This window comes from Mixophyes fleayi, chromosome 3 (genome assembly GCF_038048845.1).
Source record: "Mixophyes fleayi isolate aMixFle1 chromosome 3, aMixFle1.hap1, whole genome shotgun sequence".
NCBI classification, from domain to species: Eukaryota; Metazoa; Chordata; class Amphibia; order Anura; family Limnodynastidae; genus Mixophyes; species Mixophyes fleayi.
In genome coordinates this window covers 65,967,863-66,039,951 of record NC_134404.1, presented here as the reverse complement: position 1 = coordinate 66,039,951, position 72,089 = coordinate 65,967,863, and the positions used below count along the sequence as shown (strand labels likewise).

Below are 72,089 nucleotides of genomic sequence, written 5' to 3'. Positions count from 1 at the left end.
ATATGTACTCCTCTTCAAGCCAAACAACTGAACCTTATATTTATCCATCCATAGTCCAATATGTGGGTTTTTGTCCATGGTAATGTTAGGGTAATTTTACCTCACCTTTATCAAGTCCCTTCAGATATCAGTGAGATAAGATGCTGGTTAACCAGGAGATCAGTAATCAAGACACAGACATGCCAATGTCAAGATGTATACTGAACTGTGCTCGTTTATTTCTGGCATACATTTATACATGAAAAAGCTTTTGATCTGGTTATAGAGCAGAAACACATGATTGATATTTTCCTGAGTAAATATAAATCTTCTGACAAAGCTAGTCAGTTCTCTTCATGTCACTTTTATGGGTTCTTATCAACTTTCACTGGAGCCAGTACTCCCAATGTCCTCATCATCCATTATCCCATGTCCTAGGCCTCCATCCGGGTCTTTGAGATAGTTCAAGGCTGGAGCTGGTGATTACACTGAATGTATTTTTAAGGCAAATACCAAGATTTTTAACTCCTTCACATATCATTATTACCATCATCATTGAGAACCTAGAAATGCTCTCACAATCTCCCTCCTTTTAATAATATATATAAAAGGTAAAAAATGTTAAGGCCTGAATTGGTGACATCTAACGCAGCCCAGACTACTTTTGTACAGTCTCTTGTGAGAAAGCAAGGGTCTTTCACCATTCACCCGGGACCGAGTACCGATATCAGCACTTCTGCCCATTTATTCAAAAAGTATCTTTTCTTCATGCCTGCTATAATCTCTGTATATCTTTTCTGAACATACATGACATATACCAGTTCCATCCTATCAATATGATCAATACCACAGTGATAATGAGTAGTGGGTGTAATGCCCATACACAAACACTAGTATTATGCTGCAACATACATGTTTGAAATACTGCAGTTTGTTGTGGGCAAACAGATCTTATGTCTGTGTTATCACAGAGATCTAGGTTATGTGTCCAGTGTGACCAGCGTCGTCTTGCAGTGTGATGCGTGCAGCCAGGAGTCTCAGTTCTGGAGTTTCACTGATGTGGGGGTGGTCAGTAAGACCTGATACGGACCCTCCAACCTTGGTTCAAAAGTTCCCCTCACGTGTTTCTTTAAGTACACCCAATCGCCAGGTTTCAGCTTATGCAGCTGTAGGTCTGAATCAGGCTCTGGAAGTGAAGAAAATGCTAGAACATACAAATAGTTCAAATGGTCAGTTAGACTTCTCATATAGCTAGTCAAATCTCCATGTTTATGTTGTAATTGCTGTGGATAATAACGCCCTGTCTTTGGTAGTGTTCCAAAAAGTATTTCATAAGGAGACCGCTTGCTATTCCTATTTGGCACAGTTCTTACACTGAAAGAGGCTAGGGGCTGGCATTCTGGGCATGTTTTTTTTATTTTATTATTATTTCAGCTATGATTTTCTGAATCTTCAGTTTCAATGTCCCATTCAACCTTTCTACTCGCCCACTAACCTGTGGTCTGTACGGCACATGAAAAGCTTGCTGTATGCCTAGATCTGTCATTATGTGTTGTATTATTTCCCCTGTGAAGTGTGTACCTCTATCTGATTCAATTACCTCAGGGACACCATACCTGCACACAATCTCACCAATCAGTCTTTACGCAGTTGCTTTTGCTGTTGCCTTGGCTACTGGCCAAGTCTCCGGTCATTTACTGAAAAGATCTGTACAGACTAGAAAATATTCATATATTCCAGATTTAGGCAGTTGTATATAGTCTATCTGTAGTCTTTGAAAAGGATAAAAGGCTTTTGAAGTTGTACCTTGTGACGTTTTTACCCTTTTTCCTGGATTTGAAGTTCCACAGATCCAGCAGGCCTGAACATAGTCTGTAGCAGCTTTATTGAATCCTGGAGCTATCCAATGGTGATGGACCACGCTAGTCATCTGTTCCTTCCCCATGTGTGGCTGTCCATGAGCTATCTGTAACATGGGAGGCAACAAAACCTGTTGAAGACAAAGTTTATCATTCAGTTTCCACATACCAGCGCAATCTTCTTGTGCTCCTAATCGTTTCCATCTTTCTTTCTAAAATGGTCCTGTTTGCTGTTGAAACTTTTTAAGATCAGTGTAGTCAGACATTTCTTTCTGTACTGTGTATACTTTTCTTTCAGGCTTTCTCTTGGCCACCTTTTTTTTTTTTGCTTCTGCATATGCACAACGTGTTCCCTTTTGAAACAAAAGTCTCATTCCTTGTATGTGCTTCTATTTTAATTACGGCAAACTTGTGTGGCAATTGCAATGCTCTAAACAAGTTTCTTATTAGACTAGCATGCTGTATGTCCTTACCACTAGAGGTCTTGAAATCACTGCTCTTCCATATTGGACCAAAGTCCTGTGTCACTCCCCAAGCATACCTGGAATCCGTGTAGATATTGGCAGTGGTTCCTTCTGCATATTCCAATGCCTTGGTGAGTGCTATCAGTTCAGCAGCTTGTGCTGACAGTATCGATGATAGTGGTCCTGAGTCAACTACTTCATTTTCTGTAGTCACTGCGTATCCTGTAAATGGTGATCCGTTATCATAATACCTGGAACCATCTACATAAAGTACATACACAGCATTAGACAAGGGAGAGTCAGTAACATTTGGAAGAGACTGTGCTTCCATATCCATAAGAGCGAGGCAATCATGTGAAAAAGAAAAATTGTGGTTAATATTTTCACCCAATTCATCGTCATCACCTTCACTATCACAATGTCTTTCTTCTGACGGCTTTTGTTCTTCACTATTATTCCCTCCTTTTGAATCTTGAGATTCATACATTAGGGGTAACAATGTTGCTGGATTTAATACTGTGCACCGTTTGACTGTGACATGTGAAGCACTTAACAATGCTACCTCGCACTTAGTGAGTCTGGCCGCTGAAAGGTGTTTTTATCTGTTGTATCGCTTGTACTCTTTGTGACGTCAGATGTTTAGTGCCCTATGAAATGAAGTGTCCTAAGAAAATTACCTTCTGTGCTGCTTGGAGCTTGGATTTGGACACTCTGCAGTCCTGCTGAGCCAAAAAGGTTAGTAGAGAAACAGTTTCTTCTTTACACTGTTGTTCACTATCAGCAGCTATCAACAAGTCATCAACATACTGCAAAAGTCAGGTAGTTTCAGGATATTGCGGTAACCAACCTTGTAAGACAGTTGACATTGCTTCAGAGAATTCTGAAGGGCTGGTGCCCCCTCCCTGGGGCAATCTGGTCCAGCAGTATTGTGTTCCTTCATGCGTAGGAGCCAGCATTTTCTGTGAATTGTTAGTTATTGTTATAGAAAAGAAAGCATTTGCTAGATCTATAACTGTAAACCACATTGATGTAACAGGAATTTGGTTCAGCAAGGTATGTGGGTTTGGGACAATGGATGTGTTCACAACCAGTCGTTTATTTATTTCTCTGAGATCGTGAATTAACCTGAATTCGGGAGCTCCTCCCTCTTACTGTTCTCTTTCCTTGACTGGGAATAAAGGTGTATTAAAAGGTGATCGACATTTCTTTGCTATACCTTTGCCTTGGTATTCTTGTAATTGTTTTGTGATTGCTTTATTCTGTAACAAAGTCAAAGGATATTGTTTAACACATATTGGTAGTGTGTTAGGTTTTAGTATAAGTTGTACCGGAGCAACTTTTAACAGTCCCACATCAGTTTTTTCCCTTTGACCATATTTTCTCAGGTACATCCTTCAGCCACTGTGGTAGTGGTGCCTCATCTTGAGATGTGTTTTCACTTGGTTGTGTCAAAAACACCTGTATTGCTGCTTCTACCTGATTAGAAATGTTGTCTGGAAGTTGACTGGTGCATTTCATCCCTTCTGGGGTGTATTTAATGCATGCTCTCATTAACTAATATGTCAGCACCCAGTAGATTTACAGGACAAGTGTTTGAAGTGAGAAACTCTATAGGGACAGGAGTACAGTCTTTGTTTACTTGTATCTTCACTTTTTTTTACTTTTCTTAAGGTGTATAGGCTGTCCTGTCAACCCTGATGCTGTTACATAATCTGAGGTCACTTATACTTGTGGTACTTAATCGTGTCTCAATACTGTTTGGCTTGCTCCCGTGTCAATTAGGCAGTCCAATTATTGACCAGTGGGCAGTGTAATTTGGACAGTAGTTCCAGGCAGCTTACCTTCTTCAGAGGTGTTTACAAGAACTGGACAAGGTGTTGACAACAGGGAGCCATATCTTCATCTCTTTGCTGCTGCTGTCATTTCTTGTATTTCCTGCAGTCCTTCTTCATGTGACCTGGTAATTTACATCAAAAACATCTGCCAGTCTTGTCCTCACCTTGATTCCTTTGTCTTGCACTTACTGTTTCTGTTCCTTTTGGCTGCTGCCTTACTTGCCATGTTCCTTTTCCCTGTACCAGGTGTACAGTTACCCGAGGAGTCTTTTGGGCATTCTTTTCCCTTTTTTTTTTCCTGCTTCCTGGTCCTCCAGTCCTTTAAGTACCTGTAGCAAAGATTACATTTTCATAGACAATGCCTCAGGTCTGACTGTAAAGAGTTGGCTTCTTACCTCATTCTTTAAACCATTCAAAAACTTTGTTTTCAACATTCTTTGACCATCTGAGGTTTCTGTAGAAAAACCATCATCATTTTGTCTGGTCGTTAATTTATCCAAATACATCCTTACTGAATCATTTCTCTGTGTTATGTCTGGTGCTTTTAATTTTTGTTTATGATACCACCATTGTACTCTGGCTAGAAATTCAAGACCACTGTTATACGTATTTCTTTCTTCTACAGGGGGTGCAGGATGAGTAATAGCCCCCCTGTCACCTTCTGGTGCGCTTGCTGTTAACCCCTGCTGTTAATTATTTGAGTCATCACTCCTATTATTAGCACCTTCGGCAGTATTGGCATCAAAGTTTGGGGTAGGCACCCTTTGTATTCTGACTGGATACATATTAGTGTGAGAATGCAATACCTGCTTTTCCAATGTTATTCTCCTTCTCACCCTCTGATTTGTTGTTTCTCTTTAATGGACTGATATTGTGATCCTTCAACCGGCTTACCATCATTGGTATCTTGTAAACATTTTCCTGTAAGAATTATCTGTACAAGGAGGTGCATTAGATTCCACATTGCAAACACTGTCTCTCAGGATAATCATTTATTTCATTATTAGCAGATTGAGAATGGATTCGACTTGGGGTTTGAAACGTGATTGATGGAGTGTTACCTGCGTCCACTGGGGTCACTGAATGAGTTTCTAATTGCGAATGCCCCTTTTGTGCTGCTAACAGTACTATGTGACCTGCCTGTTGAGGTACTGGTGGTGTATCTGGTCTATTGTCTGGTTTCTGCGGTGGAGCTGTAGGGTTCACATAAGGCGGTGGCATGTCTAATACACCTGTACCTATGTGTGCATTCTCTCTTTTTTTTTATTATCTCTAATGATACTGTATACCACATGTTAACCACATCTGCTTGTCCTTTTCTGCTTATCCATGCTTTATTGGTGTTTTGAAACCTTTTCCACTTTTCTGGATCTAGTGTGCCCTCTAATGGGAAACCTGCTCTGTCAAATATTTGTTTTTAAATATTTGTTGTCGATTTATTTTTATTTTTTTAGAAATTTCTTTACTTCTCTGTATTCCTGTACCTTTGTTGGGTTTTATAACCCAACAACCCTGCTAGCCCTGTGCACCCTAGTATTCAGAATTGATCAATTTCTGAATATACTGTACTGTTGGGTTGCTTTACCGCATGCACTCTTATAGCAGTTATCTGTATTTTACAGAGAATTATACCTCAATACCACCGTTCAAAAACCTCTTAATTCCTTCTATTCTGGCTGAAAAATATTTGCATACTATACAAAGAAATATAATCAAACAACAATAATAACAATTGTGCAAATCTCTGTTGCAGCTGTAACCATTTTTGCTTTCTTATTTCATAATCACCAGAATATCCTTTTACAATTTCATTACGTAACCCAGGTGGTAATTTCTTTATACTGTACAGACAGGCTTCCCTTCAAATGGTATGTGATTAACTTGCCAATATAGTAACACTTGAGACCAAAAAATACCCTATATTTTGCTACAATATATATCCTTATTTAAATGCACATTTAACATACAATAATATTGCTTTGCATCCACAACACATTCAAAAACAGTTCTATCAATTACAGCTTCCAGTGTAGAACAGTATCATCAGAATGCTTTCTATAACAGCACATGAACAGTCTGAGCAATAACCAAATGAAATATTAAAATACAATCGTGAGTAATTTTGACATATATTAAATTAAATTCAACCATATAGTTAGCGCTTTTTATGCTCTCAAACAGATATCTGGGTTCAGGAAATCTCTCTTACCATATACAGATGAACAGCTTTTAGACACACAACAAGAATGCTGGACAGAGAGTAAATCAATGGAAAAAATCACAGCTGAATTTACTCACCGTACGGGTTTGAGCTGTCCGTGATTCTAGCTGGTGCTGCAAGCGTTATTTGTCATCTATATAGGTTGTCCAAGATCCCGGCTATTCGAGCCCCCACGTAATGTTAGGGTAATTTTACCTCTCCTTTATCAAGTCCCTTCAGATATCAGTGAGATAAGATGCTGGTTAACCAGGAGATCAGTAATCAAGACACAGACATGCCAATGTCAAGATGTATACTGAACTGTGCTCGTTTATTTCTGGCATACATTTATACATGAAAAAGCTTTTGATCTGGTTATAGATCAGAAACACATGATTGATATTTTCCTGAGTAAATATAAATCTTCTGACAAAGCTAGTCAGTTCTCTTCATGTCACTTTTATGGGTTCTTATCAACTTTCACTGGAGCCAGTACTCCCAATGTCCTCATCATCCATTATCCCATGTCCTAGGCCTCCATCCGGGGTCTTTGAGATATTCAAGGCTGGAGCTGGTGATTACACTGAATGTATTTTTAAGGCAAATACCAAGATTTTGAACTCCTTCACATATCATTATTACCATCATCATTGAGAACCTAGAAATGCTCTCACAGTAACATTTTCCTAGTTGCCATTTTCAAATATGCAGCACAGCCTATATGGCTTTTACTGGTGCAGATTCCACTGGTATTTGGAGTGTACTATTGAGGGAAACCACCAACTCGGGACCTGAAAGGGGTCTGTTTCTCAAACTGACTCTGAGATACTTATCCTCTTGTGCAATTGTGCATCTTGGCCTTCTACTTTTATTAATTTCCCCTTTTCTCTCAAGACAGTAGTGGACACCCTTGTATGAAATCTTCAGTTTTTTGGCAACGGTATTCCCTGATGGAAATAGCCTCTCATCAGGATAATGCACTCTGCTACACTGCAAAAAATGTTCAAGGTTTTAAGGAACATGACAAAGAATACAAAGTGTTGACTTGACCTTTAAATTCCCCGGATCTCAATCAGATTGAGCATCTGTGGGATGTGCTGGAAAAACAGATGGCATTAGCCATTGCGGACAAGTTCCAAAAACTTAAGCTTTTCAGAGCTTGATAAAATTGCCCAGACCACAGTCCCCGTACGAGGCTGAAGTTAGCTTCTTATTCATGCTCCAGCTTCTTATTCATGCTCCAGCTTCTTCAGGAAATGAAAACAAACTTTAAATGTATGTAAACCATACTAAAAAAAAACGATTTCCACAAAATCTAATAGTAAAGGAAAAGGATAGATAGCGAAGAATCAAGAGACTGCCAGATGTTAGCTACCACTTAGGGATGTCACAAACTTAGCCAGAGTCTGCCCCAGCTCGCAGCATCCATCTGGCCCCTCTCCATTTCCCATATTTTCAAAACCTGAAACAGAATACTATCCACCATCTCACTACAGGGAAGTATTTTTCCCCTAATGGGCACTAAACACTGTGCATTTCATGGACTAGATTTACTAAGAATCGAGTTTGGTGGCGGTTAGAAACCAACACACATCTCCGCGGTTTAGTGGTCCAAACCGCCGCATTTACTATAGGGCGGTTTGTGACTGTGATTCAAAATGAATGGCGATGTATGGTGGGTTGAAATAGCCAAGGCGCCGGCAGTTTTGTCCGAACCAGTTTAGTTATAACAGCCATCAAAACTGCCATCCAAAAGACAGGACAGGAGAGTTTTAATACCTGCTTCTGAATGGCTTGATAGCCAAAACATGCTGTTTGAACATTTTTGCCATTCAGAACATAAGAGAAAGCACCATTGACATTTAAATTATTTGGGCAATCATTATTTATTGATTAAGGGGCAAGATGAATTTAATATTAACTTATGAGGGATAAAAAAATCATTATATTAAGGGGACAAATTTATTTAATTATTATATTTTTTGGGCACTATGTAATGCCAAAATGTGCAACATAAATAATTAAATCCACCATTAACAATTTGTTAATATTATTATATATTCACATTTCCCCCATAGTGGTATTTTTGAAAAATGTATATTCTGGCCGTTTTAAAGGCGATTTGGGCTTTAGTAAATCTGGCGGTTTCAAATAGACAAAAACCAGCGTTTTGACCAAACCACCCTTTAGTAAATCTAGCCCCATGTATATAATGTAACAACTGAGATAGCTAAAAAATTAGTGCTTTCCAATAGTCCCCACCCCCCCCTCCCCCATTTCCCCTTTCTACCTCCACTCCCCCCTTCTCCTAATATTTTGGAACAAAAAACAAAACCACACAACTGTTAGAGGTATTGTACTACGATTTTCTGCACATTTCAGTCCAACTAAATGTATTTGTAACTTGCTCGTTTTTTTTATGTTTTTCTGTGTATTGGCTCGGGGAAGTGCACAGTCCTTGCTGGATTTATACATTGTAATCTGCTATGGTCTTTTTCGGTCCTTACTTTTGTGGGAAATATGTGTGTAAGGCGCCGTCTACGCACGGACACTTGGTGCAGGAGACGGACGCCTGCACCTTCTCAGCAACCACGTCCTGTTGCCTAGCAGCGGGACGCTATCTCTGCTCACCTGTCTGCAGCCAGCATGTCTTGCCGCCAAAATCTCCCTAAGCCAATCAGGAGTCACCTTAGGGTATATAAAGCAGCCTCTGACACATGTCTAGTGCCAGAGTATTTGGTCTTCAGCCTTGCTCCAGTGCTTTGTTCCTGTGTTGCTGTTATTTGGATTCTGACCCTGGCTTCTTCCTGACTTCTCCTTTGGTTCCTGATTCTGGCTTAGAGTGATATTTGGTATTGACCCGGCTTCCTGACCATTCTCCTGCTTCTGATTTGGCTATATCCATTCCTCTGGTTTTTACCCGGCTTGCTGACTACTCTTCCAATGAAAACAACAAGCTAATTATGCATACTCTGCATCTTTTTTATTTATGTTTTTATCTTCTCAGGCATTCTGCCACCAGTCTCCAAGAACATCTTGTTGTAACATTGTTTTAAGGCTTCAATCTTTTTCTCTTCTCATTCTGAGTAAAATATCTGCTAATTTCTTTTAAGGCTATAACATATTATTTTCTAAAGCTTAGCAAATGATAGATATTAAATCAATAATCATACAATTTTACCCTTACACTCCCCTCTTCTGATTAAACATCTACTGCTAACTTCTACCTATCAGTCATGGTGATAATCAGAAGACAGCACTTACCTTTACACTATATGGTATCTTAAGGACCCCGTATAGGTAGAATAATAATTCATTCAGCACGTATCCCGATATCTTTATTACCATAACTCTTCTTTCTCTATTTAATGTCTTATCTAGGTGTATAGAGGAGAATATTTTGCTGATATCTATTTAGGATTTTCCTTGTATTACATGTTAGGTAACAGTTCCATATAATCATTATAGTTAGTACAAGAAGAATTAGTAACAATGGATGAATGAAGAAATAAATTGCTTTTTTCATGTTATAAGATCCATTAACAAATATGTCCCACTAACGATGTGACAATCCATTTTTCAATTCCATCCCACAATTTTCTGCTTATTCTGCTTATAGTTTTTTTTTTCAACAAACTTAGTATCTGACCCAGGGTAAACGCCTGCCCTAGGATTCTCATCAATACTATCACAAAAAGGATATATATTTTCATTCTGGTTTCTCGATGTTCACTGTCAATCTCTTGTTGCAGACTGTGCAGTTTTTTGGTTTGATTGCTGACCATTGTTTACAATGTTCACTGTTTGTCTCAGGCATTCAACTTGTAGAAATTTCTGTGATCTTTACTGATTCAGGAAGCTCATTATTTTTCTGCAGGAACAACAATCAAGTGTCAGTGATTTCTTAATCAGCCATATAACAATTTTCACTACATATACGATCACAGGATTGCCAAACCCTTTGCTACTAATGCCCATATTCCCAATATCCAAAATGAATCATTACTGAGAATTTTGCCAATGAGGTTATGCATCCACACAAGGCATTTTCAGAGTTGACTCTCCTATGAGTGCAAATTGTTGAGCACTCCTTCCCTTTCCGTTTCTCACAGTGGCATTGTTATGATTCCTAGTAAACTCAGCAAGCAGCCACGGAAGTATAATACAAATGTCTTTATTCCAGCAAAATATATGAGCAAGGGTTCAGTTCAATGAACATGCAGGTTTTCATAAACAGGTATAACTCCCAACATAAACATGAACAGGTGTTGCAGGAAGGTACACAGAAATAACAGGTTCCACAGAATGCTAATTTAGTTTGAATGCAGAAATAAGAATGGTGAGTTACCCAATTCCAGGATGCAAAAGTCTGTCCAGGAAGCAAACAGAGTCCAGGCAAAGTAACTGACACAAGCAAATAATCAAGGTCCAGAAGTCAAGCCAAAAGGTCAGGGCAACAGGCAAAACAGCGTGGTCCAAGGTACAGGCAAATGATTCGGGGTCTCAGGCAAGCAGGCAAGGTCCAAGGTACAAGCAGGGGTCATACACAGAAGTTCAGTCCAGCAGGTATATACCAAACAGCACAGGAGCAGGATAGCAGCAGCCAGGAACAAACGGGATGAACTGCACAGAGCACAGCTTGAGGCAGGTATTTAAAGCAGTGTGACAGGTGCAGTTCTAATTAGGCCTCAGGCAAGAAGATTAACTCCTTCAGGCATGCTGAAGAGTTTAGGAACAGAACAGCAGCACCTCTGGTGGTATAAGGTACTGCTGCTAGATACAAAACACACGAAGAGTTGTAACATAGCCCCCCCTTTAAGGAGCGGATTCCAGACGCTCCATACAAGCTCCCTTCAGGTCTTCCTCCTCTTCTTTTTTTTCTTTTTGTGGGATCTTCCTGAAGATCCAATTGGGCTCTTCTCCAAAGGAGTACAGAGAAGACCCAATTCCTCAAAGGCAAAAGAAGAATTGGCAAGTTCGTCCACTAAGTCTCTTGTATCTTCAACGAATTCACTTTCAGAGTCTGAGTCCCAGCCAAGGGTCGGGATAGGACCTTTTATTCTATTAGAAGATGGCGATAAGCCCAAAAAGCCAGTCACCAAGGTCGATCCTTGTGGAGACTGAGGTGGCATAGAGAGACCCCGATCAGGTGACTTGACTGGAGATGAAAGATATTTCTGACAGACTGCATTTATAAAGTCCATGGTGTTGTGGGTAATGGGATCATCAGATTTAAGAAGGGAAAAAGCCCAAGTCTGCGGCTCCCCTCTGAAATTCATGATAATCGTACCAACTTGGTTAAATTGGTCAGAGAAATATCCTAGAAATTCTTCAAATTGCTTTATACAAACTTGAAGGACTAAAGCAAATTGTTTCAGGTCTCCGTCAAAGAAGACTGGAGGAGGGTCTGAAGATTCAGAAGAGCCTCAGGCTCAATAGCAGACTCTGAAGAGTTCCCAGCTTGTGCAGCAGTCTCTAGAGAGTCCTCGGCTGGGACGGCAAGTTGGGCACACTTGACTGGAAGCCTGGACTTGGCACAGCACACCAACTGGATAGCACTGTGAGATGCCTCAGAGCAGACAACACTGAGATGCGTCAGAGCAGACAGCACTGTGAGATGCCTCAGAGCAGACAGCATTGTGAGATGCCTCAGAGCAGACAGCACTGTGAGATGCCTCAGAGCAGACAGCACCAAGTGGTAACTCGGGCTGAACCACATAGACAGGCAATTCGGGCTGAACCGCATGGACAGGCAACTCGGGCTGAACCACATGGACAGGCAACTCGGGCTGAACCGCATGGACAGGCAACTCGGGCTGAACCGCATGGACAGGCAACTCTGGAGCGGACTGTAAGGGCAGCGCCTCCTCTGGAGCAGACTGTATGGGCAACGCCCCCTCTGGAGCAGACTGTAAAGGCAGCGCCCCCTCTGGAGCAGACTGTAAGGGCAGCGCCCCCACTGGAGCAGACTGTAAGAGCAGTGTTGAAGTCGTATAATTGGATGAACGAAAGTATATTGGTTTAATATTGGTTTGCCGTGCGTATTACGAAGCGTACGCCACGTGTTATGTGGCGTGATGCGATCGCACTGTAAAATACGCACGCACACACTCATTGTACATTGTAGTGTTATTAAAGGTTTAGGTTATAGGAAAGGTGTCATGCCTGATATCATATTGAAGCCCTAATCATCAGCAGCTGTCCGGTGCAGTCGGCGAAGAGATCGCATATTGCATACTTTAGTTATTGATATTAGAGAGTAAACCTTTGTATGATTCTGGCTATGAAAGGAGCAGACCCCCTGGAGAGAAGACCCCCACCTTTGGATTCCTTAGATTGAATCAACCTATTACCTGTCTGGCCTGGACCCACCCAACGTCTGGACCTATAGAAGCAATCTACGTCATCTCTATTGTTCAAGTGTAACACTGTACTGTATATAATCATAGCTGCACACACCCTGGCCCTCAGTCAACTCTGACACAGTATTCTAAACAGATATACTGTCCACCGGGTCCCGTGGGTGCGCAGCATGCGCAAGCGATTGCATTGGTATGTACTTATCTTTTTGGTATTGGCTGTGCTGTACTGTACTGTATTATAATATGTTAATGTATTAAATTGTTGACTATTTACATCTGCTAAAATAAACCACCATGTGCTTTGGACACACATACAATTGATTGAGCAATGCTTATTTTAAAACAATAGAATTACTTTAATAGCAGCGCCCCCTCTGGAGCAGACTGTAAGGGCAGCGCCCCCTCTGGAGCAGACTGTAAGGGCAGCGCCTCCTCTGGAGCAGACTGTAAGGGCAGCGCCCCCTCTGGAGCAGACTGTAAGGGCAGCGCCCCCTCTGGAGCTGAAGATTTGGGAGTAGAGGCAGCGGCTGAAGACTCGGGAGTAGAGGCAGCGGCTGAAGACTCGGGAGTAGAGGCAGCGGCTGAAGACTCGGGGGTAGAGGCAGCGGCTGAAGACTCGGGAGTAGAGGCAGCGGCTGAAGACTCGGGAGTAGAGGCAGCGGCTGAAGACTCGGGAGTAGAGGCAGCGGACTCAGGACCGGACACAGCGGACTCAGGACCGGACACAGCGGACTCAGGACCGGACACAGCGGACTCAGGACCAGACACAGCGGACTCAGGACCAGACACAGCGGACTCAGGACCAGACACAGCGGACTCAGGACCAGACACAGCGGACTCAGGACCAGACACATCGGACTCAGGACCGGACAACAGCGGACTCAGGACCGGACACAGCGGACTCAGGACCGGACACAGCGGCAGGAGACTCAGTGCTGGCGGTAGCTGGAACTGGCACCACAGGACAGGCGGCAGCTGGAACTGGCACCGCAGGACAGGCGGCAGCTGGAACTGGCACCGCAGGACAGGCGGCAGCTGGAACTGGCACCGCAGGACAGGCGGCAACAAGAACTGGCACCACAGGACAGGCGGCAACTGTAACTGGCACCGCAGGACAGGCGGCAACTGGAACCGCAGGACAGACGGCAACTGGAACTGGCACCGCAGGACAGACGGCAACTGGAACTGGCAGATTAGGCTGAAGTAAAGCAACAGGAGGTGACGTGCAGAAAATTCAGGGTCTGGAGAGGAGCACACTGAAGGCTGCTCCATAGGATGTTGTGGTCTGCGGAGCAGACAGCCTTGTAAGAAATGTTCGCAACTGGCGCAGTAGAGGCATAGTTTACCAATCCTTCTGCGCCATCGTTCCTCCTCAGTGAGATGGGGACGCAGGTAGCTTGGTCGTTTAGAATCCCTAATGGTAGGGACCGCAGGCAGTACCATAGATGCAGCACCACTGTCAGAAAAAGTTCTGGGAAGATTCTCTGCGGTCTGCATGCTTTCACCAGAGGAGTTTGTTGCTTTAAAATCAGAATTAGTGTTGAAACTACTTAACACAGCAGCAGGAAGGGTTTTAAGCAGTTCTTGGAGTAGAGTGGATACCTGTATGATTTGATAGCGGAGCTGAATAATGTCCATCTGCAGCATTTGTAGTTGTGGATTAGGTGACATGGTCTCAATAGCCAAACACAGAGTTCAATACAAAAATACTAGGAATCCCGGGACTAAGCAGAGGGCGTGCAGTCAGCAGGCCTAGATTGTATGGCAGTTCATCATGTTATGATTCCTAGTAAACTCAGCAAGCAGCCACGGAAGTATAATACAAATGTCTTTATTCCAGCAAAATATATAAGCAAGGGTTCAGTTCAATGAACATGCAGGTTTTCATAAACAGGTATAACTCCCAACATAAACATGAACAGGTGTGCAGGAAGGTACACAGAAATAACAGGTTCCACAGAATGCTAATGTAGTTTGAATGCAGGAATAAGAATGGTGAGTTACCCAATTCCAGGATGCAAAAGTCTGTCCAGGAAGCAAACAGAGTCCAGGCAAAGTAACTGACACAAGCAAATAATCAAGGTCCAGAAGTCAGGCCAAAAGGTCAGGGCAACAGGCAAAACAGCGTGGTCCAAGGTACAAGCAAATGATTCGGGGTCTCAGGCAAGCAGGCATGGTCCAAGGTACAAGCAGGGGTCATACACAGAAGTTCAGTCCAGCAGGTATATACCAAACAGCACAGGAGCAGGATAGCAGCAGCCAGGAACAAACGGGATGAACTGCACAGAGCACAGCTTGAGGCAGGTATTTAAAGCAGTGTGACAGGTGCAGTTCTAATTAGGCCTCAGGCAAGAAGATTAACTCCTTCAGGCATGCTGAAGAGTTTAGGAACAGAACAGCAGCACCTCTGGTGGTATAAGGTACTGCTACTAGATTCAATACACAGGAAGAGTTGTAACAGGCATAGAAAATTTGTCACCTATCTGTCTGTTTCACACTGGATTAGGGAGACCTTGATCCCTACTTCAGTCACAACTATTTTGGCAAGACATATCAATACCATAAGACAGTACATTTCTATTTATCAGAACAAGACTCTCCTGATTTGAAGACTTTGCAGTGTGATACGTGAATCCAGATGTTTTTTTCCCCTGTACTTTCACTGCCATGGGAGTTGTCAACAGGACTTTATAAGGACCCTTGTCCTTATAAAAACCACCCAGTCCCCAGGTTGCAGTCTGTATATACCTGTATCAAAATTAGGGGCTAGAGTGGAAGAAAACACTTGACCATGTATTTCAGTTAGTTGTTTCTGTAATAAGGCAACATAGTTCAACAAATCAACCATGTACATGCCGAAGTTGCTTGTGTGCTGTGCCAAACAGAATCTCATATGGTGTTAAACCTGTGTCTTTCCTGGAAGTGTTTCTTACTGAGTGCAGGGCCATGGGTAAACATGAGATCCATGGCAGGCCTGTTTCAGCCATTATTTTCTGCTTTTTCAATTTCAGTACCATTAAAGGCGCTTCACACATCCCGAACTTTGGCGTCTGTAGGGGGTGTGAAGAGCAGATATAATTCCCATGTCTTTTAGTAGTTCCTGAACTCCTTGACCCGTAAAGTGTGTCCCTCTGTCACTTTCAATGACCTCTGATACCCCATATCAGCAGATTACCTCAATCGTAATTTTTCTTGGCTACTGCTATAGCATTTGCTTTCCTATACAGCCATGCGTCCAGCCAGTGACTAAAGAAGTCGACACAGACTAGCACATTCTCAAAGCCCGAACATTTGGGAAGTTGTATAAAGTCTATCTGTATCCTCTTATAGGGATACTGTGTCTGGGGTGTGCTGTTCCATGTAGGTGGGACAGACTTACCCAGGTTATTCTCTGCACAGATTAGGCATCCTGCCACTTACCCCTGTGCTGCTTGGGCAAACCCTGGTGTTATCCATAACCTGTTAGTGAGTACAACCATAGCATCTTTCCCCAGATGCACTTTCCCATGTGCTATATTGGCCATAATGGGATAAAATGCTTTTGACAGACACAAGCGTTGACCTTTACTCCACTCTCCTTGCACTTAAAGTGCTCCACGTTTTGCCCAAGTCTTTTTCTCATTCTGTTGCTTGTCTCTACATAATTTGGAGTGTGGTTCGGTCAAACTTGGAGTCAGGGGGTCACCATGTAAATAGATGCCCCTTGGGGTACTGGGGCTATGGTGGCTTCTCGTGCGGCCTGGTCTACCAGTCTATTTCCCTTAGCTTCGGGGTAGTGTCTCTTTGTGTGCCTTCGCCTTCCTCACTGACAATTTCGAGACACCTGGAATGCGGTGAACAGTGCCCTAATATGTTCAGCATGTTGACTGGTTTGTTTGCTGAACCCATAAAGTACAAAAATTACTTACACTGCACTGAGAGATCCAGTAAACCCTCCTTATTATAATTATCAATTAATATATACTTGGAGGGGGTGCACTCATACATTAGATGATTGTGTCTTCAGTAGGGAAAAGGAAAGAGGAAAAATGTGTATCAATGAGGCACTCCCTGTACAACTACATCTTAAATTAAAAAATCAATCTTTATTAATATACATTAAAATTAAATAAACATTGTTACATTAATACTTAAACTCATAGTGAAATATTAAAAAATGCTGGATGAAAATAAAGTGGAATTAATTTTATATTGCAGTTAAAAAGGGCAGAAAAAACTGCAAACCACGTCTCTGCTGCAGATTGTTGGTATATCTCACTTTATTAATGAACCAATAAATCATCTGCTTACTTGCACTTACTTGGTGAGTTAATGTATGGCAAAAGTAAACCCAAAAGTGACAATAAGATCAGAATAGTTGGGGATTTTTGCCAAGAATGGAAGGAGATACAAAGTATAATACAACAACACTGGTCTATTCTCCTATCAGACATGGATCTTTATAAAAGTCTGGGGCTAAGACCGGATTTTAATTGCTGTAGGTCGCCTAATTTAGGAGACAAGTTGGTGAGAAGCCATTTCTCAATGGGCAGCATAACTATAACAGTAAAAGGATCTTATAAATGTGGACATTGCAAGGTATGTCCACATATGGTAAAGACTACAGATTTCCTCGATAGATATGGTTATAAACATCAGATCGACCATTTCATTAATTGTACCACTAAATGTGTAGTATATGCCTTGATATGCCCATGCAGAATGATTTACGTAGGCATGACCAGCAGAATGCTGAAGAACAGAGTACTGGAACATATAGGTACAATTAGAAATGCCAACATGGATAAAAGCAGATTTAAACAACTTACATCAGTTGCACGTCACTTTTTATACAAACATGGAGAAAATCCACAAGGGATGAAGGCCTTTGGTATCGAACAAGTTAAGATGGGTATCAGGGGAGATGATGTTATCAAGCAACTCCTTCAAAGAGAAAGTAAATGGATATTCCTATTGAATTCCATGATACCTTTTGGCTTAAATGAGAATACCAGTTATGCTAGCTATTTATAGAAAAAACTTTTTCAGATTATTGCTTCAATACATGTTTAATTAATCAGTACATCAAACATACCATGAAAAATTTGATATGATAGGGATTTGACTAATTTGATTAGTACAATATGTCCTAAATCCTTATTATGAAGTAAAAATGTATTCACAACGAATGAGAAATATGAATTATTAATAAAAATCTGGTTTTTTATATTTTCCATGCACCCATTTATACATGTTTTTGTGTATACTTGATACAACATATAGTATTTTTGAGACATATTAATTAATGTTATCATATATATTTATGTATGTACATGTATGTATAAAATACAATATGTATGTGTGTGTATATATACATATATATATATGTAATGTCGTTATTATGATATATATATTTTTTGCGTCTTGATATACATAGTTAATTAATCTAATGATATGAGATTTTTCATGGATAATTGTAATTTCCCATGCTCTGTTTTATATATTTTATATATATTTCTTTATTTTTATTTCACCAGGATATTCACTCAACAACCACATTATACGTTCTACGCCATCATATTTTGTATTCACTTTTGATCTAATTAAGAGGTCCTTAAAATTCTAATTTTAACTTAATACTTGCCTTCATTGATCACTGTTGATCCATATATTTAGATTTAATCACCTTATTTATTTTTTCACTTGATTTATTTTCGACCCAATCACATATTCATTACACTCAATATGAATTAAGTCACTTTTAATATAAATAAACACCCACAGAGTATAAGTGGAGGCTGCAAACTCATACACTTTATGTATATACCTACCTTGATAGTATACTTACCATATATAAACAATTTACCAATGATTAATTAATAATAAATAAATTAGATAGATATATAAATAGTAATTGATGAAAACAGATAAAATACAAAAAAATAAAAAATACAATAAAATAAAAATAATATATTAAAAAATCCTTAAAAAAAATAATAAAAAAATAAAAAATATATAAAAATATTAAATATATAATAAAATATTAAAGAATAATCAATAATTCAACATTAATAATAAGTTGTATCTTTAAGATCATAAATTCTCTAAAAAGTGAATGCATAGTGTGCCTTATGCATTTACACTTTTTACAAAAATGTTAATATGGAAATTTTAAAGTGTTAATATGAAAATTCAAATGTTTAAATTATAAAAGTTGATATAGGGAGATAAGGAAGCAATTTTTACGCTTTGAATTAATATAATTAATACATGTATTGTATTTAAAGCATATTAACATCTATATTTATAATTAGCTTATGTATTATACTGGCACATCATTCCCATACTACGTAGTCCAGCAAAGAGATCCACTAGTGTTTAGTACGATTTTCACTATAATAAGAAACATTGATTGGTTGTAAGCGGTATAAAACTGACCCTTTCTCAGCAGTCCTGTAATTCCCATGATTAAGCCTAATGGCGAAACGTATGTCGGGCCAACGTCACGCTAAGTGACGTCAGACCCGGAAGTAGGGAAGCTGACAGCGGCGTTTGGCTGCTAAACTTAGTCTGTCTCAAGCAGATATTTTTGACTACAGTGTATCTCTATTTATATTACACATTAGCTCTTCAATACCAACTATTCCTTTACCCATCTAGACAGCATATTGTTCACGGAGGAACGCTCCATGTAATTAACGCAACATAGAGAGCATTTCAGAGAGGAGCTCGGCTTCAGTATTTATACAATTAAATTATGAGCGGAGTGCGTTTATCTACTTAATCACAGATTAGTCAAAACTACTGAATAGCAGTGGCCCACTGTACAAGCAGGTAGCGATGTGAAAGCAGATGCTAACTATACACTGTCAGTGTAATATATACAATATAACATTATTGAATAGCAGTGTTTAATACATTTTGGTATCTATCCCTCTTTATCTCATATACCCTATAAACCTTATCTATGATAAAGATACTTTAGTAAAAAATATCCATTGCTGCCACCTAGAGTCCGTTTCTATGTAATAGAATTACAAGCAATGTAATAAGTGCAACATTGTTGTTTTGCGTATAACAGTCAAGGGTATTCAAAAGAGATACCTTGAATTCTATGAACATGCCAACCATATCTTATGGACTACTTGTTGGCAGCCTTCTGCTTATTTAGGCATTTTTTTCATCTATGATAAAGGCTAAATAAAGCTGCTTATACAATTCAATAATAGGGAATTTTCACTAGTTATTCAGGTTTTAGACATTATATATACTAGGTCAGCCCTACTACCGGGTTGTTTTATTTTAAATTCTTTCTTTATTCAACACTTTACTTTTAATATTTCGCTTTTTCTTCATCTTGGTTGTTTATTCACAAATATTTTTAATGAATATTAATAAAGTTTAATGTATTAATGTAACCAATTGTTCATACCTGGAGTGCTTAGTCGGTCATATTTTTTTCTTTTGGATCTATATAACAATGAGTCTTGACCTTAGCACCCGCTCACGATATATACAATTTAGTTTGGTTTGATAGTGAGGTTGGTAATTACCTTGTGCGGAGCGGTTTCCCTTTTCCCCTTTCCCTTGTGTACAATTCTTTTTCATGTCCATCTGCCACAGTAACTTTGGCAGTGCGATTCTGCAATACTGCAGCAGGATCAATAAGATGGGGACTCACAACAGTACTTGAGGCCCCTGAGTCTCTCAGTCCTTCACCCTGCAGGGGTCCCATTTGGACCGGCTGCAGGTTTCTCCACATGTTTTTAGGGGGTCTTTTAAACATACAGGTGACTCTCTCAGCTGAGTCACCTTCAGACAGGCCACACTCCACTGGGCTGGCAGGGGTGGAAACAGTCTCTACAGGCTCACCTTCGCCAGTTAAGCAAGTCAGCCGGGCCCCAGGACTCGGATTAGGGCACGAGTCTGGGGTGCTGGGGCTGTGGGACAGTCCCTCCTTAAATGACCGATTTTCCCGCAGCTGTAGCACTTTCTCTCCAGCCTGGGCTCCGATAGTCTCTGATAACTCCCAGGGACAGGATGGGGCGGTGGCTGGCGAATGGTACCCGAAGGGTTAGGTACTTGCTTTTGGGGGTGAGTAGAAGAGGGGTGTCCCTCTGATTGTACAGTACTTTGGGGTTGGCTGTTAACCTGGCGCTTCTGCCAGTGTGGCCTCACTGCCACATACTGATCCGTAAGCTGTGTACCGTTTAAGGAGTGCCCTTTTCACTATATCATAGTGCCTCCACTGCACGTCCTTACCGTGTGGGCACCAGATGCTTAACCCATTCCTCTCTGGGTACAGCGTGTAGCCTGCAGGTCCTTTCAAATACCTGCAGGTGCTCATCAATATTCCCGACACAGTCCTCAAATTTAGGGCAAGGTAGAGATGACAGTCCTATTCCTCTAGGGGGCGCCTCCCCCCTGGGCTGCAAGGCTGGTGCCCTTCCCTCTTGGCGCCATGCTGCGATGACCTGTGCCCGCTCAGCTGCAGATGCGTTGTCCCCTAAGGCCGCCAGCTGGATCTTTAGCCCGGCAGCCCTGCGCTCATCATAGGATAGAGGGGCTGGTTGTGCGGGTGAAGTCTGCTGGGTAGAGGTCTCTGCAGGCTGTTGATCAGGGATCTCTGCTGTCTGGGCATCTGGGGTACCTAGCTCCCGGTCGTCAACTGGGCCGCTGCCTTGGCCACTGCCGGCATCAGTTTCCTCCACCTGGGTACCATGCTGTCTGTGCCATTCCCTCAGCGCCTCTCTCATCTCCGCCCTGTTTGGCGAATAGCTGATGCCAATGCCCTTAGCACTGCACAGAGTGTCTAAATCCCCCCCGGACATGTTTGTGTAATCAGACATTCTATGCGTTCTCTTGGCTGCAGTTATTCCTCTCCTGAATGACTTGGCTATCCTGATTGGTTCACGAAAAGCCACCTGCGGTAATCCCACCGCTCGCCACCAAAAATCTGTGACAGGATGGACCGCCTATGCCACCCTGTATGTTGTTGCTGGGAATCGGCTGGGCTTACTTTGCCACCGTTCCCTTTTGTTATCCCAAATGCGTCCTCTTGCCACAGTAGGAGGGGCTTATAATGCTGCCACCACTGAGCTTCTTTATGGTACTCAGAACCACGTTCCTTCTGGGTAACTGTCACTGCCAGTGTACTCCTGTGCTGGTACATTTGTGGTGGTAACTGTGGACCTCTTACTATGGATCCGGGTTGCTGTGGATGGATCCTCCCTGGCCTATCACACTGACCAGAGCTGCAGGTAGCAGGCAGAGTGGTGGTACTGGAAAAGCTTGGGTCCAAACCTCAGACAGCAGGAGAACGGATTAGATTTTAGGGTCTAATCTGCAGGTCACGGGATTACAGCAATATTGAAGACATTGTCCAGCAGGTCTTTGAAGCAAAGTGATGTTTATTCCTCAAGTGTCCTGACAAAGACAGTCCCACTGATTTAAGGTATCAGTGGTCAGGTCAGATGGAACATCAGAATGATACATTACATGCTCACACAGCTCCTCTTTTATACAGTTCCGAAATAGTCTATTTTTAGAATCAGGATGTACTCTATTTACACAAACATGGATTTACATGCATTGCAAAGCCACTAATATATATACTTAGCTATGAAATTCTTAAAAACCTTGCTGTGATTTCCTGGATCTTATTTCAGAGGCAGGAGACTCACTCGCAAGTCAAAAGGTCTCACTGGCATGAATACTTCAGACAGTCGCCGAATACACATTTCCACAGAACAAAAACCCCAAAACAAGCCACTTCCCCACATCACAATACACCAAAGGCTTGGTAAATACAGGCTCATTGAATCAGATATATACATCAGAAATAGGCATATCCTATAGCAAGGTTAAACAGAAAAACTACTTTTCTACCCTGGTCTCAGAGATAACGATTTCCTATCTCACAATATACATAATATCAAAAATAAGTGCACGTGCAATTCTATAAATAAATTCCCTGCGCTATTTGCTTTTAATAAATTTATAACAAAAGTTATTTAATAGAGATCCAGTCACACTTACATACACCCCTCTTATTATGTTCTAATTCAAATTGTCTATATCCATCACAATCTACAGTATCCATACATTTATAATTTTATTATCCTTTCCTCTGACTGAACATTGGGTTCATGGAATACCCTCTAATCACCTCAACTGTCTTTCCTTAGACATACAAAGAAATACTGTACAGAGTAAGAAGGTAGAAATCTACACTTTTTCTTACTCACTGTACGGAATTTAGTTCAGCAGTTCTTAGGACATCAGTGGAGTCTGGAATGAGGTATGGAGATATTGGGGCATTCTGGACACGAGCCCCCAGAAATGTTGGGGTTTCGGGGTTCACCGATAGTTCTATCAATCACCTTCAATGTAAGTCAGATCTTCCTGGATTTGCAGTCGACTGGTGAACAGAAAAACACCCAACACATGTGTGATATAATGCTGAGCAATTCTGATTCTGTTCCAACCAGAGCTTACTTCATGATCTTTATTTATACATAAAGATTAGGGGTATAGATGCTTAACAACCAATTATAAGTCAGTAGAATATTAGAGGTATAGAAGCTTAACAACCAATAATAAGACAGTAGATTATGACAACAAAATGAAAACAACAAGCTAATTATGTGTACTCTGCATCTTTCTTATTTATGTTTTCATCTTCTCAGGCACTCTGCCACCAGTCTTGTTGTTACTTTACATAGAATGTTACGTTCAGCTTTGCGTCCTTGGCTTGTTCATGTTCTCCAAGAACATCTTGTTGTAAGATTGTTTCAAGGCTTCAATCTTTTTCTCTTCTCATTCTGAGTAAAATATCTGCTAATTTCTTTTAAAGCTATAACATATTATTTTCTAAAGCTTAGCACATGATAGATATTGAATCAATAATCATACAATTTTACCCTTACACTGCCATGCTGCCTTTACTCCCCCTTGCTTCCATTCTTGCACTTACTTTTTCTATCGGCTTCTCTCTGCTTGCCAACTCCTCTCTGCGCCACTCCTCACTGAACGTCGGGCGTGATGATGTCACGCCCAACATTCAGTGAAAACGGAGCATTGAGGATTTTTTTAAAGTTACCTGTTCCTCCCACCAACGAAGAGGGGAACGATCAGCGTCTGGGCCTACCGGGGGATAGCCTGGTCCACCAGTGGCCCAGTCCGACCCCGAGTGTCCCACATCTTAGGCCTTCTATGTCTTTCGGGGCTTAGTTACACTGACTAGGTGTATGGAGCACTGAAAAGGTGTTGGGATTTTGAGTTAAGCACTCGTTTTTTAGTTTGAGCTGTTGTTAGATTTTACATGTGGAATGCACTGCTTAAGTGTTCATTAGGGGCAAAACCCTTCCCTGTAGTGAGGTGATGGATAGTATTCTGCTCAAGGTTTGGAAAATAAGGGAAATGGAGAGGAGCCAAATGGATGCTGCGAGCTGGGGTAGACTCTGGCTGAGGTTGAGACATCCCTAAGTGGTAGCTAACATCTGGCAGTCTCTTGATTTTTTGCTATCTATCTTGTTCTTTCACTATTAGATTTTGTGGAAATCGTTTTTTTAGTAAGGTTTACATACATTTAAAGTTTGTTTTCATTTCCTGAATGTAAAGGGTGTGTGGGTGGTAACATAGATTGCTGATGGGGTGTAATACAGAGAATTGTGTTAGAAGATGTCATGTTTCTTTGATGTATATAATTCTCATTTGTGAAGTGATGCAGTAGTTTTTGTGGAGGGATTGTAGGAGAATTGGGTGCTATGATAATGTGAAGTTTCGTTCCTATTGGTCCATTTTACTCCTTGATGTTGCATATAGTGTATTTTATTTTGGACAAAGTGATTTGGGATTATTTTTGTTGAAATTTTTAATAAAAAAAAAAACCCTTGCAAAACTACAGGTACTTATTCAAATTGCTCAAAATGCTATCTGTGCCCATTTTGACACCTGATTTCATACCCAAAACGGTATTGGGCCAGGCAAAGGACAGGTGTTTTATATGTAACGGACCACCCTGTGTTGATTCCCACTGTCGAATTGGTGGCCCAACGGCATTTAACCCTTGCACAACTGGAGCTACTTATTCAAAATAATGAAAATGCTATCTGTGCCCACTTTGCCACCTGATTTCATGACCAAAACAGTGTTGGGCCAGGCAATAGACAGGTGTTTTATATGTAACTGACCACCCTGTGTTTTTTACCACTGACAAATTGGTGGCCCAATGGCATTTAACCCTTGCCAAACTGCAGTTACTTATTCAAAATGATAAAATATTGTGACTTTGCCCACTTTGCCCCTGCTTTCATGCCCAAAACCTTCTTGGGTCAGGCTAAATACTATTGCAGTTTATATAAGGGACACACTTTAGTATTAATCTGATGTGAAATCAGTGATCCAACTTGATTTAAACTTTTAAAAATAAGCTTTTCTGAATAAGAAGCTGGAGCATGAATAAGAAGCTAACGTCACTCCTCATAGTCCCCGTTAAGTATTATGGGGACTGCGGTTAATACAGTAATTTGCCTAATGCAGGCGATATATCCTGTGTTGGGCTTTTCTTAAATAAATATTTTACTTTAAAATGACTAAACCATGCAGAAGAAGCAGTTTCCGCATAGTTTAGAGCTTCATAAATAAGTCCCTTAATGTTTATAGGTGCAATGAAAATGTTAAAATAATGCATTATAATCATGTCACTGGACATAGGTCATTCTGGGTATTGTTTTCCACCTAACGTTTGTTAACATCCTCGAATGAACAGCATCTAAGTCGCCCTTAAAATGTCGCTAACTGTGGACACTCCTACTCCTCTGTGCCTGCCACTGGATAGAATCAAACCTACGGAAAACTAAATCAGTAGTAATTGGAGAAATTTACAGTGTCTGATCATACTTACCCTATCTATCAATTCATGACATGTAATGTAACAAATGTTATTTATGCTATTGAATGTAGCTGTAAATTAATATACGTGGGTAGAACTACTAGATCTTTGAAAATTAGGCTGTGAGAACATGTAAACACTATTCGGAAAGGTCTAGATACCCATACATTATCTGACCATTTAAGAAGTTCCATCATTGTAACCCTAAAGAGATTATTAGATTCTGGTGAATTGAAAGAATTTAATCAAATTGGAGATATAGAAATAAACTATAGAGGTTAGCAAAAGCAGAGATTAGGTGGATTTATCAGTTGAAAACTTTAGTACCTGGGGGTCTAAATACAGACTTTGAATTAAAATGGCTTTTGTGATGTCTATTGATGGGGTATGCATATGCAATTTCAATTTGACTCTTAGGTCATGTTTATATGTATATTTCCATTTAGTGGTATTTGTACAATCAATATATTTATATATTTTTATATGTGGTTTTTAATATACATATTTTATTAATATGTTATAATTCTGTTTTGTTAATTTTCCCCTTTACTGTTCCATGCTGCATTTATGGTTTACGTACATCGATTGCAAATGAATCAATACGTTACCGTAAACGTCTCTACGAGTCTCGAGACGACTGCGCATGTGTTAGGGAGGTTTATCCAAGCCTCGATTTGGATTAGAATGAAGTCATGTGACATCCATTCAGCCTCGTTTATGTGGACGGGAAACCATGTGAGCTTTCACGCTGATTAGAATATATACAATTGGTCACTGTGGACTTTATAAAGAAAACTGGACTTACTGCTTGCAACCTTGATAAAGATTCCTCTGGCAGAATCAAAATGCGTTGGTTGGAGCGACAGTTATTTATTCATCTTGGGGATCCATGTTTATTCAACATCGGTAGGATCGTGGACTTATGACATTCATCTTGTTGTTTATTATATGTTCTGAATCAAGAATTACTTTGGTACATGCATAGGAGTATCCGGTTTTATATTGTTTTTAATGATACCTTCGGTATCAACTTTAATATATGGTATTATACTATGTTTGTTCCATTTCTGATCTGTGTGAGGATTGTTGAATATTCTCTGAAGCAAGCGTCATGAATCCATGATCTGATGAGCCTAATTCCAAGGGCAATTCTGTAAACATAATCCCCCTGGGGAGTCCCGTCACGTGGTTCATTGAATCTAAGAGGACATTTATATATTACTCACTTGGAAGAGGGATCTCTTTTGAAAGACTCACTCTATTTGTATTTTTATGTTACTGTACTACTTTATGTATGTTTCTTAATCGGTTTTAGAATCTTTTTGGAACATTCCATTCACTGTAAAAATTCTGTTTGAGATCCACTTTAGCACTCTAAGGTATTTATATTTTGTGCTTTGTATTTTGGGTAATCTGTGGTAATTTCTTTATATCTTGGGCAGCTTTGGGTTATACATCAGCGCTCATTCCTGTATTTACTGACTTCACTGTTTAAATCAGTAGTTTTGTAGCAGTTGTTAAATAAATAAAGCTTGTTTGAAATTGTGGCGGCAGAAGCATCAGTGAGGGCAAAGGCGTATTTCCACTTCAGGGGCGATGGAGCTACTTGTATGGTTGCGACTAAATCCCCTTCCAATTCATAACCCAGCCAGCAGGGGGCCAAAAAGGTACCTTCATTGAAGGGGATTTAGCTGGCAAACACAGGGTTGGGACTAAATCCCCTTCACCATAGGTACCTGGTACATACACTGTATGGGAAATAGCACACTCAGTGTGAGCCAGCTAAATCCCCTTCACTGAAGGTACCTTTTGTCCCCCTGATGGCCATGTCATGAATTGAAAGGGGATTTAGCCAGCTCTGTGTATTCCACAGGGGGGCCAGGATGCTAACAGGGGAGAAGGGGGGCTCACGGGGGGATGGGGGCTCCCTTAGCCCAGGGGCCTCCATTCCGTTAATCCGGCCCTGCTTGCCCCGCACCTTCACACATGCCCCCCTATTGCCCAGCACCTTCACACATGTCCCCCTCTTACCCAGCACCTTCACACATGCCCCCTATTGTACTGCACCTTCACACATGACCCCCTATTACACTGCAGCTTCAATCTCACACATGCTAATTCCCCGTCACATTACCCCTTCCTCTTATCTTATTCTACACGAGTGACTCCATGAACACAGAAACGCTACAGCTCCTGCACTAACTGCCATAGAATTCCAGCAGCCCGTCTACACCGTGTACGGTGTACCATGTGACCGCAGCGATCACATGACCCTGTGATGTCATAGTGACGTGAAAACGTACCTTAGCTGAAGGGGTTTTAGTTGCTACCCTACTTTTACTGTATGTGACTGCTCAACGGTCTCCAGGAAAATGGCCGCCGCCATAGCTCGCAGTGCACAGTCCACATTTCTAAAGCTGTTATATTTCTACATTACCCACGAAACTCCTGTCTTCTGACTTTGCAATACCTCAATGTCTTTTTATAAGATATTTCCCGCTGTCCGCCGACCATCACAGCATGACCCGGAACGGCTACGCTGTGATGAGGTGTATTTGCCTCTAGTGTCTGTATGTGTGCGGGATGGGGGAATTAGGCGGTGACGTCGGCGGTTGTTGTTGTTTGGCGCGGGGAAGATGGAGGCGGATGGCGGGGTCTCCGCTCAGATGCTGAGGGAGTTCATATCTATAACCGGTGAGAGGAGGGCGGCTGAGTGTCACTAGGCCCGACTATTACACCGGCCAGCCAGTACATGTGTAATACAGGGGGTGCATTATAGGTCAGCACTTCTAGTACTGGAGTCATAGGGGTAATATACAGGACCGGGGGGTGTAGCTATAGGTAAGGTGCTGACATTTACCAGGCTGGGGCACGAAGGGTCCCCTGAGGAGTTTTGCTGTAGTGACTCACGAAATTATTATATGTAAAACATGTAACACATCTAATTCCTCAACAATAAAATGTGGTGAAATGGTTTTGAGACCTGTTGGTATATATATGTTATTCTGTGTATTAGATCCGTAAGTTTTTAAATCTCTCTGTACTACCTAAATGTACATTTAAAGGACGGGGGTCTGCTATAACAGATAAAAACACATCCTATGTCTATCCATAAGAATCTAGACTTTTATTTTTTATTACAGATGTAGGGTTTTGTTGAGCAATCAGTACATTTTTGTTGCATGAAAGTCATTAAAACTTGCAAGCTTTGTTTCTTCATTAAAATTGCTGGGTGGTTACAATTTTCATAAAGGTGATTTTTTTCCCCCTTCTCTTGGGGTTAGGTACTGCTACTTATCTCTCTTATTGCCAGATATTTGTTTTCTTTTATTAATTAGAAATCAGATTCATGTGAAGTTATTTTGTTGATTTGCTTGTATTTGTGTATGTAATTTAATTCAAAGATTTAGTATTTGTAGTAGTATAGCTGTCCTGTAATTAACACAATTAAAAAAATCTACCAGCATCTTGGATACACAAATTGACGAATATTGAATACATGATGGCTGAATTATTAAAGCATTCACAGTCATCTCATTGCTATTCTGCAACAAATACAGTTCTAGCTGGAATTGCCCTCTCTGCCACTCATCCTGCAACTGAATCAGATGTTCTCACTCTCCTCTCCTCTCTTCCTCTTCTCCTTCAAATTGCCACCTTGACCCTGTTCCCTCCAGGCTCCCTCGCTCCCTCTTCCCCAGTGCTTGCCGGCACATTGCTCACCTCTTTCCCTGTCATCAGAATCTTCCTCTCCTGCATCAAACATGCTCTTTTGTCCCCTCTTATCCAGAAACTACCGTTCCTTTCTGTCCAGAGCCACAAAGCTTCATCCAGAGTAGAGAAGATTTAGTCCACTTAAAACACCTCCAAACATAAGTTGTATGTCTTGTCTAAGCTGGATTTGAGATGCAAAGTGCTTCAGGACTTGGTCTTCCTCTAGTAATCTGTAATATCTCTTGATATTTTGACATGGAGGTATAATAGAAAACAGTCAATTTTCCATCCATTAAATGTTTCTTATGTAATCTCCATGACAATATTTTCACATCCCTAATCACTGACTTTAATCAAGAAATAAATTGATTATCCGTAATGCATGTTATAGTAGGGTTGTGTTTTTTTTAGATACAATATAATGGCGGCACAGTTGAACGTTGTAGTTCTAATGTCAGAACGGAAGTATGTTTTCTTATCCTTTTTCATCTCCTAGACATCCATCTTGTATCCAGTCTTGAAGTGCATATGGATTGCATGAAACCATTCTTCTGCTTTCCGCTAACTATATTATTATAGTCCCTCTCCAAATTGCTCCATTAGAATCAATACCCAACTCCCACTGTATTACTTTTGCCATGTGTAAATATCGCATCCATTTATCTGGGTGCTCAAGTAATTAATGACTTTCCCTACAGCAATATAGAAAGTGAATATAAATGAACCAAATGTTTAGCCTGTGGCATACCTGCAGCTCCTGCATTCTGGGGATGTTCCACTGTCCAGTGCTGTGGAGTTTTGTGGCACATTACAAATAAATTGTATCCCGGGTGCTCACAGTTTAGGATTAAAAACTAATGTGGTTTAAAATAGCACCCACTGCAGTTCACTTAAATTGTGGAGTGTTCCTGGACTTGAGCAAAATAAAAATCATTCTTTGTAGCTGTCATGCATCCCCTTTTATAGACAATAAGTTTAGCCTCTTCTTAAAGTTCAGCAGCAGGTAGATCTTATGACCCTTGATGAAGCATATATCTGCATGTTTACTTTGTTCCTGCTGTGTCATCTTCCAATTAGAATATAAGCTCTCTGATGAGCAAGTCCACCTTATGTCCTTACTTTCCAGCGCTTTGACTTTTTACTGATCAACAATAATAGTAATGTGGATAAACTATAATTTTATTGAGTTTATCTGGGTAGTGTTAGTTTAATTCCACTTTGTATATTTGTAATGATTTTGGAAGAATTTTCATATTGTCCTTGAATACTTTTTTTCTAATGACGGTCATAATGAGTGTTGTGACTTTAAAATGCCTTTACATGCCTTTCAGTTTTAAATTGTGTTTACTTGTTTAAGCTAAGTGCAAGTAGTGATCTATTTTGGTATGAAAATAATCAACACAAAGTTACTCAAGTTTGGCCCTAAGTAGTGTTACAGCTGGGAGCAGTTTATTAAATGCAGAGGAAAGGTTGATCTTCAATGGAACAAAGCACTGTGTGTCTCTCCCTTTCTTTAGTTGCATACCTTATAACTAGAGATATTTAGTGTGAAAGAGTAGTGTACCTCAGAAGAAGGTTCAGCCTATGTGAAATAGGATTTGGCAATATAGTATTTAATTTTTTTTTATTATTATTTTGTGCAGGAGCCACTGAAAGTGTTGGCAAGCATATGTTGGAAGCATGCAATCAAAATTTAGAAATGGCTGTCACTATGTTCCTTGATGGCGGTGGTATCGCAGAGGAGCCTAGCACAAGTTCTGCAGGGGCATCCTCAGCCCGTCCTTCTGCAGAGTAAGTGAGCTAATGCAATGTTTTTACATTTTATATCTTGTAGGGCAATTCCCTAGAGGAATGTCTGCCTGGGTAATCTTTTATATTTTCTCTCCCTTCTTTTGTATTCTTTCCCATGTAAAATGGACTCCCAATGTTGAATTGACTATATAGCAGTAAAAATAGCACACTTTATATTATCAGTCCTAATTATATATTCAATACAACAACGCTGAGGCTTCTCTCACCCCTGTGCTGAGCCCAATTTGGCTCTCTTTGAGCTGGACACATTTCATAATCTTGTTTGTTTATGATGTACCTAAACAAATTATAAATTTTTATTTTTTATGAAAAATTTAGAATTTTAAGAAAATACCTTTTCGTTTGTGTATACCTATTGACACGGTAAAGAAAATTATCCAAATGTCCAAAAAAGTATTTTGCGTTCTTATTGAAATTGCAAGAAAATAAACCAAAAGTAAATGTGTTTTTGTTTGTTTTATAACACCGCCTATAAATACTTTGTCGTTCATGCTTTGGCATCAATCCAGTTTTCCAAAACAGGTGGATTCTGCACATAGGTTTTCATAATAAGATCTGCACTTGAAAATGATAATACATTTTGTTGCAGGTTTGTCTGCACAGAAGTGGATACATATCTTTTGTCAGTGCAGGGCTTCATGGGGTGTTTGCAGGCTAAATCGCATAAATTGTCTTGAAAGGGTCTCTAATCTTAGAAAAAAAGGTTACCCTATAAAAGAGAACTACTATTATAGTTCAGAAATGTGTAAAACTTCCCATAGTTTGGCAGAACTTGAGATGTTTGACATTCTATTAGCATTATTTCGCTTAGTGTAAGCTGCTCTTATGTGTCCCCAGACCATTTTTTCCTCAAACTGTGGCTAAACAAGGCCGACTACGGTGTCCTTCATTGTACTTCGTTGAGAAACCCTCTTCACACACTCAAACTACTTCTGTCTAAATATCTTCCATTGTGTGAGAGCCATAATTATGTTTCAGGACTATGGCAGTTGTACCAATATCTCCACACGAGCCCTAAAATGATTGTGGTATTTCATGAATCTAGTAAAACTACCACAATATTTGTCATGATTATTGGTAAAGATGACGTCTTATATGTTAGGTCATCTTTTGACCACACAATCAGCCCTGAAGTGTGTGACCATATTAGACAGTAACCCTGCCACTTGGCTCTCAGATTCAACATGTATTTTATGTTTAGTGGTCCTTTTTAAGGTGTTTTATTCTTGCTTGTACAGACGTCGACCTGCTTTTCCTAATTAAGGCAAGACAAATATAAAAAACATAAATAGAAATGCTGGTGGAATTAATAAAATCTGTTTCAAGCCTACTTACTAGTTCAAATTTGTTTTATAACCTATTTATCCTTTGCATTTTGGCTTACTGGCATATAACTTGTTCATTTTCTGTTTTAGAGATGACGTTCGCGCACCTATTCCACAGAAACAAGAAGTCCTTGTGGAGCCTGAAATTTTCGGAGGTAAGAGGTTTGTGTGATGAAACCTTATACATGTCCCATAGGTGTAATCACTCATCTGTTTATATATTTATAGAAGAACCAGTAATTGCAATAGCAGATAAAGGTAACATTTTCTTTAGAAGAAGTAGTAAACTGTGCTGTCTTTGCAGCTGACTCATTGTACTTTCCCTGGGGTTGAGAAGAAATACTTTCCACCAGAAAATTTATGAGCACTGATGTTAAAGCAAATTTCTCAAATTCCAATATCGTTGCTTTCAGTGTACAGTTAAATTGTCTATGTAATAAAAGCGCCAACAATATGCATAGTTTATGCCATTTGAACAATGGCTGTTTATTATGGGGCGGGCACAGACAATGGAGATTGAGTAGGGTAAGCAGTTGAAGAACTCCCCTGGAAGCTCTGTGGCAGGGGTATACTCTATATAATGTAAAATACAAACACAACTCTGTAGAAAAAGTAATTCCAGTGCATGTAAAGACAGTCAGACTGCCTGTATGAAGATACATTGGTTGGCCTTGGCTGTCAGATATAACACTTTCGTCATTGGGATTCCTCACCAGGGCCATTGTTGTCTATGATGAAAATAAGCTGAATTCTAAAGATATAATCATCCTGTTTACCCTCAATATCATTTGTACGAGGATTGCTAACAATAGATTTTCGTATCATATTCGCACTGTGAAGAACATCAAGTAGTTGTTTAGAATAGTTGTTTAAATATCTGTAAATTGTAATTGGTTGGGGGAGGTTTATATATGCATCAGGGAGATTACCTGATGTGTTCATGCTTCTGAGGAAATCGCCATTCTAGGCTAAGAAACACGTCAAGCAAGTGTGGAGTATTTAGCAAGTGACCGCGTATATTATTTAAAGATCTATAGACTTCAGTTTGTTGTTTTATCTGGAAACACTGTATGCTGAGAGCATTGTCACACTGAAAGGACACCCACTGGAGTATCTGTTCCTTGATCTCAGAGCTTAGCACACCTACTTATTGTCCTCCCACACCCAGGAGTGGGATGTGAAGGAGATGAGAATAACTCCAATGTTTGGAATATGGTACAGTATAACTGCTTCATAATACTGCAGGATGTGCACAACATTTTGGAAGTTCCCTCACACCTCACTAGGGTTGTGGGAAACCCAGGATCCCCTCAGAACTATACAAGAGGATCTTATCAGGCACTCGGGCAGGTCTGGTATCCTGTTGGTGTGGACAATCCACAAAGGAGGTCAGATGTGGAGGTTCAGATGCACGACGCAAGAGCCGTTGTTTTTCAACTGCCATGGGCATAATATAGAATTTTCAGGGAATGGCTGAAGCAGCTCATTCGGGCCTGAGCAGGGTCCATTTGGCTGATGATTCTGGTGGTCTTCAATTCAGGGGTTAACAGTTGATAGATTTTAGGTCTTGTGGGCTACTACAAGTTGTGGCAACAATACTGTTCCTGGTGATATGAATAGGTTTTCACTTTCTTTAGGAAGGGTTGGAAACTTGGCTCTCAAGTTTTCTTAAAGTTCAGGGGTCCTTGTATTTTTTTTTTTGCTGGTGGTGGTTTTAATTATTTGTAGAACCTGATCCCGGAAGTGAAGGAACATCTCAGGGCTTAGATAATGTTTGTCTTCACTTCATGGTATAATTAAACTTTGTGTTACTGGCCTTCCAGTTCCCACCTTTTGAGCCTTCTTTTCCATTTCAGTTCCCTACATTTTTAAAGGGATTGTGTTGACATATTAGGTCTCTGAGGTCAGTGCTCACATAAGTTGCTTACCATTCACAAGGAGAAGATTGTCCTACAGATGTTTGAGTCTCCACATCGATCACAAGCTGGTGTTCTTTTCTTGCACAATATTTATGCTGTATTGGCTAGTGGTAAACTGAGCAGTGATGGAAGTTGAAGGAGATCCTAGGAAGAGATGCTGATAAGCATGATTTCTCTTTCATCCAGTCTGGGGGACACTGCTTACCATGGGTTGTGGAGGGGAGCTTGGGGAGTTGGCACCTAACTAGTTAACTTTAGTACTGCCTACAGACCCCTCCCCTCTACAATCCCCCCTCCTCTTCCTCCTCAGTTTTTTTTTTAGGTGCCCGTGGAGTTGGGCAGTGTTTTTTAGTGCTTAGTGTAAATTTACAATTTTATTTTATTCTTTTGAATTTTTATTCACAGATGGCAGCGCTGGAGTGTGTTCTACTATAGAGAACACACTCACAGCAGAGCAGCGCAGGCATTCCCCTGTCAGATGAGAGCCAGCGGCTCTCACTGACAGGGACAGAAGAAACGAGTGCCTGAATTGGGAGTGACAAGCGGTCTCACGGACCGCTGTCACTCCTGGAGCCTCCCCGATAACCGGCGCTGCCACTGCAGGCATAGAGCGCCGGTTATCGGACATTTCACATAACGGCGGCCATCTTGGATTTCGGCACAGGAGTGCTGCGGTGGCTGTAAAAGAAGGGGGCTATACCTGGATCCCCCCTCATGCATAGGAGGGGGCATCAGGTATTATCTGCTGCGGAGACCTCCCCTGGAGGTCTCCACTACTCTGCCTTTAAATGCCTCTTATTTTTTATATGGAAGAATCGCTAACAGAGGCAGCATTACTGAAGGGGGGAGCTAAGAAATAGAGTTCCCCCTCCTTCCAGAGAGAGAGAGATGGTCTAACCCGGTCTTCTGGCGCCAAGGAGAAGCCCGGGAAGAGAGAACTGATCTGAGGGAGCAGGCACCAGGATACTGCTGTTGGACTTCTCCCCTGTTTGGCCTATGGGCTAAGTATCAGATTTATTTAAACACATATTCTGTATTGCTGTATACAAGTGAGCTAGTAGGGGTTATGTTATAGTTCTCCTACTTGCTTAGGTATTATTTTGTGTTTAAAATATTACAAGTACAACTTTTATATGTAGATTAGTTGATTACTTGTAGTTACACTTTTCTCTCCACACATTTATTTCTCTCTCTCGCGCGTGCTCTCTCTGCGAGGCAGGGGTCCCCCCTGCGCAAACCCAGCATGTTTCAGCCCCACTGACGGAGGAACCGGCCTGGGTGACCTCCCTGACAGTCGGTTTCCTCTTTAGCACATATGGTTTTTCAATCTAATCAATTGCTATCTACTGTGGCTACTTCGGTGGCTAATAATTCTAGTACTCAGTTGGGCCTCCCTGTTACCACAGGTTCTATTGGAACGTCTATACCAGGACCTTCCTCTTCTCATACAGACCTAGCCCCTGTTCCCACAGAACCGGCATGGTCCACAGCATTTATAAAGGGTTTGGATAAACTAAACCAGTTACTTGAATCCCCAAACATTCCGCCTGCTAAAAGAAGGAGGCCTAGATCTGATAATACCCTTATGGTCCTTTCAGACTCAGAGGAGTTTTCAGAGGAAGAGGGGGAAATTATTTCTGATCCTGACCAGGTTCAACCTTTGGGACAGGAAGAAAGCTCTAAAAGCCAATTTATTAATGATTTGGTTTTAGCAGTGAGACAAGCGTTGGACCTCCCAGAACCGGAGGATACTACTCCTAGAGACAGAAGTCTCTTTAAGAAGGCCAAAAGAAAGGCTATCCGTTTTCCCCCTTCCGTAGAACTTAAGGATATTGCAGAAGGAGCCTGGAAACAGCCTGATAAGAGGTTCTCTGTTCCCAAAACGTTCTCTTCCCTCTACCCATTGCAGGAGGAAGATGTCGTTCGCTGGGAGAGTATTCCAAAAGTGGATATTCCAATAGCCCGATTGGCCAAGCACACTTTACTCCCAGCTCGAGGTTCTGCCTCTCTGCAGGATGTCAATGACCGCAGAGTGGAATCCCAGCTGAAATCTATATTTACGGCTGTGGGTTCTTCCTTTAGGCCCACATTTACTTCGGCTTGGGTGGCTAGAGCCATGGAAGCATGGGCAGACCAGCTGGCAGAGGCCTTGCAGGACTCTGATTTACTTCCCCTGGCTTTGCATTTGAAGGAGGCATCAGGGTACCTTTATGAGGCGGTCCAGAACACAGCGGCTGTATCCTCTTCTATTCAGGCTGCATCTATTTCAGCAAGAAGAACGTTATGGCTGAAATCCTGGGAAGGAGATGCGGAATCAAAAAAGTCTGTGGAAACCATTCCTTTTTCTGCAGCAGGTTTGTTCGGTCCGGAATTGGATACCCTGATCTCCCAGGCAACGGGGGGCAAAAGTACTTCCTTGCCGGTATTCCCTAGCAGGAGCCGAAACCCTCGGGTCAGCCCTTTCGGGGGACCTCCTTGCCTAGAGGACAGTCCTTTAGAGGCAGACAGCCCAATTCTCGAGGCTCCTCTGCCAGGGGGAGATCCTCGTTTGCAGCTAGACGCCAGGCCTCCAAAACCCAGGAAAAGCCCGCGTCCCGACGACCACTCTGTTCTCCTGGAAGGGGCGCCAGTGGGGGGACGTCTGTCTTTGTTGCAAGAACAGTGGGCAGCGTCCTCCCAAGATCCTTGGATTCGGGACATTATATCAGAGGGTTACAGGATAGACCTGCTGGACCCGGTTCCACATCGCTTTTTCATGACCCCGCTTCCCCGAGATCCATCAAGAAGGCAGGCGATACAGGATTGTGTCGCCTCTCTTCTTTCTCAAATAGTTTTCTGCAGGGTCCTAGGTTACCAGAAGGGACAGGGGTTTTATTCAAACCTGTTTCTGGTCAAGAAGCCGGACGGCTCCTTTCGTCCCATCCTAAACTTAAAGGGCCTCAATGTGCACTTACGGGTGGACAAATTTCGTATGGAATCCCTAAGGTCAGTGATAAACGGATTAGAGAAGAATCAGTTTATGGCGTCCATAGACATAAAAGATGCATACCTCCATATTCCCATTTGGATCCAACATCAGTCTATTCTAAGATTCTCGGTGGGATCCTTCCACTATTCATTTCGGCCCCTTCCCTTCGGCCTCTCAATGGCACAGAGGGTTTTCACGAAGATCATGTCGGTTATGGCAGCATGTCTTCACCTTCAAGGAGTTCAGGTCGTGCCCTATTTAGACGACCTGCTCATCAAATCCTCCACGGAGAATTGCTTACATCATCACTTATCCCTCACCTTGGCGGTTCTCGAGGGCCATGGATGGCTAATAAACTTAAGGAAATCCCAGATGGTTTTGTGTCAACGCATGGTTGTCCTAGGTCTCCTTATGAACACCAGCCAGCAAAGGGTGTTCCTGCCTGTCGAGAAGATCAGTTCTATTCAGAGTATTACAACTCAAGTCTTGTCCTCTCCCAGCCCCTCAATGCACTTGTGCATGCGGCTGCTGGGAAAGATGGTGGCCTCCTTCGAGACCATCCCCTTCGGTCTAGCCCATTCTCGATGTCTTCAGTGGGATCTGTGGACGAAATGGTCAGGATCCCACCTACGTTTGGATCTCCAGAGAATCTCTCTATCTCCAGGGTGAGAGATTCACTTCAGGATCACAAGACAGTGGGCAGGTGTTTCGCTCCATGGTCTTGGATCATAGCCTCGACGTACGTCAGCCTAAACGGTAGGGGGAGACGGTAATCCTGCACCTCAGGCTCCAGGGACTTTGGTCGGTTCAGGAATCGGCCCTATCCATAAACGTGCTGGAGTTGAAGGCAATTCTGCTGGCCCTCCGGGGGGCCCAGTCCCTCCTCCGGGGCCACCCTGTCAGAGTTCAGTCAGACAATACCACGGCCGTGGCATATGTCAACAGGCAGGGAGGAACCAATAGTGCAGCTGAAATGAATATTGCAGCTCAAATTCTGGTTTGGGCCGAACAGTATGTTCCAGCAATATTGGCAGTATACATTCCAGGAATAAGAAATTGGGAGGCAGACCACCTAAGTCGAAACCAGATGATGCCGGGGGAGTGGTCACTCCATCCGGAAGACTTCCATTCTCTGGTTCAGAGGTGGGGTCTTCCGGACATAGATCTCATGGCCTCCAGACACAACAGAAAGGTTCACCGGTTTTGCGCAAGGGCAAGAGACCCCTTAGCAGTGGACGTTATGACGATGTCATGGGAGTTCAGGTTAGGATACCTGTTTCCTCCGATTCCCATGCTTCCTCGCGTACTCAGACGAGTAAGGCAGGGTGGTCTGCCAGTAATTATAATAGCTCCCTTATGGCCGCGCCGAGTCTGGTATGCGGACATAATCTCTATGGCGGACGGACAAGGTTTCCGTCTTCCGTCTCAAGACGACCTTCTTCTGCAAGGTCCCTTCCATCACCAGAATTTACCTCAGCTCAGTTTAACGGCATGGCTGTTGAAGCCAGCCTCTGGAGGGCTAGAGGTTTTTCCTCCAGCGTAGTGAACACTATGATGCGAGCCAGAAAGCCAGTTTCAGCTCGCATCTATCACCGGATTTGGAGAGCTTACATCAGATGGTGCGAAAATAGGACATGTCACTCGTCCTCCTTTCATCTCCCTCGCTTGTTGGCTTTCCTTCAGGATGGCCTGGAAGCAGGGCTTCGGTTAGGTTCTCTAAAAGTCCAGGTATCGGCACTTTCAGTATTTTTTCACCTGAAATTAGTGCATTTATCAGATATTGGGACTCGTAGTGCTTTACGAGAGGGATTTTCAGATTAGTCCCACCCTTAGGGGGCTGCTTTAGAACGTCCCCATGGTAATCGGTGTCCCCCAGACTGGATGAAAGAGAAAACAGGATTTATGTCCTTGCGTTAAATCCGTTTCTCTGATTCCGTCTGGGGGACACTGAGATCCCTCCCTTCTGCTTTTCTTCTGTGTGCTCTTGTTTGATTGGCCTTTTCTCCTTGGGCTTTTTAATTAACTGAACAAGAGGGGGCAGGGGGATTGTAGAGGGGAGGGGTCTGTCTGCAGTACAAAAACTTAACTAGTTAGGTGCCAACTCCCCAAGCTCCCTCCACAACTCATGGTAAGCAGTGTCCCCCAGACGGAATCAGAGAAACGGATTTAACGTAAGTACATAAATCCTCTTTTTGGAGAATTTGGCTTCCCTGAGGAATGCATTCTTGAGTATTGGGGTGTGGGAAAGTAGCATTATCAGACTGGAATAATATGCTTGAAATGCAGATACAATGTCTTGAGAATTCATGTGTACAGGTCCCGAATGTTCATTTTTAATTTCCACATGGTATTTTTTTTTGTTTTCCTTCTTTGAACATATTGGCCAATAGCTTTTGTTTTATCCCACCATCAAAATAATTTTTTATTAGTGTTGTCTAATGCAGTGGTTCCCAAACTTTTGCAGTTCGCGGCACCCTTAGAGTCTCCAAATTTTTTCAAGGCACCCCTCCAAAATAATTACTGAGCAGTCCTGTTTTAGAAGTCGTTGGGTCAAAAAATTGTAATAAGTATTTAGGTCACGACAGATATACTTATTTAGTTGTATGCAAAAATGCCCCTCTGCATCCAGACACTCTGCCCCCTCTGCAACCAGGCACACTGCCCCCTCTGCAACCAGGCACACTGCCCCCTCTGCAACCAGGCACACTGCCCCCTCTGCAACCAGGCACACTGCCCCCTCTGCAACCAGGCACACTGCCCCCTCTGCAACCAGGCACACTGCCCCCTCTGCAACCAGGCACACTGCCCCCTCTGCAACCAGGCACACTGCCCCCTCTGCAACCAGGCACACTGCCCCCTCTGCAACCAGGCACACTGCCCCCTCTGCAACCAGGCACACTGCCCCCTCTGCAACCAGGCACACTGCCCCCTCTGCAACCAGGCACACTGCCCCCTCTGCAACCAGGCACACTGCCCCCTCTGCAACCAGGCACACTGCCCCCTCTGCAACCAGGCACACTGCCCCCTCTGCAACCAGGCACACTGCCCCCTCTGCAACCAGGCACACTGCCCCCTCTGCAACCAGGCACACTGCCCCCTCTGCAACCAGGCACACTGCCCCCTCTGCAACCAGGCACACTGCCCCCTCTGCAACCAGGCACACTGCCCCCTCTGCAACCAGGCACACTGCCCCCTCTGCAACCAGGCACACTGCCCCCTCTGCAACCAGGCACTCTGCCCCCTCTGCAACCAGGCACTCTGCCCCCTCTCACGCTGTCACCCTCCTCTGCCCCCTCTCACGCTGTCACCCTCCTCTGCCCCCTCTCACGCTGTCACCCTCCTCTGCCCCCTCTCACGCTGTCACCCTCCTCTGCCCCCTCTCACGCTGTCACCCTCCTCTGCCCCCTCTCACGCTGTCACCCTCCTCTGCCCCCTCTCACGCTGTCACCCTCCTCTGCCCCCTCTCACGCTGTCACCCTCCTCTGCCCCCTCTCACGCTGTCACCCTCCTCTGCCCCCTCTCACGCTGTCACCCTCCTCTGCCCCCTCTCACGCTGTCACCCTCCTCTGCCCCCTCTCACGCTGTCACCCTCCTCTGCCCCCTCTCACGCTGTCACCCTCCTCTGCCCCCTCTCACGCTGTCACCCTCCTCTGCCCCCTCTCACGCTGTCACCCTCCTCTGCCCCCTCTCACGCTGTCACCCTCCTCTGCCCCCTCTCACGCTGTCACCCTCCTCTGCCCCCTCTCACGCTGTCACCCTCCTCTGCCCCCTCTCACGCTGTCACCCTCCTCTGCCCCCTCTCACGCTGTCACCCTCCTCTGCCCCCTCTCACGCTGTCACCCTCCTCTGCCCCCTCTCACGCTGTCACCCTCCTCTGCCCCCTCTCACGCTGTCACCCTCCTCTGCCCCCTCTCACGCTGTCACCCTCCTCTGCCCCCTCTCACGCTGTCACCCTCCTCTGCCCCCTCTCACGCTGTCACCCTCCTCTGCCCCCTCTCACGCTGTCACCCTCCTCTGCCCCCTCTCACGCTGTCACCCTCCTCTGCCCCCTCTCACGCTGTCACCCTCCTCTGCCCCCTCTCACGCTGTCACCCTCCTCTGCCCCCTCTCACGCTGTCACCCTCCTCTGCCCCCTCTCACGCTGTCACCCTCCTCTGCCCCCTCTCACGCTGTCACCCTCCTCTGCCCCCTCTCACGCTGTCACCCTCCTCTGCCCCCTCTCACGCTGTCACCCTCCTCTGCCCCCTCTCACGCTGTCACCCTCCTCTGCCCCCTCTCACGCTGTCACCCTCCTCTGCCCCCTCTCACGCTGTCACCCTCCTCTGCCCCCTCTCACGCTGTCACCCTCCTCTGCCCCCTCTCACGCTGTCACCCTCCTCTGCCCCCTCTCACGCTGTCACCCTCCTCTGCCCCCTCTCACGCTGTCACCCTCCTCTGCCCCCTCTCACGCTGTCACCCTCCTCTGCCCCCTCTCACGCTGTCACCCTCCTCTGCCCCCTCTCACGCTGTCACCCTCCTCTGCCCCCTCTCACGCTGTCACCCTCCTCTGCCCCCTCTCACGCTGTCACCCTCCTCTGCCCCCTCTCACGCTGTCACCCTCCTCTGCCCCCTCTCACGCTGTCACCCTCCTCTGCCCCCTCTCACGCTGTCACCCTCCTCTGCCCCCTCTCACGCTGTCACCCTCCTCTGCCCCCTCTCACGCTGTCACCCTCCTCTGCCCCCTCTCACGCTGTCACCCTCCTCTGCCCCCTCTCACGCTGTCACCCTCCTCTGCCCCCTCTCACGCTGTCACCCTCCTCTGCCCCCTCTCACGCTGTCACCCTCCTCTGCCCCCTCTCACGCTGTCACCCTCCTCTGCCCCCTCTCACGCTGTCACCCTCCTCTGCCCCCTCTCACGCTGTCACCCTCCTCTGCCCCCTCTCACGCTGTCACCCTCCTCTGCCCCCTCTCACGCTGTCACCCTCCTCTGCCCCCTCTCACGCTGTCACCCTCCTCTGCCCCCTCTCACGCTGTCACCCTCCTCTGCCCCCTCTCACGCTGTCACCCTCCTCTGCCCCCTCTCACGCTGTCACCCTCCTCTGCCCCCTCTCACGCTGTCACCCTCCTCTGCCCCCTCTCACGCTGTCACCCTCCTCTGCCCCCTCTCACGCTGTCACCCTCCTCTGCCCCCTCTCACGCTGTCACCCTCCTCTGCCCCCTCTCACGCTGTCACCCTCCTCTGCCCCCTCTCACGCTGTCACCCTCCTCTGCCCCCTCTCACGCTGTCACCCTCCTCTGCCCCCTCTCACGCTGTCACCCTCCTCTGCCCCCTCTCACGCTGTCACCCTCCTCTGCCCCCTCTCACGCTGTCACCCTCCTCTGCCCCCTCTCACGCTGTCACCCTCCTCTGCCCCCTCTCACGCTGTCACCCTCCTCTGCCCCCTCTCACGCTGTCACCCTCCTCTGCCCCCTCTCACGCTGTCACCCTCCTCTGCCCCCTCTCACGCTGTCACCCTCCTCTGCCCCCTCTCACGCTGTCACCCTCCTCTGCCCCCTCTCACGCTGTCACCCTCCTCTGCCCCCTCTCACGCTGTCACCCTCCTCTGCCCCCTCTCACGCTGTCACCCTCCTCTGCCCCCTCTCACGCTGTCACCCTCCTCTGCCCCCTCTCACGCTGTCACCCTCCTCTGCCCCCTCTCACGCTGTCACCCTCCTCTGCCCCCTCTCACGCTGTCACCCTCCTCTGCCCCCTCTCACGCTGTCACCCTCCTCTGCCCCCTCTCACGCTGTCACCCTCCTCTGCCCCCTCTCACGCTGTCACCCTCCTCTGCCCCCTCTCACGCTGTCACCCTCCTCTGCCCCCTCTCACGCTGTCACCCTCCTCTGCCCCCTCTCACGCTGTCACCCTCCTCTGCCCCCTCTCACGCTGTCACCCTCCTCTGCCCCCTCTCACGCTGTCACCCTCCTCTGCCCCCTCTCACGCTGTCACCCTCCTCTGCCCCCTCTCACGCTGTCACCCTCCTCTGCCCCCTCTCACGCTGTCACCCTCCTCTGCCCCCTCTCACGCTGTCACCCTCCTCTGCCCCCTCTCACGCTGTCACCCTCCTCTGCCCCCTCTCACGCTGTCACCCTCCTCTGCCCCCTCTCACGCTGTCACCCTCCTCTGCCCCCTCTCACGCTGTCACCCTCCTCTGCCCCCTCTCACGCTGTCACCCTCCTCTGCCCCCTCTCACGCTGTCACCCTCCTCTGCCCTCTGCCAGCCGTCCCCCTCCTCTGCCCTCCGTCCCCCTCCTCTGCCCTCCGTCCCCCGGCGCCAGCTCTAGAAAAAAGAAAGCAAACAAACTTACCAATCCGCGCGGCGCTAGGACCCTGCAGCCTCCTCTCTCGCGCAGCTGTCACTGACGTCGATATTCAGTGACAGCTGCTGCGGCAGTGAGGAGGCTGCAGGTTCCCGGCGCCGCGCGGATTGGTAAATTTCTGTTTGCTTTCTTTTTTCTAGGGCTGGCCAACAGCACCCCACTTTGGGAACCGCCGGTCTAATGTATTCTGTGCATGTGAGAGGAGGAAGCTTTCTAACAGTTGGCATGCCTGAGTGTATTTTTTTTTTCTTTCCTGAGAGTGGTCACTCAGATTACATGTAGGCATTATAACACTTTATCATTGCTTTGTAAAGAGACTGGTATCTGGCCTTATCCACTCTATTTGTGTCTGCCATGTAATCGTTATTGTGCCCATGCATGACAGCCTGAAACCCCCCAATAAAGGAATGGGTGATCCCAATACTCAATATTAGCCCACAATTTACTGTTTGATTACTGTTTCAAATGTTTGAAATTGCTAAGATAGGATGGACAATGTCAGAGGCCATAAGATCCTTATACTTTATTACAGTGGATCCCAAACTTTCAGTTCTAGGCACCCTTAGGGTTTCCATAATTGTTTCAAGGCACCCCTAAGCCAAAATAATTACCAAGTAGTCCCCCGCCTTGCTTACCACTGGCTGTGGCCGAGGCACCCCTGTGAGATCGCCGAGGCACCCCAGGAGCCTCGGCGCACAGTTTGGGAACCACTGCTCTATTAGAAGGTTTTTCAGTTGCACTGTCCCAAAGGAGGAGAGAATTCTTCAGTCTGCAGAAATCTATTTGAAAATAAGAAATGCTGTGCTCTGCTTTACTAAGCTCTAGTGGTTTATTTGTGTCCCTTCCATCCAGCTCCTAAAAGACGAAGACCAGCTCGTTCAATCTTTGATGGATTCCGAGATTTTCAGACTGAAACCAGTGAGTACCTGTGTACTATTAGCCCAAAAATGTTGTCAGATATTCGTGACTGCTACAAGACCAATTGTTCCTTTAAGCTTTTTTTTATTCTGTCCAAGTTTGTTGGTATCCATTTTGATACATTTCGGTAAAGAGTTGTTTTGTTTTTTTGTATTTTTTTTTTTTACATAACATTGTTGTGTGGATAGTTTTAGAATGGCATTCCTCTACTAGCTCTTTTAATGTCATTTTTTTTCCAGTTTAGAATTAAGACTGCTTACCTAAAAGTTGTTTGTTTATAGAAATTGTGGTAAAATGAATCAAATTTGAACACCGCAGATCATTAATAATTGTGAAACATAACCCTCCATTATAAGTTGTGACTTTTTCACATTGTATAATCTTTTTCACTCTTTGTTATGCTGCAGTCCATCAGGAACAAGAGTTGCGGAATGGAGGAGCAATGGATAAGAAACTGACTACATTGGCTGACCTTTTCCGACCACCTATTGACCTTATGCATAAGGGCAGTTTTGAGACGGTATGTTCAGAAAATAACTTCATCATGGAAGTATTTGGTTGCCATTGTTTTCTTAAGGAATATTTTAGTAATTTTAATATAATTTTAAATTCTATAATTTAATATTGTTTTCATAAGCTCACACATTGCTTGTTTGTGATCTTTCTTAACTTCACAGTATAATAATTAGTCGCTTAGTATGTAATTTATGTTCTCCATGTTTTGCAGATGCTAGTTTTTGTTTTTTCTGTGGGTTTGTCACAAGGCCGTTTTAAATAATACTGACCTCTTTCAATAAATGTATTCTTCCAAAACACTGGATATTGTTCAGTTAGATGCTTGTACTTCTGTGTTTTATTTGTCAGATGAGCTGCCCCATGTTGTAAAATATGCTTTCACACAGTACATGTGCCCATCTTAGTAATACCATGAAATATTAATGAATAATATAATACTATAATTTTTATTAATCTGACAGTTCATCCAGGCTATAGGCCAGTGTTTGCAGCTGACGAGGTCTTACTAGTTTTCCATGAAGTGCTCCTCTGGTCTAGTCTATGATAATCATCTAATAAGACTTAATGATTTTATTGTGTGAAAACAAGTTACTAATAAGTGAAAGAAATATAAGTGTGACAGTTTTTAGGGAAGCGTTGTACTTTCTTTTAAGGCGTGCTGAAATAGAATAAAAACATGATAATAGCATAGGCAGTTCTGCTATTACACATGTTATTTTTCTAATTTCAGAACACTTTAAAAGGAGAAGTAATATAGTAAAAGAAGAAATCCAGAGGAGACTCTTTTAACTCCAATACCGGGATGCACATTGTTCCCAGACACACAGCCTTCTGTAAGCACTCTGGAAGTGAGTTGGGCTCCACATGCCTGAATTTATGCAAAGTGATGTCTCTCTTATTAATGCACATAGCTGTAATCTTATATTTACCAGTGAATATATTTATGTTCTGGGTGCTTGAAACCTAAAGACATTGGACAATTTACTTGCTGTTATGGGGTAGAAAATAACTAGAGGGGTGAAGCTTATTCCAGAAAACAATACTGTAATTATTGTAATGTCCATTTAAGTTTACGCATACACCAGGAAATATTGGCGTCACAACATATAATATTTTGTATATGCTCTGTGTGTAGTCTGTACATTACAGCGTTCTGTATCCGTTCTATTAATATCAAGATTGACTGTAAAGATCAGCTTATGACCAGTCCAGTGAAATCCATGTTCCTCTGGGCAGCATAGAGGGATGTGGGGGGGTACTTACACACATTCACCAACTGTAAATCTTCTCACCCTGGACACTCACAAGGTCCTCACACGTGAATTTGTTATACAGGTAAATGCTTTTCTGCCCAGCTCCTTTATGCAGTGAAAACCGCTTTGAAACACCGTTCCAATAATGCAATTATATAAAATTGAAGGCACATATATTTAACTTATCCAAACTAAATTGAGCTCTGTTGAATATGATTGGCTTATTGGTGGACTGTAGACAGATTTCCCCCAAGAATGAAACAATATCTGGAGGATTATCTGGTGCCAATGGATAGTTATAATTTGGAGGATGTCCCTATGAGGCTATATATAAACACTAATACAATGACACAGCTTACACTTTTTTCATATAATTTACTATGTTTTTGATTATTTGTACCCAAGGACAATTTTTACATTATTTCCTTGTTTCTTTGTAGCTAAAGGGAAATTTCCCATGCTACTTATTTTGTTTTCATTGTTTTTTTGTTTTTTTTGTGTGATCTCTTTTTGTTAAACAAATAAAATAATACAAAGACTTTGCATCATCGAAACAAACAAACTCTTGTGGGAATCTGTGGGATCTCTTTATCAGCGTGTAACAACATGTCTGCGTGTAAGCTATCGGAAATTGGTGGCAATCAGCTTAAAGATCGTTCCTTTTATTATGTATGCAAGCTGAAGAAGCTGTATTCAAGTGTTGATTGCCGCAGAGTGGTGGTAAGATGGGGGAAATGGGGAAAGATGTAATGTTAGAAAATGTAACTGGGCAAGTGGTAAATGCTTAGAAATGATCCCCGCAACTTTGAGCTTCCAGTCTGTTTGCTCCAGTGCAAGCTTGTTGGTCAGAAACTGGAGGAGCCTGCATGGGTCTCGCATGGTTATAGTACTATGTTTTATCTGGGGTTTCGGTCTAAACATAAGATAAACACATCTGTACTGAGAATAAACTGGATAAGTTAATTGGGTAGACAATGGGACCTCTTTTTGGTTTTGGTGGTCGTCATTTTAGTTTTCTATGTAGTCCTTCCCGGTTTGGAACTCTTATTGTTCAGCTTACTGGTGGGATATATCTGTAGTAATAAAGTTGTGTGTTAATAGGTTTTAGCTTTATGCTGCCTTAGAATTAGTGTATGTACATAACTCTTTTACTACAGTACCTTTTTACACTTGTCCTTGTTACCTCTAGGCCAAGGAGTGTGGGCAGCTAAAGAACAAGTGGCTCATGATCAACATTCAGAATGTGCAGGATTTTGCCTGTCAGTGCTTAAACCGGGATATCTGGAGTAATGAGTCTGTGAAAACTTTAATACGGGAACATTTTATCTTCTGGCAGGTAAGAGACCTCACACTTCTTTCATGGATTGTAATTGTATTAAAAAATGATGCAGACTAACTTGGTGAAAACAAACTTTGAACAGAAAACTAAGATGCAGTATTCTGATAACAATTGAAAACAAAGTATTTTTTCATATTTACTTACATATAAGTACAGAAAATAAATGCTTAAATGGTATCGCCTCAAGCCTTTATCCTGTCAAAAAGATCACAAGTTTCCAATGAGCTGTTTCATTTCATGTTTAAAAAAACACAAAAACAAAAGCATGATTCTGCCATCTGCTGTTGGAAGCAAAATATTACAATAATTGTATATTGCAATGATCAACACCGAGAGCTATTAGAAGGGTTGAACCACTCTGCCATCTCCCATTTCTTAAATATTGTTTATCAATAATTGTTAGGCAATGAAGTTTTTGTTGTATTTTCGTTATATTGGAATCGTCAATGTATAATTTCCCTTCAACGCTCCTGGCTTAGGCAGCTTCTCGGCTCGTCTTCACTGCGGTCTGCCTGTCATTCTAGGTGCACCTGCATAGTAACCACGGCATCTGTCAGCCATGACAGGCTGAATGCAGTGAAGATGAGTGGAGAAGATGCAGAAGATAGGAACATGGATAGTGAGTATATATTTTCATAGCTGCTCTCCTTCCCCATCATTTTATATATAATATTACAGAGAATACCAAAACAAAGACACATCTTGTTGGGTTACTGTACCCAATTCATAAACTATCAACAGTGTAAGCATGTTGGCCGGAACTGCTGATTGTTCAATGTGGTAGAAATATGAGATACTCAATCTGTCCACTGGATGAAGAGCTACTTTTTTTTTTCCTTTTTAATTCACTCATCCAAGTAACTCCAACTTTAAAATGTCACTCCCAGTTCATTAAAAAGATATCTTGCTCATGCCCATATCCAAAAGCATAACATGCTTCCATTTGGTGAGATTCCAGGACTTTTACAGTTGTGGGATACTAAGCAATTTTTGGAATTTATGAAAAGGCATAGAAAGGCCTCCATTGCTGGGAAGCGATTGAAAATTCCCTTTAAATTGAGAAAACACATGGTTTACACATCCGAGGACATCCTTTTTTATGCCAGTCTGTTTAATGTACTATTGTAACATCCAAAACATTCAGTGCTAACATGTTTTGTTTATTACAAATGATACTTTGCATTCAGTGTCTGGGGGAAAATGCATAACAGAAAGGTATTGTTGTGATTTCTTAAAAGCTAAAGTGCCAGATGAAAGGGCCTTTGTGCCTGGGAAGCATACTGTGACTCCATGTTCTAGCTGACGTGCTTCCAACCTATGCTGACCCCTAATCTTAGATTACGCTCTGTGTTGGATCCACTTAAATATAACTTTATGGATTATTTTTTGTGATAACTTAGAATGCTGTACTTTCACAGGTTTATCATGACAGTGACGAGGGGCAGAGATACATTCAGTTCTACAAGCTATCTCAGTTTCCATATGTTTCCATATTGGACCCTCGTACAGGTGAGTAATACAGATGGGGAAGACCCATTCCGTTACCAGTCTAGTCTTCTCTCAGACTCCCTGTGACAGCCATCTTACTTCAACACAGGTCAGAAGATGGTTGAGTGGCACCAATTGGATGTAAATTCCTTCTTGGAACAAGTGACTGGGTTTTTAGGGGAACACGGGCAGCTTGATGGCCTCTCCAGCAGCCCACCCAAGAAGCGATTGCGTTCCGTGAGTATGAATCCTGGGCTTTATTCTTTTAACATTTTTCAAATTAGTTTGTAGGTAAATTCTTGGAGGGAGATTCAATTGTCAGCTATCAGAAATCTCCACTTGTTTTACCCCATGGAGGTGCGAGGGGAAAAATGAGCGGAGATTTGTCAAATGGGATATCTTTCGGACGTTCCTGATACACTTGGATCTAATTGAATCTCCCCCTTTATAGTCTTGAATGAGGTTTCTGTAACAATGAGAGGAAAGTCAGGGTAACTGCCTGTCATAAGAGAAGACTGCATGTTGTGTAATAAACGCTTTCCCTCCTATGATGAGCCCCACTATCCCTCTGAACAGACAGTTTAAATGATTCCAAGGGAGAAATTACCCATCTTTAGAATACAGTGCTCCCTCTTTAAGACAATATGTATAATTGTTACCGTCAGACTGTAATCCTGTGCTGTTATTATACACACACCCTTTCACGGGACTTTACAGTAACAGGAGTTACTGGGTGCATGCTGTGTGTTTGATGTAGATAAAATTTGTTGTGCGTGTATATATGTATATATAGATATTAAATATATTATTGAAATGGCTTTGCTAAACGTATACTTTGATAATAATCCATTTTCATCTAAAATCGGCATCAAACGTTATGCACCTATATTTATTTTTACTGCATGTATACACTTACATTGTTTAACGGAAATTAGTTCCTGAGTCAACATAAATGACCATTTGGCATGTCTTCTTAAACAATGATAGTTACTTCCCCAATATGTTAAATGGTCATCCTCCTAAGTATATTCTAGTCTTGTCTTTGAGGATTATCAAATGTTTGCTGAATTTCAGTGTTGGGGAATTGTTCATTTTGTTTCCTAGCCTCATGGGAATGTGTCTGATTTTTTTTTTATTTTTTTTTTGATGTTGTGATTAATGTGCTTTAATATATTCATATTCCCATTATTCGCGAGGATTCTAGTTTGTCTGTAGGTAGCTGATTTAGTTAAAACATTAATAAATTATTAAAGATCCATTTAAATGACAACTATTCTAAAATTGGAAATAAAATATGGAGACAGTTGCACAGTTTGAAGCGTTTTTAAAATTGGAAAGATATGAAAGCTTACCTTTTACAGGGCTGGGCAATGCCAGAAGTAAGGTAACCAATGCATCTGACTTCTGGTGCCTTTCTTTTGGGAGTTATTTACATTTATGTCACGCGATATACATGTTACCTGAGTTACTGTTTCTAAATTCTTGCTTACCCCTTGCCTGTTAGAAATGATCTCTAGCCCTCCACACTCTACCTGCCTCCGTTTTCTTGCCTCACTGAGCTCAGTGAAATGTTGGCCACACATCACTTGACATGAGTTCAACAGAATACTTTCCAGCTTGGACAGACTGGGGCTCAAAAAATAGTGAACAGGTCATGTGGGGGCTGGTTAGTGCAGTCTTCAGATGACAATCACAAAAGTTATTTACCTGCAATTTTCAGGAATGCCCGCATGTGGTCCAGTTTTACATGTGGTCATTGTTTGCGAACCACACATACAGTCAGTTATTAAGAATGTTGCTGTATGGGTAGCAAGCACAAGATGTCATGCCCTGTGCAAGTTAGGGGGAGAGCTATTTTTGTAGTAGTTTATTAATTTCATTCGTGAGACTCTGTTAGACTGTGCAACTGATCTAATATTTTATTTTTGCTCATAATCGTTGTCCTTAAACAGGATTCCTCTAATTTGTATTAGTGGTCTTACTGTCCTCCAGGAGAGCCTCATCGATGCCAGTGAGGACAGCCAACTAGAAGCTGCTATACGTGCCTCCTTGCAGGAAACCCACTTTGACTCTGCAACAAGTAAGCAAACTTCTCGATATGAGGAGGAATCGGAGTCTGAACTCTATTCTGGCAGTGAAGAGTTTATCTCTGTGTGTGGTTCTGACCATGAGGAGGAAGAAGAGGAAAGGCCTGCAGATCCATTGCCTGAGCAGGAGACTTCCTGCAGTAAAGCTAGGAAGGCCACATCTAAAAATGTCAGTCAAAGAAGAGATGACTTGAGTAGCTCAGAGCCTGTAGTAGAAGAAACATCGGAGGACACCTCAAACCACCAGTCATCACCCGGGAAATCTCAGACTGATTCTCAAGTTGAAACACACTTTAGGAATCCTGAATGCTCAGAAGACAGTCCTGACAATAATGGTGAGTTCAGATTACCACTAGACATTTTGTCCTTGCCACCAGTATATTGTATAGCAGAGTGAGTGGCCAGATTGTCAAGTTTGTTTTTCTCCACTCATCCTCTTTGGTTTATGGTGATCTTACTAAATTGGGCTATGATTGCTACATTCCTTTAACGTCGCCAATCTTATATCCTGAAGGGATCTTCCAAAATCCACAAGCTTGCCACCAACTTGAAATGGTTAGCATTATTAAAGCAAAGTATAGTAAGTTATACTGAAGATTTAAAGAAATGGGGAGGGAGGGGGGGGGGTGTTGATAATGTAGAACCAATATTAGACATCTGGAATGTGCTATGTCAGGACACACAGCTGTGGTCTCTGTTCCTTCACTTACTCACCAAGAAACACAGAAAGCTTCTCCAGTGTATATTATACATACTTGACTTTCATGGGGTGCACGACATAGCTCCTGGAATCTTTTAATTTCCGTCACCCCGTGTTCTCTTAATTTTCTTGTGCACTGTCATCACTTCAAAGTGTGTCCAGATAGTTACTTGCCCCATGGATGAGGTCATCTCTGTGATCTCCATCGACTTGCAAGAGGCCTACCTCCACATCGCCCTTTTCACCTTTTCCAACAAACGTATCTCATTTTGTAAATCACTTCTAATTTGAAGCCCTCAACTTTGATCTGTCTACAGCACTCTAATCCCATACAAAAGTATTTTCCACAGTAGCAGCCCACCTAAGGATGAATGTGATATTCTTCTTACCATGCCTGGACAACATCTACCGTGGGCACCAATGTATCAAAAGGCTCTATAGGGTATACATAGATGCTTTTAGTGTCTCCAGAGACTTGATGAATTTCAAGAAAATCACTATTTAAACTTCTCAGATTCACATTTGACTCCCAGCCTGTTTGTACATCTCCTCCACCAGCAAAATTTCTAACATAATCCACTTTTCAGTTCCTAACATTAACAAAGGTGTTGGCACAGAATTGCCCTCATCTTCTGTGTCCACATGGTCTGCATAATCCCTTTTCAAATCTGATTTGGTCAGATTTGTATCACAAATCTGGAGAACTAAGGGATTTTCCACTTCTTTTTAAAAGACTGTTTTAAGCTACACCTGATTATTGTTTCTGTAAGTGTCCCTTTCACCTGCTCTCCTATTAGTATTATGACCATTTAGATATTCTGGATTTTCTGCAGTGTGATACTGATTATCTAGTATTTTTAAAGAAGTGGCATATGGTCAAAGGTCTCACCTCTTCTTGAAGGAAATATAGGTTATGTGCATTAATACTACTACCAATGATGGATATCTTTTACACCTTAACTATCACTGTCTCTTCCAAGCTGTTAACCATATTGAAACTCTCTTCAGATAGCAAACTATACCTTGTTCTCTCCATGCCGAAGCACCCTCTTTAAACTGCTTGCCTGCAAGCTAAAATTTTTAATCTGAAAAGTAGCTTTCTTATTGGCTATTTGCTATGCACGGGGAGTTTCCAAATTAAAGGAACTATATTTGATCATTCACACAGTTAAGGCGATTCTATGCGCTATTCCACACTTTTATGCAAAGTAATGGACACCGTCCACATTAATAAGGAAATTTGAATTCCATTGGTTTAAACCGAGTCTCGAAACAAATGGGAATGTTCACTTCATACCTTATCCCCAGTGCATGCTCTATATGTTGTGTACAACAACAATCCGCTAATCAGCGTGTCTTGTAGAGGGCTCACTATGAATTTGGCATACAACTGTTCTGGGCAGCAGATTTCTTTTCCTGTGTGAGCTCAGTCAACAGGTGTAATTTTCATTTACTGGGCTCTGTTCAATTTGGCCTTTCTTTCTTTTCAGGCCGCAGTGTAGTCCTGTCTGTCTGTTTTTATTATGATCATGTTGCTGCCTCTCATTTTTTTCCTGGTTAGTTTGGGATGTCCCCAGTTGTCTACAATGACTTGGGGTGAAGTGTATTTACAGTAAAAGCCTATTACATAATATTACTGCAGTAAGATCCACCCAACTCATTCTTCTTGACATCACCTTTTTTTTATTTTTTACTCCATGTACTGAATTTTCTCATTTTAAACTAAAGGCAGCATGTAGCAGTAGTGTCTAGAGCTAGGAGGAGGAGTCAGGTTAAAGATACAGTATTTGGATTGTCCGGTCTCCCAGTGATGAAGGAACGGACACCCCAGTTGTCTGCTCTGACCTTATGGACCTCCAAACTACATATGCTATGACTGAAATTTGACATTTAAATTCAGGTCCTCCACCTATCTTTACTTTTTTTTCCCCTTTTAAGATAATAGATGTGTGTTATGTCAGAAGGGTAATGTTTCACATGTCAAATCACCTCTTCAAAGATGGTACAAACTGCAAAAATGTATCATGGCAAAACTTGAATTTAACTGTATTGGAGAAATTGTATTTTTTCATGAAACAAACTGTTTTTAACCACTTTTGCCTACAGCTGGCATTGCGAGTTTTTCTAAGTGGGTTCTTAAGACTACAGGGGGCCAATAGCTTTGTAACGTCATCTTTTTCTTTCTTTGAATTAGGTCCCAAAGCAAAGCTCATGTTGCGATACCCAGATGGCAAAAGGGAACAGATTGCGTTACCAGAAAAGGCCAAATTAATGGTAAGTGCTAATTGTCTTGAGCACCTGTCTTTTGAATAGCGTTGGGTGTCTTATGAGATACCTAGGGAGCACATTGAATCCAGCTTGTACTCCTAGGTGGTTTGATATCCACCTGCTGTCTGTTGCCTTGTACTGAGCTGACTGGAAGGTAGATGTAATGTTAGTGTATCTCACAATAATGATCTAGCAATTTGTGTAAGGTGCGCTGTGGCTGTTTTCACTGGACGAACCCGTAACACAGCTCATTTTATTTTTCTACATCCAGTATCTGTTGTGTGTGTGTGTGTGTGTGATAAAAAATAAATATATATATGCATTCCCTATAGTATAGAATAGGTAACGATTTTGAATTCAACTAAGGTGAGCACAGAATGAAGGCGACATACAATACCATGAAACTGGACAGATGTACAATTGTTCGTATGCACATACTGACTGGATTTTTAGGGGTTTATTTTTTGTGGTTTGAAGGAATCTGTAGTCAACCTTTTGTAAAGTCATTATGGCAGTTTAGATAAACTGTTTGCGTTTTTCTAGGTTCTTTGCACCTAATTGTCTATTTAATGCTCCTTTTTGCCTGTCTGTGTATGCTGTTACCTGTACAGATCACCAGCACTAACCTGCACATCTTTGTGATTTGACTGGAACTATTTCATGATATATGTATGGAAGCCACAGAGTTGAGGGTTGGATAGAATGAAGGAGCAGGCTCCTGCCACACTGATCACACACCTCTGTATGGAAAAAAAAAAAGTTCATACATTCATATATTCTCTAAATAAAGTCCAATGTGTGTTCCTCCAGTTCTCGATGGCTTAATTTAAATGTAAATACCAATAGAGATCATTTTTGACGGACTCTTCTTTATCCCCTATTCAGACCCACTGTCCTCCTGTGGTCATGTGTGTAGCATTCAATGACTAGTGAGTGAGAGGGGAGCCACGTGCAGGCACATTTTGTACTTTTCAGCATGTCTGAGCAGTGAGGAAAGTAATGTGCTAAATCACCAGACCTCTTTAATTAATAGTGGCCATTACTTTTAAAAAATCAAATTTAGGTTAAAAAAATAAGTAATCTGTAGTTGTCCATACAGTGTTAATCCCTGGGTTGTACATTTTACAGTTTGAACAGAGGAGAAATACAATACAGAAGCTGCCATCAAATTCCCAGTGCCTATAGCTTTCTGTAGTAGGGAGAGCCTCATGGTTCTGATTAAATCCTGTTATTGTAGACCCTTACTACCATTCCGGTTAATTACACCCACTTTTGTTTTATTTGGAATTTTGTCAGTCTGTTCCCTTTTCTCTTCCTCTTTCCTTTTATAGCTTTGCTGTATGGATCTGAAAGATGCTTCCTATTGTGAGGGTGATGTGTCAGTTTGTGGGAAGAAGCATTAGACTATACTGATATGCATGACTTCCAGTAGCTGAGGAGTAGATATCACATGAATCTTGTTTAGTAGTTTTATGCCAGTGCAGATATAAGTGGGAAAAATGCTACTTTACTGTAGATCATAAAATAAATATAAGCATTAGAAAAAAGTTCAAAAACATTGTTACCCAAGGATGATGCTACTTTCTGAATTTTAATGGAAAGATCTTTTCAGTGGTAGATTAGTACAGACGGGAACAGTTTTAATATCTATTTCTTCATGGGCCTGATTCATCTTGGAACGCAATGTGAATGCAACTTGGGTTTAAAAATATTGCACTTGCACGCACGTCCACCCCCAAGTACAAACGAATCTCAAGAAATGTTTTCATTTGAATATGGGTAGAGGTACGCTCTGGCTATACGTTTCTTGCCATAAGCAGACACAGTGCACATGCATATGTGTAATATAAAGTCCCATCAGAACGCATGCAAAAAATAATGGTATCCTGTACACCTGCTTAAGATTAATTTGTGAGTATGCGCAGAGCAATTTCACACAAGATACGGTGTGCAACAAGACTTACATCTGAAGATGAATCGGCCCCATATGTTCTGCATGTGCTGAAAAAAATGCTTTATGTTCAATCTAACCATTCAATAAGCATTACAGTGGTTTAGTACTGGTCAATAAAAATGATCAAATTTGCACGATCCTATTTTTGAAAGATCTTTGCGCTCTGACTGCTTTATTTTAAGATCTTTGGTGCACTAGAATTATAGCAATAATTGTAAAATATCATTGAATATGATCATGTTACAAGAAAACAAATTTATGTGTGTACTCTTACTATGCGAAGATATCCAAGATAATACCATTGTTTCCAATTGTTGTTTGATCATATGACTTCTACTAGTCCTGATGTTTTCCACAACCATGGGAATTCTGACTTTTTGCTACAGTTGACTGTGTTGCTAGACTCCTTGTAAATTAGGTTGTTTTTGTTGTTTTTTTTTATTGAATAAAGTATTGTTAAATACTTAAAAATGATTCAATATTTCCAATGAATTAAACATAAATTCCGTTTAAATTCCATTTATATTCACTAGCCACTTTTTAAATTTAATTTCCAGTTTGCTTAGTTGTATTTACTATTCAACTTAAGCTCTACAGCCCTGGAGCAACACTGCTTTGGATTGCAAACAATATGAGCTTATTTATGTAAAATATATGAATAGAGCATACATCTCTCATTGGCTCTCAGTGGTTTGATTGAACTACCTAAGTGGTAATGGCTTAACCATGCAAAGGATACTTCCACACAAAACTGGAAGTTCATGTGAATGTGAAGTTTACATAGAAGGCCATTAACACCTGTTAGACAAGATTTGAATCTAATGACGCTTACAGAGAACTGTGTGGGACTGTTATGCATGCTTTTATTTTCTATCTTGACTCCATGCAAAACTTACTTTTTTGGTGTAGTTCTTTAAAGTGTTTTTGACCAATATGTAAATTCTGAACAGATATTTGAAGATAGTGGGGAAAAAATATTTTTCACATTTGTCTTTGTTCTCCACAGGCTTTGGTCAGGCACGTGCAGCTGAAAGGTTACCCCAATGAGCGATTTGAGCTCCTAACAAACTTTCCACGAAGGAAGTTATCACACTTGGACTATGATGTCACTTTACAGGAGGCCGGTCTGTGTCCTCAAGAGACAGTATTTGTACAAGAAAGAAATTAATCGCTCTCCTGTTAACTCCCTTCCTTTTCACCTTCTGCCACTCCTAATTAGATTTTTTTTGGTCCTCCTATTTGTTCCATCATTGATGCATATTGCATGGGAATGGCAAGTTTTGGTGACGCACTATGATCAGGGGGGATCTTGCATCATTCCTGAGGGTTCAGAGCATAGTGATGTGGAGAGAGAGCCATCTTACCACAGAATGGCCTTATGCAGCAGTTCTCCACACTGCCACTTCACAAGTCTTCTTTCTGATTAATAATATTGGATACAGCAGAACAGGCCCCTTCCTCATTGGATGCCAGGTACTCCCAACTACTTTTGGAACGTTACAGCTAAGGTTGTAAGTCTCTGGATATTCCATAGTTTGTGTCTTAATTTGGAACGTCAAGGATAGTTCCACAAGTGACTGTTATTTATTACCCATTTTTGCAGAAACTGCAAGTATGTTTTTGTTTGCTTTTATTTTAGATCTCTCTCTATTATTGAATCTTATCGTTTTCTATGACCAGGTTATCGACTCCATTGCAGGACACTTTTTCAACATTGGGTACTTACATAGGAGACGGCCAATTTGTTAGTGAATGGGGGGGATGCAGCCTATCAATTCACTTTGTGCCTCAGTGATGCACCAATTCCTAGGGAACTGAAAGGCTGCAAAATTGGTTCTCCCCACAAAATGTTCACGTAGACGGAACATACATCGGTTGTTTCTGCCAGATTGATTTGCTGTTGTTTTCTAATGTTGCATTAATATTACCAGTTTGTGAGATGTTTCCTCACTGCACAACTAATGCATTTACCAAGTTGTACCATATTTTCACATTCTAATTGCATTTTAGTTCGTTCTATTAGGCTGTTCCAGACCAGGCCATGCCTGGCACCGGGATTGTACTTCCCCAAACAGTACATGTTTAAGTTCATGAATAGTAATGCAGAGGGTATCTTTAACTGTGCACATATTACACAGTACCCTAGAGAAATACTTTGACTGCATAGTTCACACCTTGCTGTATACTGCTATTAATGCCGCTACCAAACCAATAAATGACCGATAACAATGTTATTTTTTTTTCTTCTATTTTTCTCGTTTTTGTTTTTTATATTGTGCAGCTGCATTCAAATGAACAAGCTTGAGTTCTATAGAGCTGTGTATTACATCCTATAGAATTAATATATGCACAATTTTGTTTTTGTTGTGTTTTGTGAACCTATTTACCTCTTATGTATGCAGTTAATCATGCATACCCATATTCGTTGTTCCTTCAGCCAGAATGTTTACTTTTGTATAGACATCTCTAGCTTGGACTTTCTCCTTGATGCTGGATATCTATTTCAGTAATGATGTTTCATGTAAAGGGAATGTAAGACATTCAAACATTACACCACCCGAAACAACCCTAAATTTAAAGAAAAAACAAAAACAAAGCTGGAGGGGCGTAATGAGAGTTGTAGAATCTGCCATCTTTTAATTTTTGCACTGTAGAAAGTGTCCCAAGGCTTATTGAAGAATGACATGCGGACTCATGTATGCAAAACTGCTCTTTATAATTCAATAAAAAAATAGAATTATTTGCATATGCTCAGTATATATGTGCTTATTGTAGTGAACTGTTTAAATCTGTTGCAATTTTTATTACAAGTCGTCTAAAAGAATGTTTCTCTAGACAGATGTGTTGACTGACAGTAATTGAATACAAGAATAGATAAATTAGCAGACCGTTTATTTCACAACCGAGAGAAACATTCTTGCATAATCTGACCTGATCCTGATTATCTGCTATTTTTAACTAGTGACGTAACTAAATTATTTTAGGCAAAGCTCATACTTAGGACTGTTTTCAGTGTCTACATGTGACTACTCCTCAACTTTACCCTATATCTTAGTACATCACATAATGAGTATGGTGGAGGTAGGATGCTAGATTATGTTCCTTATGTCCGGTAGTGAATCAGACACCAATTATCACCCACTAACCAGTGACTTGGCTGCTTTTTGTGTTCAGCAGTTGTGATCATGTGTTCCACGCTCCTGCTAAATATAAATAGCTAATTTCTGTATTTTGCAATATGACAAATGTGTTCATCTGTATTTCCAAGTTTAAGAAACAAACAGTCATTCAAGACACTATAGGATTAATCCCAGTAGTAGGATTAAATAGATTAAGACAGTGTTTCCCAACACAGTCCTCAGGCACCCCTAGCAGTGAAGGTTTTCCAGGTCACAAGTGAAATAATTATACACCTGTGCTCCCACAAAGAGACATGGAAAACGAGCCCTGTTAGGGGTCCCTGGGGACCATGTTTGGGAAACACTGGGTTAAGTATTGAAAATAAGTGGATTATTGTGTATCATGTAATTCTATTTATCCAATGGCAAATATACAATGCTCACAAACAATTTGTATCATAAAAATAGGCCATTTTAAAGTATGTTGTTACTGTCTGAATATTATTGCCTTTTATCCAAATATCGGACAATATAACCAGGACCTACAGGTAATGAATGTCAGAAGTTAAGATGCTTTTCCTGTTGAATTTCTGACAGAAGTCTCACATTACTCAGTATGTTTCTTTGCTTGTGGTTTTCAAGTTACATGGTCAACAAACATCAGAATCCCTCTGACAATCATCGTATTTGTGAATGTTGATGGGCTACTCGAACTACCTCATTTTGTGGACTATAGGGTCTAATGGTTCGTAAGGAGCACCAACGGATTTTATGAAGAAGGAAGAAGAAAAACACACACTGATAACACACACATCATACATAGGGAGTGGCTCACATTATTATCCATACATACAAACATTTTACATAACTCTCATTTATCTGTATTTACGGTATTGGCCTATTTCCTCGGTTGAACACCTTTACACCCCCTCCTTGGCCTAACTCTACCTGACTGACTATACCTTTCTTTTTTTGCTCTTTCCTGTTAGCTAATTATGCTTTGTTTCACTTGTTGCAGCTTAGTTTAACCATCTTTTCATACTTAGGAAGCTGATGTATCTGCTGAATTGGGATGTCTCCATCTCATACTCTGCAATGTGTGCATCTAGCACTAATTTCTTTTGCGTGTCTCTTTTGGAGTGCTGGTGTTTTTAATCATATAAACAGTTATCATTGATGTAATTATCTGTTTCTACTGCGATTTAAGTAATAGTCTCAAGGTAAGCACTTAGTAATTATATTACTTTATACTTCATATTAAAATAATTTTATTTATATAACACTTTTCTCCCATTAGGACTGGAAGCACTTTACATTTACAGAATAAAATCACATGATAAAAATACACATTAAAGATTAACAGAAAACAGTAGAGATCTAAGTCGTGTGAAAGTAGTTATGTCAAGGAAATACATGAGTAAAAAGGTAAGTCTTTAGTTTTTTGGTTTTTTTTTAGCTTTAAACTGAGAAGGCCTCTTGTGCTGTGCGAGGCAGTGCGTTCCAAAGTGTAGGAGCAGCAATGCTAAATTAAGTATAGAAAATTATAGGTCCTGTTAGAAGTCCTCCAATGCTGGATCTAAGTGACAGGTACTTGAAGCAGATTCTGATCCCCTACACTAAGTTTCTGATTATGAAGGGCTTTGATTCACCATCTTACAGGAATAGGACAGGTTAGTTAACAGCTTGACTGCTGGATTTTGTTAAAGATTGCAGATATGCAGTTCTTTCTCTGGGCGACCCAGGTAAATTGCATTGCAGTAGTCCAAGCTTGAGGACACAAATGAATATGAGTGTAGGAAGATTTTCTGAGGGCAAATCAAATGCTTTATTCTAGCAATGTTCCTCAGATGAAAGAATGCAGATTTGATCATGCCTGGCACCTGGTGTACCAGCTGCAATCTTGACATTAGACTCTGATCTCCCATCGGAAGAACCTTTTAACCAGGATTCAATAATAGCCAACTGGTGCTCAACCTTTCCTGGTGCTCCCCTAGTCATTGGGGATTAAGATTTTGTTCTTCGTATCCAGAACAAAGAGCAGCTACAGCTAATTATCTTCTGCATAGCAGTGGTAATCTGCACTGTGGCATCTCATTATTTTACCTAGTGGTAGCATGTAAACTGAATGTTGCGTGGGAGATGGATAGAGCCCTGTGGAACAGCGCATGGAAGGGGCACTGGGGCAGATGAGTGTTCTTCTGAAGACGCTTTCTATGACCAGCCAGTGCAAAACTATTTGAATCGTTTAAGGCCTGTACCATCCACTTCACAGAAATTCTTCAGGTGCTCTCTTAGAATCCCATGGTCCATGATGTCAAATACTGCAGAGATGATTTCTGGAGCATTAGGTTTGAAAAATTTCCTCTCTTGCTACCAGAAGATCATTAAGCACATGAACCAGGGACATTTCAGTACCTTGTTGTCTCCTCAGTCCTAAATAGAATGGATCATAAATATCATGGGTTGACAAAGTAGTAGCAGTCCAACTGGAAATCACTCTAACTACAGACAATTTCTAGGGAATGTTATTGAGAGGTATGCATTCTGGTTCTAAAGAAGGGGTTTAACAACGGGTTCCTTTATATTGGGGATATAGAGATTTTCAACAATACTAAACAATTTCATGTCATCAAAATTACACCTGGATATGATGGGGCTGGGTGACTATGCCAATGATCAGGAGCAGTTAGGTCTAGAGTTCTGGTATTTGGGATCATTTGCAGTAGTTACTGAATATGATACTAGCACTGTTTCGGAGGATGAGGTATTGCAACTTTTTAGCGTGATAGGCGATTTTACCATGTTGATGTAAAATGTGCATCATGTACTCATGCCATTTGGCAAATTAGTCCATGTTATTGAAACAGTGAGTGGTGTGGCACTGCATGACTTTAAAATTGTCACTTCTACAATGTCTTCATGCAACAGAGCAGATCAAGAAGCGTGTTTGTGCAGGATGCACTGGACATGCTATTGAAATACGGTTGAAGGTCTGGCCCTGACACTTTTGTTAGAGCATGCTTGGGTTTTGTGTAGCATAAGCTACTCTACTGCTGCACCTCCGAGGAGCAGTGAGCTCCTTGCATACCAAGCATCGCACAGTACATAGGCACGCATCTCCATATGGTGAACCTAGTCGTTTGTACTGGAATTTGTACATGCACCACCGTACCACTGGAGTAGCAGGTAGTCGCCCAAAAGCCTCTATAAGTACCCAAATTGCCTTTGTGTGCCTTCTGTTCCTGAATCTCAAGATTCTACATTTATTTGAGATTCACCTTGACTGACATTAAGCCCTGCCACCATTTGTATTCCTTAGCCTATTCCTTTCTGTTCCTTCTGATTCTGTTGTCACTGTTGAATTGTTAGAGTGTAAAAGGGGCCTGAGAACGTTGGCAATAGCAGTTGGAAATTACAATAATGGAGAGGGCGCAAATATACAGTGACTGAGTGTGATGTTTATAGCTCTTTCGTGAGCAAGTGATAAAGGATGCACACGGGCAGTTTTCAGTTTTCAAATGCCGATAAGCCAAACAAAAAAATAGAAAAATATTCTCTTACCCTACAAAACCCTAGAGAAGTCCCGGGACTCGGTGCATTAGTGTCCTCCGTGAACAATGTTGGAAAACAGATTTTTTTTAAAAAATGTGGGATTGTGGTGTAAAGAACATCATTATTTTGTATTGTGTTGGAAATTACTTCACTTAAAATTATCACAGTACCGATACTTCCCCATTACATTTTGTTCTAACTAGTTTCTAACATGCTTATTTTCTCTTCTCTGCTGCCTATGATATTCTTTTTGGTGTCAAAGTCCTTTCTAAATCTACACCCCTATATTTTGCCATGTTTTTGTCTTTAGTTTATAGAATGCATCATAGGCAAACAGATGTTGCATTACTTTTTCGACAAAGAGGGTCTGTCAGCCTTGGGGATAAAACTGGAAAGAAAATTACAAACTAACTGATCCATTATCATCATCACCACCCCCACGTTCAACATCTGTTTTTTGATCTTTATTCAAATATAAGTAAACTATACACCACTTCTTGCTTCGCATTACCCTCAACATTATCATTATTATTTCTGAATCAAAACCTTGCATTGGCTCAGTAGATTTGAGTATTTGTACACATTCAGCTGCCAATGCTGTCAATTTTTAAAAAATCATTATCCAGCTCAGTTTGTCTGCACTAGGGAAACCCCATAAATAAATATCTTTCTTTTTGACTAACTATTTCAGCTGTTTTGCCCCTTTGTTCTTGTAAACGTCACCAGTACATAAGTTAGGATAAAATAAGCCACATAAGTTGTGAAGCATAAGCTAAATTACCTCATCAAGAGCAAGATGAATTTCTGCTAGGATTGCTCAAAGTACCCATTGCAGCAGCTGCATCCCTTTAAATTTGCTTACATTTTAATCAATAACTTATCTTAACAGCCTGGGAGGTCGCGGTCGGGGTAGCGTGTTCAGAATAGATAGTGGGGATAAGACCAGGCGTGGATGCTTGGCGTAGGCACAGCGCCTCAATGGCGGTGAGAGGACGGGAGGTCAAGTGAGATTTAATCGTTGTATGTAGGTTACGTATCTGTAGGTACTGGTAGAATGTCGGGGTGGGAAGCCCAATTGTTGCTGGTATGTTGGAGAATTGAGGGAACGTGATGCTACGGAACAGATCATTTAGGTATTTAACACCTTGAGCATGCCAGGGAGAGGAGGCATTCGGTAGCAAGCCTGGTGGGAATTCAGGGGAATTAAAGAGAGGGACTACCAGGGTTGGGTGTGGAGAAAGGCCAAACAGTCTGGAGGCATAATCCCAGATTGCCAGGACGTGCGAAACCGCAGGGTGACCCAGAACCCTCTTGTGACAACGAGCCCTTAGGAGCCAGAGAAGGGAAGCTGGGGTAAGCAGACCCAGATCCTCAGTTTCGAGGGAAACCCATACCCTAAATGATGTAGGACTGTTCCACAAGACACATTGAGCGAGTTGGGCTGAGAGGTAATATTGTTTAAAATTTGGAATGCCCAGGCCGCCGCCCCAGGAACACCTCTGGAGAACCCGGAGCCGTATGTGGGACTGCCTACCCACCCAGATAAATTTGGATGTTTCATGCTGCAGACATTTAAAGACATATGAAGGTATACGGATTGGGAGGGCTTGGAAGAGATATAAAAGACACGGGAGAATATTAATTTTAGCTGCAATAATACGGCCTATCCAGGAAATTAAATGATGAGACCAACAGGCAAGGTCTAGTGTTATTTGATATAAGGTTTGGGGGATGTTGACCTAAAAAAACTGGTAATTTTTAGTAAGATAGACCCCCAGGTATTTGAGCTTCTGTAGCTGCCAGGTAAATGGGAAACTGATTTTTCGGTATGTGGTATGTAGAAATCTACAGTCTTGTTTCCTCTCAATTGATTTTGTATCCTCAATAAATGGCCATAAATGTGGAGCTCAGATAAGAGGAAGGGGGGAGGGGGTTGGGAGAGATATGCTTAGCAGGACATCGTCCACAAGCAGTTCAATTACGAGGGCAAAGATTAGTGGAGAGAGGGTGGTATCCTTGAAAGGTGCCATTAGTAGTATTAAATAATCGGGTGGTTAGGCCATTAGAAATTACAGAGGGGGATCAATAGAGAGCCATTATTATGCACGTTTTGTCGCTATCCAATAATGATTGTCGAATCTCGATTTGTGTTTCCAACGCACAAATATTTATTCTCAAAAAGTAGTAGTAGTAGTAAATAATTCAAGCGAAATAATAAGTACAGCCGTTCCTTATCGCAGGCGCTCTGGATCCAGTGAACAGTGATTCACGTCTAAAGTCTGTGGTCAAAGATGACTGACCACTAGATGAAGAGCTCCTGCTTATATACAGTTAGAAATACAGTGAAACAATGCAGATGACGTGGCTTGCTTCTATTGGTCTAGGTTTCAGTAGGGTCCAGGGTGTTGCAGATCATAGTAAAATCAAAATAAAACTGGGCGCTAAGTAATCTATATAGAACCGTATTAATTACAGTTGGCCGCTGCTGCCTCTGGTTAGATATCTGGTACTAACTAAATATAGACAATGTAGAAAAAGTAGAGGATAGCGCTGATTCAACTGTAAAAATAATTTAATATACAAATAGAAGCCAAAGGCCTGATTGTAAAAATTAGCACAACTGACTAGCATACATACATAGATAATTACTAAAAATAAAATAGATATCGCCAACCTATTATACAATTACTTATCATATAAACTGGTGCACCAGTAATGAATAATTGGCCAATGTATGGCGGTATCAATATGTGAACAGAAGATTTAAATCAAGCTGTGGTCCGGACCAATCAAATTGCAATAATCAAACCGGTTAATAAACAAACCAAAACTATTGTGCAAATTATAATGCCATTATTCATTACTGGTGTTGCAGATCATAGACTAGTTCAAACCAAAATATCCAAAGGTGGGGGTCATCTCTCCAGGGGATGTGCTCTGACTTTCCCCGCCAAGAATCCAGTCTCAACTAGTCTATTAGCATTTTATAGTCAGTATCACTTTAAAGGTTTATTCCCTAACATCAATAACTAGAGTGCAATGTGCGATCTCTTCGCCGAATGAACCGGACAACTGCTGATGAATAGGGGATTAAAATGACACCAGACATGAAACATTTCCTTTAACCTGAACCATATGTTTTACTAACATGCATATAACTTATAATATTGAACATAAATACTACTATATTTTGACATAAATAACTATGTGTTGCAACTACAATTAGTGTACTATTTACGTATGTATGAATGTGTGTAAATGCGTAAAAACTATTATTGCCAGTGTCGTGGCTGCGTACGCCTTTCCATGCCGTAGCATGCTCTACGCATCTTTTCAGACAAAGACAACCAAGTTTGCTCAATATTAATTGAACTGACTTTATTCAATTTGTTGACTTCGACACCATAATACCTGTCAAATATCTGCCAGTGAAGCCCATTGACCCAAGAACTCCAGATGCGATCAAACGCTTTTTCAGCGTCCAGGGAAAGTATCAGAGAGGGAATTTTGCCGTCAATAATAGAGTGGATCAGGTCTATGATCCTCCTAGTGTTGTCGGTGGTCTGTCTACCTGGTATTAATCCAATTTGGTTGGGGTGGATGAGGGTAGAATGTAGGGGACTGAGCTTTGTGGCTAGAATCTTAGCATAAATTTTCAAGTTTACATTATGTAGGGAAATTGGTCTGTAGCCTGAGCAATGCATAGGGTCTTTCCCAGACTTTGACTCAGCCACTACACTTGACAGCATAGCCATCATTCCAAAGGATGGCCGCTCTAAAATCTGGTTAAAGAAGTTTCTCAGATGTGGAGTGAGGATCGAGGCAATTTTTTTATAATATTGGACCATGAAACTATCTGGGCCAGGGGCTGAGGAGGGCTTAAAGGAGTTTATGGCCGCTTTCACTTCTGCTGGTGTAATGTCTGTATGTTGGCAGGAGAGCTGGGGCAGAGTGGGTGTGGGGAAAGGAGTGCTCACTAGATATGACTCCAGGGTGTCCGACAGAAAGTCTCCCCGCTGCGGAGGGTCAGGAAGATTATAGAGAGATACATAGAATTCTCTGAACTCATTCACAATATCAAGGAGGTCCTTGGTGATAGTGTTAGTTCTTTTTTGGTGTGCTCTGTCAATGAGTCCCCAAGCACGTCTCTGTCCAAGCTTCTGAGTTAGCAAAGAGTCTGCCTTGTTATAAAAGTGCTGTTGAAATTTTTGCAAGAGGGAGGCTGCCCTGCATGATGAAAGGATGTTCAGTTGGCCCTTCAGGGAATCAATCTGTGATAGTAAGGATGGATCGAGGTGTTGCTGATGTTGCGCCAAAAGGGTGGAAATGCATTGTTCAATGGGGGAAAACCTCTAGGGTTGCCGTCTTTTTAGCTTGCGAGGGTGCGCTGATAAGCTGGACACAAATGGTGGCTTTATGGGCCTCCCATACGACACCCGGTGCGGCCTTCTGAGAGGAGTTCTCATGAAAATAATCAGATTGCCGCTTTGATGTCGGAAAAGGCAGTGGTATTCAGAAGCATAGTCATTCAGGTGCCACCGAGGAGTACGGGGATATTTTTGCAATAGGTTGAAAATGATGTATACTCTCGCATAATCAGTCCAAGAAAATGGCCTAATCCCTGCCTGAGTGGTCATGGGTAGTCAGAAACATGGAGCATATCAATGTGGGAGTATATTTGATGAATAGTGAGTGAAGTTATTGATAGTAGAGTTTTTAAGGTTGAAAACATTTTTATAACCATCTTTTAAATTGGCATTTTGTCTATATTAAACAAGTGTACTGAATACTACTACTATGAGAATTTTCAATACAGGGAACACTCCATCTATACTTTTTAACCACTGGTTGAAGTGTGGGTGCAGAGCCTTAACTAGGCAGGTGCTGGCGGTGCTGTCCCCAAGGCGCAAACCCGAGGGGGCGCAGCAGCTGACCGCTACCTGCCTCTTTGCCCCCTGGCTCTGTAACAGACTGATCCTGCAGACCTCAGGTTCAGATTACCAGGCGCCCGGTATGTCCAAAATGGCGCACAACACCTGGCTCCTCCTGACTTCTAAACTCTGCCCTCTGTCCCTGCAGCGTCTGATGTCATGGCGCTGCTAGTGGGAGCAAAGAAGGGCTAGGAACAGGAACTTCAACACAGCGGCTGGACAGCTAGTAATACTAAAGCAGCAAGGTAGAAGTAAGAGGCAGGAGTAAAAGCAGACAGTGAAGAAGAATACAGAAGAGAAGCTAAAAACTGAAAAGGTAATTAAACTTCAGAAAGAATAGAGAGGAGGGGGGAGGGGTGGTGGTCATATGTGCTGAGGGGGTCTTTTAATGCTTTATTTAATTTGAATTATTGGATAATCCTGAATCAATTGTAATATTTTTACTGAAATGATAGATCAATTAACAAATGGGTTTGAACATACCAGTTTCTGTTCTAAGCACAACTCGGTCATTAGACCTTTCATGTGCACTAGGCCAGTGCACCGTTTGATACAGAAGGGGGCACAGTATGATGTTGCAGAGGTACTGTGATACAGAAGGTGGCACAGTGTGATGGAGGGCATTACACATTACACACATATAACGTACCTACATTATGTGTTCTTGTGTGTATTTAATTGCATAGATTTAATTTATGTAAGTAAGTTATGGGACCTATACACATACACATTTTCGTTTTATGTCCATTTTGGCGTTGCCTCCATTGAACACAACACTCTAAAATATAGTGGAGGTCTATGAGGGTAAAGAACATACCACCAGCACTCTGCTAAACGCCCCCCCCCCCCCCCCCCCACAGTATATTGGCCATGCCCACTCAGAAAATGTCACTCCCACAAAGATGGTGGGCACCGGTACCCTGTCTCACCCAAAGCAATAAAATGTCTAGTTATGGCACTGCGCAAGTGTATGTTTCTGATGCATGCAATAAGGATAACATCTGTAACAGTGTATACGGTGGTATGCCATACCGCCACTTCTAATACTACCTTCATTGTAAAACTATTAAATTCCATTCCCATTACATTTTTCATGCCGTCACTTCTAAATTTCCATTTCAACCACTGCTTTCAACCTAACACATGACACTTTATTTAACTTATTTTCCATAGTTTAAGATAAAAAAATTGCATCATTTTTTACTGTACAGCCATACACATACATCCAGACAAGCATAAAAAACCCACACAAATATACATAAAAGGTGTGCAGAAAGCAACCACACACAGACACATGTTCAATACAGATACAGAGTTGTACATACTTGCCCACTCTCCCGGAATGTCCGAGAGAATCCAACATTCCGGGTAGGTCTCTTGAAGAGCAGGCCATTCTCCCACATCCTGCCCATGCCTAGATGAGAGCCTCCATGAAGCCGTTCGTGGTGAATTATGTCACTTCTTGACAGAAGTAGAAATTTCTCTTTGGTTTGCCATCATTGCTGACGACACTACTGATGTAGCTGGCATGGAACAATTATCTCTAATTGCCAGAATCGTTAATCTGCAAAAATTCGAGATAAGTAAAATTTTCCTAGGGATGTATAATTCTCATGATTCTAAAGGGAACACCTTGGCTGCAGTGATCAAAGTTATGTTGCTGCGGTTAAATCTACCTATTGACAACTTCAGGGACACTGCTTTGGTGGCGCCTCCAATATGTCTGGATGTAAGAGAGGAGTACAGAAAATATTGGCAAACAATTCAAATAACTGTTCACACATTGTAACAACCATTCCACAGATTTGGCACTCCAGGAAGTAACCAGCAAAACAGAAGGCATCTGTGACCTTCTATGCTTGTTGAAAGATTCCTCCAATTGTTTACTGGAGTCCGATAAGAGGATGCCAATATATCAAAACATTGTTCTTTCTCCTGTTGCTGGTGTCTCTGAGTCAGTTCTTCCAAAGCAGCTACAATAAGGGTGCTATTCCAGACAAAAGGAGGGCTGCTGTTCGAGGTTGGCTGGGTAAACTGCGAAAGTTTGAGGCAATGCTTTTCCTGAAAATAAGCATTGAAGTTTTCAGTCCCTGTGAACAACTAGCTTGTACTTTGCAGAAACCAATACGAACTGCATCAGGTGCTAAGGAAGTGACACTGGTAGTCGGTCAACTGGAATGCCTACGATCAGAAGAGAACTTTGATCGCATCAACAGTGAGACATGTAAGGTAGCAGAGGAGTTGGAGTTTCCAACGCAAAACCCAGGCCAAGAAATCCACTGCATCGCCTGGAGTAAACCAACAACCCTACAGCTCCTGTGCACCTCCAGCCAAAGGACATATTAAGAAAAGAATATAATGAAATTCTGGACCTCCTAATAACCTCTCTTAAGGCTAGGTTTGCAATACTTGAAGGCCTTCTCCCTGATGCGCTGCATGGAAATGTGCCATGTGCCAATAGCATTTGCTATTACCAATCTGCAACAAGCCTAATTAATTTTGCCCTTTGAGTAAAAATTAAAATATCAATATGTGAGAATGCTATATATATGTATGTATGATAACATCAGTTTGGGATCAATAATAACCCCTTGATAGCTACAATGTTGTCTGCAGAGATTATAAACGATTACCTTGAATAGACACACTATATTAGTTTACAGTGGTCTCACTAATAAATAATTCAAGTACAGATGAGACCCACGCAATAAGCGATATGCAAATGTAATACAATTTTGATATATAATAGATACAACCGGCTCTCCCTAGGGGTCATTTTTATTTCTTCTACACTTTATTTCAATTCTTTATTACTACTATATTTTTAAATTTGCTGACCATAATGACACCTGGTTATCTAAAAAAAAAATAATAATAATTATCAATAAAGTTGATTTTATACTTATTTCTATGGACAGGAGTGCCTCACATACTATCTTTTACAGCTGATATTCATTATCAACTGTATTCTCTTAATGTGCTGATGCTGTTAGAGACACTGGACCTATTCACTGAATATTTTGATGTTGCGAGTATGCATACTCAACTCCAGCTGTTGAAGAGTCTGCCTGGTGAAGCACCCACCTCTTACAGTGGTTTCGCTGAGAAGCTCAGTAATGCCACTTTCATACTGCCGCCCCTGCAATATCCCGGGTTATTCAAGCCGGGTTTTTGCAGGGTCTCGGAGCGTCCCAGCTCAGAAACACCATTCATACTGCACCTCGGACCTGGGAAATTCCCGGGTTGACCCCATTCATACTGCTCAAGTCTGTGCCCTGTCATTTTGTGGGAGTCATCACCAGAGCAGTTTTCATTGGGTGAAAAATGGTGATGTCATTGAAAGGTGACTGGTTTTTTGACGCATAAAGATGATGCAAAAGTGGGTGGTGATTGTTTACCACATTACTTTTCATCATGGCCGACGACTCACTTTTGTGTAGCCCAGAGTTCATGTTTACTAGTGTGTTTTTGCTGTTTTATGCAGCAAATGAGAGTTTGCTGCAGCTGCTGACACTGTGCACTCTTGCACAGTCCCAGTTCAGGAGGAGGAAGGCGAAGTTTATGGCACAACAGAAGAAAACTCGGTGTCTGTATATGCGCAGGAGGAGAGCTTTTCTCAGGGCCAGCATTGCCTCAATTTTGAGATTCAGTGCTGCCAGTAACCGAACTATGCGTGCCAGAGAGCGTAGCCACGGAGAAGCTTTCTGGTCTACTGTGGAAGCGTTTGAGGAACAGCAGTGGATGCAACACTTAAGAATGTCACGTGGGACATTTAACTATGTGCTGGACCTTATTACCCCAGCACTTTCCAGGAAGGCCACTAACTTTGGGAAACCTATTCCACCATGTAGGCGCTTTTCTATTGTGTTGTGGTGGTATGCTACCCCTGGAGAATACCGGACAATCTCCTGCTTGTTTGGAGTGGGGATATCCACGGTGTGCACTCTAGTGCATGAAGTCACCACGGCATTGCTGGAAGCCCTGTATCATCGCTTCATCTCCTTACCGCAAGGTCAGCGCCTGGATGATACAATTGCAGGATTCCTGAAGCGTGGGTTTCCACAGTGTGCTGGAGCCATAGACGGGACACACATCCCCATCATTGCCCCCACAGACAACCATGCAGATTACTACAACCGCAAAGGCTGGCATTCCATCATTCTGCAGGCTATGCTTGACCACAACTATTGGTAAGCATTTTTTATGGGTTTTTTTTATGTGACTGTGCCATGTGTAATGCGTATTGTTAAACATTGCTATATGTATTTTTTTATGTCAGTTTCACAGATGTTTTCATCGGCTGGCATGGACGTT

General features: G+C 42.0%; 1 protein-coding gene and 1 long non-coding RNA gene across 2 annotated transcripts; one reads left to right on the top strand and one right to left on the bottom strand.

Moving 5' to 3' along the window:
* Positions 1–188: 188 nt before the first annotated feature.
* Positions 189–1,996, bottom strand: LOC142142671 (uncharacterized). Its single transcript, XR_012689271.1, has 2 exons — positions 1,786–1,996; positions 189–1,676 (listed from the first exon to the last, which is right to left on the bottom strand). It is a non-coding gene; the product is annotated as an uncharacterized LOC142142671 (long non-coding RNA).
* Positions 1,997–28,154: 26,158 nt separating this feature from the next.
* Positions 28,155–58,407, top strand: UBXN7 (UBX domain protein 7). Its single transcript, XM_075201609.1, has 11 exons — positions 28,155–28,267; positions 30,931–31,078; positions 32,515–32,579; positions 44,503–44,568; positions 44,976–45,088; positions 47,527–47,673; positions 49,095–49,185; positions 49,274–49,401; positions 51,157–51,586; positions 54,146–54,225; positions 57,180–58,407. The coding sequence occupies exons 1-11, from the start codon at positions 28,210–28,212 to the stop codon at positions 57,339–57,341; spliced, it is 1,488 nt and encodes a 495-aa protein (XP_075057710.1). The 5' UTR covers positions 28,155–28,209; the 3' UTR covers positions 57,342–58,407.
* Positions 58,408–72,089: the final 13,682 nt, after the last annotated feature.

Coding starts and splice junctions, on each gene's coding strand:
- UBXN7 (XM_075201609.1), top strand. CDS start 28,210: ATGGAGGCGGATGGCGGGGTCTCCGCTCAGATGCTGAGGGAGTTCATA. Junction 31,079..32,514: donor TCAGCCCGTCCTTCTGCAGA/GTAAGTGAGCTA, acceptor TTTCTGTTTTAG/AGATGACGTTCGCGCACCTA. Junction 47,674..49,094: donor AACATTTTATCTTCTGGCAG/GTAAGAGACCTC, acceptor GTACTTTCACAG/GTTTATCATGACAGTGACGA.